This window comes from Zea mays, chromosome 7 (genome assembly GCF_902167145.1).
Source record: "Zea mays cultivar B73 chromosome 7, Zm-B73-REFERENCE-NAM-5.0, whole genome shotgun sequence".
Lineage (NCBI taxonomy): Eukaryota > Viridiplantae > Streptophyta > Magnoliopsida > Poales > Poaceae > Zea > Zea mays.
Window position 1 is genome coordinate 111,145,652 of NC_050102.1, and position 72,089 is coordinate 111,217,740.

The window sequence follows — 72,089 nt, forward strand, 5'->3', positions numbered from 1 at the left end:
AAAATATAAGTCTATATGAGAAGCTAAAAAATATGGTTTTATAGGCTTTCTATAGCTTCCTAAGTTTAGGAAGCTAATAAAATCATCAAAAAGCTATCATTGACTTCTCATGTTCAAAATCCCAACAACAACTTTTTAGAAAAACTCTAAAAACTGCAGCTCAAACAAATAGGTCCTTAGCTAACATGTAAGTTACAATCAATAGTGTTTTATTTATTTGGGTGTTTGAGCCCACCATAACATTTTTATATTACTATAAAGTTAGATCTAATATCAATATGGGATGTATATTTGAAAATTGGATAGATGGAAAAGAATCAAGTGCTAGCAACATACAAAATGGGTTTTGTGTTATATAGACACTCCATTTATATAAAAGGGAATAGGTATAACATACTAAGGCATTTCATCTAAGGTCCAAAACGAGCAACAAATAAATTATATTTAATCATTTTTCTTTGTTTAGCACTAAAGATTGCGTGTGTGATACATGTTATGTTTGCTAGAGGGCTAGTGTAGTAATCATCTAACTCTAAATACTACTCTATCTATTCCAAATTCTAAGTCATTCTAGCTTTTGTAGGTGTACAATTAAGTTTTTTTGTAAAACATGTTTGCTCACACATGTTTTATTAAGAGGGATTAATAGCCCAAAAGAACGATAAGGTTACAAGGTCTGCACTTGAGAGGAGATGGCCCGGAGCCACCTACTCAAGGGTGAGAGTTAAATTAGTTTACAAGTAAGTTATAATTAATCATATTTTATTTATTTGTATGGACCCACCATAACATCTTTTTATATCACTGTAAGGTTAGATCTAATATTAATATGAGATGTATATTTCATAGATGGGAAAAAGCAAGTGCTATGAACATAAAAATGATATACACGCCCTTTAGATAAAAGGGAGTAGATATAACTCACCAAGGCATTGCACCTAAGGTGTCGTTTGGTTCACGAAATGTAATGTAAATGGTAATGATAATGATTCACACTCGAATACCGACGGTAACAAATTTGAATAAGGCGGTATCCATTTGTAGTGTGGTATCGATTACGGTTGGACTTAAACAAACATGATTTAACGTTATCGGTTACCCATTACGTTACCAATATGTGAACCAAACAATACCTAAGGTTCAAAGGAAGCAACAAATACATTGTTTTCACCCATTGTGTTAATTTAGCACTAAAGATTGCATGGATGATGCATCTTATGTTTGATATAGAGCTATTGTAGTAGTAATCTAACTCTAGCTACTAGTTCATTTGATCCAAATTATAAGTCGTTTTTACTTCTATATGTACATAAATTTATCTATGCATCTAGATATATCTATAAAATACAACCATTTATACACTTCTCTGGTTTCCTAAAGAAAGTTGTTTTGGACATCGACACGGTCTCAAAAAAACAACTTTGGTCGATATTTTTATATAAAATATAGTCAAAATATACTTCTATGAAACTATGGTTCGTTACTTATATCACTTCCTTATTTTCAAACTTAACCCCAAAAATTATTTGCAATCAAAGTTTTAAAAAAATTGACTTGAGACAGCCTCAAAATGACTTAGTTTATTAAACCACAGGGAGCAATTTAGAATGGAGAAGGTACTATCAATTCAATATGGTTTTTCTTTTTTTCAAAAAGAAACTAAAATTTGTGTATTTTTGACAATGAATTAGTCTATATATTTAATGTACATAAATTGTCCAACTAACTTTATTTTCTCTTTAATTCGAGATACATGTAGGTTATGCATGTCTTGCTAAAGGATTTTCCATGGCATACAGTCATGCCACTTTAATAAAAAGTGGAAGTTATATGTCTTGTGAAAGCATTTGCCATGGCGAATCTAGTACTCCCTTTATTATTGTTCACTTTGATTTGGTACTATGTTAGCTAGACTCCTCTAATTTTAACAAAATTTATAGAATAATGCAACAAACATTCATAAAATCAAATTAGTTTCATTTAATTCTTCATGAAATATTTTTTTAAATAGTGCATTAATTTGACTTATATATGTTAATATATATTTTCCTAAAATAAATGGTCAAAGTTAGATATTTTGATTCAGTAAAAAGTAAAACTAAACTATAATTTGGAATGCAAGGACTAACATTTACGTGTGTTGGCAATCTATGCGAACTAGTTAGAAAAGTTTGATAGGCTAGAATCCTAAAACGGCCCATATATTTGAAATCAGAATCACTTGTGACCTCAATTGTAAACTTGTTGGTATATATATCTTTTGAGAGAACAATAGTCAAAGTCTAACTTTGAAGACCGGCACAATGAAAAATAAAATACACATTTTATTCTTGAATATAAATATTATTAGCTATTGTAATGGTATTTGCTAAATAATAAAGACAAGAACTTTGGCTACACCTGATCAACATGTTTGAATCTCTTTAAATATTACTATGTGAGAAGTATTTCTAGTGCAAGGTAATTGGGTATAAGCCCCTACTTTGATATCTAACCACATATTTGTTCTTCTTTTTAGATTTATGTCATTGTCCTTGATTTTTTTTGATAATAAAACTATCATTTTTCCCTATTCCGTTAGGGAACTTATCTGGTGCAAACCAACCCCTCCGTGCAACCATGTAAACTTTTAATCTGAACCACATGATGTTGATCCAAGGGGACGTGCGGAGGAGTGGGAGGGGGGATTTGAAAAAGTGTGATTAGCAGTGGGCGGTTAAGTGTAAAATTATCCACGATCTTGAGTCCCTTAGATCAACACCATATGGTTTAGATTAGAAGTTTGCACGATTGCACGGAAGGGTTGATTTGCACCTGATATGTTCCCATTCCGTTAACCATTCAATGGTGTTAGGTCGTAGTAAAAAGACAAATATATCTTTGTACCGTTGCCTCTACTTTTTCAATAGCAATTTCATATGTTTCTACTTTTAAAACTAAATATTGTTAGAACTACATATATTGTTCAAACATATTTTTAATAGAACATTGATTTTTTTATAAAAATTGGTTGTATTTTGAAATCAAATTTTGAATAACATGTGAGAGTATTTCCAAAAATTCTTTTATATGGTTTGCGATAATAATTTAACTATATTGACAATATTTTTAAAAACATCGACAACGGTTAGATATATTTTAACTATATATAAAAATCCATATTGTCACTCTAATGTTCTATACTTATAAATTTAATATACAATATTAGGGTGACAATGTAGAGTTATATATGCAGTTTAAATATAGTTAAATTGTTGTCTGTATTTATTTTTTTCTAAATTGTAGGCAAATTATTGTCAAAATTTTCAGAAAAACAATATTGTCAATATAGTTGGATTAATGTCATAAATAATTTAAAATAAATTTTTAAAAATACTCTAACAAGTTGTCCAAATTTTGATTTTTAAAATACAACCAAATTTTATAAAAAATGAAATTTTGTTAAAAATGTTTGAATTGTAATGTTGTTCTAACAATATTTAGTTTGAAAAGTAGGAACTTGTGCAATTGCTATTAAAAAAGTAGGGGCAATGGTGCAATGATATATTTGACTTTTTTACTAGAACTTAACGTCATTAAATAGTACTCCCTCCATCCCTAAATATTTATCGCTATAGTAGTCATGCCGATCAAACTTTCTTAAGTTTGACTAGATTTATAAAATATATTAGTAACATTGATATATTAGATTTATAAAATATATTAGTAACATTGATATCTTTAAATAATTTTACAACAAAAATAGATTCAAAGACCTGGTACTAATTGTATACTATAAATATTAATATTTTCTAATATAAACATAGTCAAACTTAAAAATTGTTTACTCCTCGAAAAGTGAGAACGACCAACATTTGTGAACCGAGGGAGTATCAACTATAAAAGACTGTCAAAAAAACTGCGCTGTAGTGCATTGGCGAATAAGAGATTTTTAGGCAAATTTCTTCTTGTTCGCATTACGATGCAGTTTCTACGGTATTCGGTAATAATAACGCCGAAAGCATATGTTACTCGTATAGACTGTAGACAGTTATAGATAACAGGGGCAAGGCCTTTTGGAAACGAAGCCACATTTTGTAGATTTACAGTATGACATCTATTTTTTTCAGCATGCCCAGCTCTTCAGTGATGCACACCATCAGCAAAATCTACCATTTTAGGCCTTTTTCGATTGTATAGGGATCTCATCAAATCTCTTTCTATTCAGTTAAAATAAAAAAAAAAAATTTAATCTCCTCCAATCCCTTCCTAACCGAGCCCTTATTAGTAATATTTCCAAGATTATTATTTGTGCCGACAAGCAAAGCAACTAGCGCTACCCCACGTCTACTGTCGCACAACATCGCATCATGTTCTCTAGTTTCCCTCGTTGACTAGCAGAAACCCAGATATGATGCCAGCTTGTTCAGGCGGACTCGCGGGGTGTGCAAGGCTCTTTCAGAATCGCCAAAGCATGCTCAACGGCATAGACGATCATCTTCTTCACCTGCAACCATAACGAGGGGGGGAAACAGTGTCAGTGGTAGCTCACGGTTCTTGATTCAATCATCTCTTGCCTCTTGGAGTACTTGTAATTTTGAAATAGACAACCACTTCTCACAGTTATTGGACTAAGACTCTTGCTTTGGTATCAAAAGTATAAGAGGGCATACATATCTATCACTATCAGGTAACAAGATGTTTAGTACATATCAATTGATGTAGAGTCTCTAGCTCAAGGAATATCAACCACATGAATATCATAAATGAATGACTGGTCAGATAGCCTAAACCCTAAACTCCATTATCACAATAACAATTGTCCCTATATCTGCATCATTTGAGTGAGTTTGGACACAATCATTAGGACAAGCAAGTCCTTCTGGGGGTTGGTAATATAACACCCGCAGTGAGCCCAATAAAACATGCAAGTTGTGCTGGCTTATTGAGCATGAAAGGGTCCACATGTAAGTGTGTTAAGAGAATACATAAAAGCCAATGCTCTGTCCTGAGCAGAAGGGAGCAGATATTCAGAAACAAGTAATTGAGTAAGGGCCCAGCACTCGTATAGAGATGCCTCTGTTTTTTCTCTGCTTAACTCACGTCCGCAATTTGATCTCGCTGCCAGCAACGGGTGGGACATAGCCATAGGACATCCGGTCGTGGTGCCTACTCACTGAGTAGACATCACATTCATAACCGCATGAGGGAAAATGAATCCATGGAAATTCGAAGGGTGTGGCATCATTGTGAAGCTCGGTAGCAACATACCTTGAACTAGTTTACATGGTGCCCTCAAAGAAATAATAAATTTGTCGGCAGAGGCAAAGATTTTTTGGGTGGCCGCAGGCCTGTGGTTACTGGACGAATAAACTGCTCTTTGGACTCAAACACTAAGCTTCTATGCCAACTGTATGTTGTTTTGCAATCCATAGAATGATAGAACTAAAGACCTTTTCCCAAGCAGCTTAGCCCATGAATGAACAATAACTTCTTAGTATACCTTCGGGATTTGTCGAGCTCGCCATTAGGGCCTGCTGTTCTTCACTGGCAACGGTGAGCTGAGAGCGAGTGGTTCATACACGGATGGTGAACCTGGCGGCAACCTTCCCTCCAATTCCCGTGCGCAAATCTAGATCGAATAGGTGTATATTGGCGTGGGGTATACCGGGAACGATGGTTCCCAAGCTGACACCCTCTGGCCTTTTAATATCGCGCGGGCGTGAAAGAGGGACGCGACCATTACGGTTATCGCCCCCTCCCGATCAAAGCGCTGCAGACTCGGATAGAAGCGTTAGGATAAGATCAGACCGAGTCTGAGATCAACCCAACATTCTCCCCCTTTAATCTCATACTTATTTGCTTATACTTAAAACTTTCTTTCTTATTTAACTTCTTAACTTATGACTCCCACTTTTCAATAGATCAGTGTGCCAAGACCAAGGCGTTGCAGCAAGTTGTTAGACACTGCTGAAACTATCTCAAAATGAAGAACTTAATACTTGAGAGACATGTTGCATTTTCATGACCCCTTAGTCTAGTATTATAGGTGCTCCATTAAACCCATGATTGTGTGTTTTCTAAACACATTGGGTGCAGTGGAAGCCCTTTTGAGCGGATCTACAAGCATTTGCTCTGTACATATATGCTTAAGGTCAATTGTTTGGTACTAGACTCTCCTTTACAACATAATACTAAAAGTCAATGCGCTTGGCACCAACACTTGACTTGTTATAGGAGTAACATATTGCTAGCTCATTATCACAATATAACTTCAGTAGTTTTGATATGTTGGCTACCACTTTTAAACCAAGTAAAAATTTCTTAAGCCACGTAGCCTGCCCCGTTACCTTATAACATGCAACAAACTCAGCCTACATTGTGGACGATATAGTGAGTATTTGTTTTAAGCTTTTCTACAATATAGCTCCTCCTGCGAGTGTGAATATACAACCTTTTTTTTTTCTCGAACACGTGGGAGAACCACGCATCAATATATATTAAGAAGATAAGAAAAAGGGTCTAGAAAAGACCCAGTACAAAGGTGCCCAGGAAGCACCAAAAAAAAAAACTATAACCAAACCTGCCTAAGAGCAGCAGCCCCTCCAAGACCCCATAATAAAGCCTCATCATGGATGGACAGCAAAATTGCGTGAATGTTTGGGGAAGCATTGTCAAACACACACGCATTTCTATGCTTCCAAATCTGCCAAGCTACTAAAATTACAATAGAGTTGAAACCTTTTTTCTTATGCTTAGACACTTGTCTTTCTGCCTCACTTCACCAATCTTGAAACCCTGTAGCATCAGACGTGGGAGCAAGATGTTGCAAACCTAGCCTGCTTAGTGTTGTAAACCAAACTTCCCTCGTAAAAACACAATCCACCAGCAAGTGATGCACTGACTCATCCTGCTGATCACACAAGGGACAACTATCTGGATGATCCATTCCATGACGTGCCAGTCGATCAGCCGTCCAACATCGGTTGAGAGATGCAAGCCAAATGAAATACTTGCAGCGCGGGGGGCCCAAGTCTTCCAGATTCTTGTAGCAGGCTCAAAGGTTGTTGCACCACCATGGAAGCGCAAATAAGCAGAGCTGGCGGAATACAGCCCCGAGGAGGATGGCAACCACCGATGTTGATCCTCCACATTAGGGTACAGTTGCACCTCTTGGAGTAAATCCCAAACCAATAAAAATTCAAACAGCACCTGCGCCGTAAGGCTTCCAGAGATATCATGCACCCAACCATTGGCTGTTAAGGCGGCTTGGACAGATCTGCGCCGTCTTATATTCGCGGGCACCCGATTTATTAGAGCGGGGGCAATCTGGAGCAAAGATTGGCCCTGAAGCCATTTATCTGTCCAGAAGAGAGTGTTTGCCCCATTACCAACCACCGAACACACAGAGGCTGCGAAGAGAGCTGAAGCAAATCTGTGCACCTTTATTTTAAAATCTGCCCAAGGCCTAGCTGGTTCAGTTTTCTGGAGCCAAAGCCATCTCAAATTTAAAGACCATCCCATAACTTGCAAATTGTGAATTCCCAACCCACCAAGAGAGAGGGGACGACAGACCTTGGACCACCCAACGACACAATGTCCTCCTCTAATGTCAGTTCTTCCTTTCCAAAGAAAACCCCTGCGAATCTTGTCTATTGCCTTGATTACCCACCTTGGACATTGCAAAGCAATTAGATGATAAATGGGAATAGCAGTGAGCACAGCTTTAACCAAAGTTGCCCTTCCGGCCAGGTTAAGATTAGCAGCTTTCCAGCCAGGAAGCTTTGCTGCCACCTTATCAATAAGCTCCAGAAAGGATCTTCTAGGGAGCTTTTTAACAGAGAGAGGAAGACCTAGATATTTACATGGAAAAGGAACAACATTGCAGAGTAACATCTGTCGAGCAGCAGCAATGATATGCTCGTTGCACTGAATAGGTGTCATACTGCACTTATTTATGTTTGTAATCAGCCCTGATGCCTTGCCAAACACCCTCAACAGCTCCTTGACCACACTCAGCTCATTTCTGTTAGGCTGAACAAATAATACAACATCATCGGCGTAAAGAGAGACCCGCTGGCCCCCTCCCCTTCTTAATAAAGGTCCCAAGAGCCCAACCTCATTTGCTTTCTGAAAAAGAGAGTTCAGCACATCCATTACTAATATAAAGAGCATTGGGGAGAGAGGATCTCCCTGCCGCAGGCCTTGCTGGTGACAAATGAGATCTCCTGGTTCCCCATTAACTAGCACTCGAGTAGAGGAGGAACACAATAGCTTAGCAATTAAATTACGCCAGAATAGACCAAATCCCACATGTTCCAGAACTTCAAGGAGGAAAGGCCACGAAACTGAGTCGAAGGCCTTGCCAATGTCTAACTTCAGCAAGATTCTAGGAATTTTCTGCCTGTGAATCGCTTTTGCAGTTTCTCTAACCATCATAAAATTGTCATGAATACTTCTTCCCTTGATGAATGCACTCTGATTGGGGGAGACCAAAGTAGGGAGGATTGCAGCAAGCCTATTGGCCAGAATCTTGGTGAGAATCTTGGCAAAACTGTGAATTAAACTAATCGGTCTGAAGTCTTTTACCTCCACAGCCTCAGCCTTTTTTGGTAAGAGAGTCACATACGCCGAGTTAAGGAGATAAAGCTTGGAAGAGTCCCCCTGGAGAATTACTGACAGGGCTGCCAAGAAATCCCCTTTGACAACCGTCCAGGCACACTTATAAAAACGCCCAGTAAAACCATCTGGGCCCGGGGCTTTGTCCGAAGGAATAGACTTGATAGTATTCCAGACCTCTTCTTCACTAAATCCATGATCCAGCACTTCAAGATTGTTGGCTGGTCGGTGGAAGACTCCCAAATTGAGGGTAAATTCCCTAGAAGCAGCAACCCCAAGGAGATTATTGTAAAAATTCCAAACAGCATGTTTCTTTTCTGCTTGATCAACCACGATCCGATCCTCTACTTTCAGTTTGCCAATAAAATTTTTTCTCTTTCTATACCTTGAATGGTGATGAAAATAAGCAGTGTTAGCATCGCCCTCCTTCAACCAGTTCAGACCACTCCTATGTCTGGCCATTGTTCTCTCTAATGATGCCAGCCCCAAAGAGTGGTGTTTTAGTTTACGACGCAGCCATTCTTCATGATAGGAGAGATCTCTTGAATCTCTAGCAACTTCCAGCCTATGCAGAATCTCATTAGTCATTACCAGCTGCCGTTTAACATGCCCAACCCTTTTGCTACTCCAAGATTGGAGGTGTTTAGATAGCCTTTTTAATTTATCTGCCATCCGCTGCAAAGGACAAACCGCTGCAATTGGTTGACACCAGGAATTTTCTACCTCTGTCATGAAACCTTCCAACTTAGTCCAAAAACTTTCAAAATGAAAACGACGTTTGCCTTGAGTGAACTCGTGCAAACCCACCACCAGGGGACAGTGATCAGAGATTGAGGAAGAGGAACTTTGCATCAAACAATCAGGAAATAGATCCTCCCAGTCCCTGGAATAGAAAAATCTGTCAAGACGCACAAGGGTGGGGGATGACCTTTCGTTGGACCACGTGAATTTCCTTCCCAAAAGCGGGAGCTCAACTAACTGCAGATCATTGATAATCCTCTGGAATCTCCCCATCATGGCCCTATCAAGGTTGTTGTTATTTTTGTCTTCAGCCCGATAGATTAGATTAAAATCCCCCCCAACTGCCCATGGCCCAACACAAACAGACCGGACCATGCGGAGCTCCTGCAGAAACTGCAACTTTTTTTCATCAGATTGTGGTCCATAAACTCCAGTAAACCACCAGGGAAGGTTACTATCATGATTGAACTGAACTGAAATTGAAAATTCATCCACCCTTGTCTGGAGAGCAGAGCACACCGACCCTTTCCACGCAAGCAGAATACCCCCCCGAGTGCCAATGGCTGGTAGAAAGGTGAACTGATCAAACACATTTCCAAGGAGGGAGAAGACCATAAATCTGGAAATAGATTCCTTCTTCGTTTCTTGCAAACACACTATGTCGGGGCGAGTAGACTCAACCATCATACGCACAGCATCCCTCCTAGCTTTCCTATTAAGACCTCTGACGTTCCAAATGAGGATTTTTGACAGATTCATTGATAACAGAAATACAACCAACATAATGTGAGGCTACAGCAGGCCATCAAGCACACGTTTCAATGCTTAACTCCCTAAGCAAAGGAACATCCAAGCATTCTTGCACATTATCTGGGACCGACCATCCAAACAAAGCTGCCAGGGCCTTGATGTGAGAGTTGGAAAGGGGTTTGTCAAACAGCTGTCCAAATTCCTCCAGCATTTCATCAGTCACAGCCACCTGTGAGTTTGTGACGTTCAACTTCAACATGAGCTCCGCCTGGACTTGTCTGACTGTTGAATTTAAGCCTTCCCTTTTCTTTGACAAGCGACTACTGCGACGTGGGACAAAATCTGGCGGAAGCTGTTTAGTTCTTTTTTGAATTGGAGGTTGCGGAAGCAAGCAGTCAATGTCTCTTGTGATATTAGCCACCAGTTTCATAATGGGGGTCGCCTCCTCCAACTGAGAAGAAACACCAGCAGGTGCCAGATCCAAAACTGGTGCCGACACCACCATCTGGGATGAAACCGGTGCAGGTATCTGAAGTCTGCCCTTTTTCAATCTTGAGTACACCTTCGGTCTGGGGCTCTCAAGGACCTGAGCATCAAGTGACATTCCAGCGGGAGAGTTCCTGTCCGCCTCCGACGTCCCAACCAAAGATTGAGTTGAGGTCAGCCGGGGGACCAACTCGATCCCGACATTGAAACTGTTGCGGGGCGAAACGGTCTTGGTCAGCCTCTGCAACCCGACAAACCTCTGTCGGGGAGAGCCCGACCCAAGCGATTTCAGCGACCCAGCCAACCTTGTCCACATGGGCCCCCCGTGCCCATCCATCTGCGGCTGTTGCACAACTGGAGCATCAACAGCACAGCCCACAGAGCCAACCTTTGCGCAGACTGTCCCGGGACCTGTGCCCATGTCTGCTGCCGTGAGTTCCATCTGGACAGCCAACACCTCCCTGGCAGGAACGGCTACCATGCTCCCAGTGTGTGCTTCGGCTCCTGAGCTGACCGCCATCATTCCCCCAGAGTGCGCCTCGGTTCCTATGTCGGCCGCCAGCATTCTCCCAATGTGCGCCTCGGTTCCTGTGCCTGCCGCCAACCATGAAGGAGAATGGACCGCACGTCCCATTGAAGAGGCCACCTCCTCGACTCCCGCCACAGAATTAACCGCCAGCCGCCGCACAGGGGGAGGCACCTCCTCGACCCCCGCAGCAACCAGCAATAAAGGGAGGGGGCAATGCAGCCGTCGCACCTCCTCGATCCCCGCAGCAAGGTCCTCCTCGGCTCCTGCGCCAATCGTCAGCGATAAAGGAGATCCGTCCAGCAGGCGCGTTGGGGAGGCCACCACCTCGATTCCTGCAGCCGGGCCCGCTGCCGAGAGGGCACAGCGCTGGACCGCAGCACCACGACCACCAGACGTTGACTGTCCCCTCGGGCCCAGACGCTGGAAAATTGGGCGCTGATGCCGCCCGCCGTCCGGACGTGGAGAATTGGAGTCGTCCGAATGCCTCCCGCCGCCATCCTCATGCCGATCCCGTCCATCAGCCGCAGGGGAATGAGCTGGAGGGGGGTCGAAATTCGTCGGAACCATCACAGCAGTAACAACCACCTCAATATCATAGGAAAGACATCTTTTCTCCTGCACATCCGTCCCCGGCTCAACAATGAGGAGCTTCATCGGCCGAGGGAACAAATCTGTGTTCAAACACCATGCACGAAGCCTGAAGGAAGACAGATCATTCTTCAATGACGTGCTCGGATGAATGTCTGTGATAATGCAAGAGTCACGGAGCAGATACTCCACCGTAGAACGATCCCATGCGTGGGCTGGGATGCCATGAACCTCGACTTCCACCAGTGCTGGCAACCTAGCCGCCTCAGCATGAGCCAACCGCGACCACCGTCTGAATTGAAGATTGAAAAGAGGGCCCCTAAACAATTTTCCTCCGCTGAAGACTCTATCAGCCGAACTTTCATCCGGTAACAACAATAGGAAATCTTCTGGCAAGGACTGATGAATCGATATTGAATTAACGTCAATTCCAAAAGCCCGAGCCACTTCATCCCGCACTTCAGCTCCACTGATCTCCGGTCTGCTGCCAACAATAGAGACGAACAAAGCCCGGCGAAGAGCCGCCTCCTCCCGAGCCATAGCAGTGGAGAACTCAAGCATGCAGGTCTTCACTCTCGACTGCGTCCCTACTCCTGGCGAGGGCTCCAAGGTCGAAGCGGCACCCACCGGCGCTGTGGACTGCCAAGAAACCTCCTTATGACGTTTAGCCCGCCTCCTCTTCTTCTTACCAGAATGACTCGAGATATTGCTCTCCACCAAGCTTGCCTCTGCTGCCGGAGAATGAGAAAACTTCGACGGCGGCAGCTGAGGGCCAATTCTTTGCCACACAGACATCCTGTGATTGAGCACAGAGGATGGAACCGGTGGACCTAGCCGCTGCCAAACCTGAACACGCCCGCCTTGCACCCTTGGTGGCTTTCCAGACGTCCCTTTCTCTACCGGGAGAAGAGAGGGACACCTCCTTGCTTGATGCCCAAGAAGACGACAGCGGAAACAGCGAGTAGGGCGTCTGCACACAGCAACGAAGTGGTTGCTGGACAGACAGTTGAAACACTTCCCACGGAGGTCCACCGGACGACGCGGAGCTTGCTCAAACCGCCGCCCACGCCGCCTTTCAACGGTTTGCCACCCGTCGACTTCCTGCCGCCGAGGAGACGGGGGCAAGGAATGACGCACCAGACCTACTTGACGTCGCCCAGAGACCGCCTGCCGGAGGTCCTCGACGTGACCCCGGACCACCACCTCCTTTGCAGACCTCAACTGTGATCCCCGAGAAGGAGAGGATGGCACTGCACTCAACTGGATGAGTGTAGCATCTTTATAGGAACAGGGCTCACCGGAAAAAGGACCACCACCTCCGTCGCTCCACCTCTGGAATTTGGACCGTCCTACCTGAGAAGATACACCACTGTGACTGGGTTCTGACGCCTGGCTAAAAGTGGGTGTGGACGCCGAGTTCGGGGAGAATGCCGGCGAGGGGCTGAGGTGGGAGGGGGCATCAGAACTGGGTGGGAAGGACTGGGTTAGAGGGTGAGAGGGAAGGGCTGGCTTAGAGGGTGGGAGGTCTGCCATTTCACTGTGCTATTTCCAATAACCTAACATGGACTTTCTACCTTCTTCACATCCCGTATAATCTGAATCTGAATATCCTATGGTTTCAAGGCTAGTTGATTTTTGTATGTAAATATGAGGCCTTTTGTTTTTTTGCAAATACCACAAGACTTTATTAACGAATTTCCAGTGTTCTATTCCTAGATTCTTTTGAAATTTGCCAAACATCCCAATTATGAATGTCAAGTAAGGGCCTTTGTTTACAAGTTGTCCGACTAATCGCGATTAGTCGGGCTGGTCGCCTGAAAGTGGTCGATTAGCCGAACGACTCGATCAGACTTTCTAGTTGTCCAGATCGTCCGATTAAGCGTCCAGATCATCGATTAGGCGCCCGATTAGAGGGTTTTTGGTCGTCCACTGGCGACTAGGGTTTAGTGGCGGCTAGGGTTTACTATTGGGCTTTATTGTTTTTACGGCCCATCTACAGTCACATAAACAGCTTGCCTCCCCTCACAAAACCCTGTCGGCGCCCCTTTCCAACCCGTTCTCTCCAACCCGTGGCGGCTAGGGTCCAGTGCAGTCACCGGCAGTTGTCCAGTGCACTAACCGACGTCTGCTGCAGTTCACCCGCACCGGCTCTGCACCCACTTCCAGCGTCTCTAGATCACCGGCATTGGCTCCAGATCAGCACCAGTGACAACTTACAACGGGCAAGATGAGCTCCCCTCCTCCCCCTTTTCTATCTTATTATTAGTATGTCCGCAGTCTAGTTCTTGCCTTCTTGGTTCTTACCATCACATTCACAACACCAGTGTTTTGTTCCATGACTTCTGTCTGCTCTACAGCTCTAGTCAATAGACAGAGTACCGATTAGGCGTCCTAATCGTCGCCCTAATCGCGATTAGGCGCCTGATCCGTCCTCTGAATCGACCAGCTGGTCGCCCGACTTGAAAACAATGGTAAGGGCGAATACATATTTGAGCATACATTATGCTTCCGACAACCGAAGCGTATGGAACCGATTTTATTCGAAGTGACCTCATATTGGTTCCTGGGGCATTGATCACTTCCCAACTTATCGTCCTTGACTACTGGAGCAGGTGTGTGGTTACACGCATGCATACTAAATTTCATAAGAACATTATGTATGAAGGCCTTTTGATAAACCTAATACATCTTTCTTTCTATCTCGGTGAATCTCAATTCCCGAGACATAAGATGCCTCTCTGAGATCTTTCATATCGAAGTGGGAGGATAGGAAACTCTTAGTTTCTAATAGCAGATTCTTTATCACTGCTCACGAAAAGGATATCATCCACGTATAGTATGAGAAAGATGAATTTTCCATTCTTAAACTTTGCATGAATGCAATTATCCTCTATGTTTTTCTTAAACCCAAAGTTACTAACTGTCTTGATGCTTGCTTTAATCCACAAATGGATTTGTTTAGACAATATCTCAAGTTTTCTTCGCCCTTCATGATAAAACCTTTGAGTTGTGCCATGTAGACATTCTCAACTAATTCACCATTAAGGAATGTTGTCTTTACATTCATATGATTTAATTCTAAATCATAGTGTGCGACAAGCACCATAATTGTTCTAAAATAATCTTTTGACAAGACAAGTAAGAAGATTTCATTATAATTGATTCCTTCTCTCTAAGTGGAGCCTTTAGCCACAAACCTTACTTTAAATCTTTCTATATTCCCTTCGGAGTCATGTTTCGTCTTGTAGACCTACTTACAACCTACTATCTTAGCCCTTCTAGGGATTTCTACTAAGTCACAAACTTGGTCGGTACTCATAGATCTCATTTCATCCTCCATGGCCTTAAGCCACTTGGACGAGTCAACACTACTAATGGCTTCCTCAAAAGAGGTAGAATCGCCCTCGTCGCCTATATCCTCACTCATAAATCTCATAATCATCGGGGATCGCTGACCTCCCATTCCTTTGAGATCTTCTAAGAAGAGGTTCATCACTTTGCACTTGAGGTTGTTCTGGCTCATCCATTTACAGGGACAGTGACGTGAGATACTATTACTAGGGACTAAGGGACACTAACGTTCATATCTGAAGTACCAACAACAGGTGTCGCAGCAACGGGTGCTATGACTACAACAGGTATCGAGAAGAATGGCTCAAAGATCATTGGAATTGAAGCACACACCCGCTTCTCATCAAGGCCAATCTCTCAGGGAAACTATGCTCCCCCTAATCATATCATCTTTGTCTCATTTCTACAAACTTAGTATGTCTGTCAGGATAGTGGAAATGATATCCCTTTGGTTTTTCTGAATAGCCAATGAAATGGCAGCTTATTGTCTTAGATTCCAGTTTTTTGATATTTGGGTTAAATATCTTTAGTTCTGTTGTGCAGTCCCACACATGCAAATAATTTAGTGAATCCTTCCTCTCAATCCATAACTCGTATGGTGTTTTAGATAACTTACTGGTAACTCTATTAAGGATGTGTGCAACGGTTTTCAATTCTTCTATCCATAAATTAATCGGCAAAGTGGAGTGGCTTATCATACTTCTTACCATATCGATTAAGGTATGATTGCGTCTTTCAGTCATTCCATTTTGCCGAGGGTTACCTGAAATTGAATACTGGTCAACTATACCACTTTTCTATAGTAACCTTGCAAATGTTCAGGAACTTGGCCATAAGGGTATGCTTTCCGTAGTATTCACCACCACGGTCTGATCTTACTATCTCGATCTTTAAATCATGTTGATTCTCTACTTCATATTTGAATATCTTAAACTTGTCTAATGCTTCTGATCGTTCCTTCATTGGATAAATATACCTATATCGTGAAAGATCATCAGTAAATGTAATGAGTGAATCAAAACCATCAATTGTTTTCATAGGTAGGGACCACAAATGTCCGTGTGAATTATCTTTGAAACTTTTGCACTTCTCTTTACGCCTTTCTTAATTTGTTTCATATATTTTCCCTTGATGCATTCTATGCATTGGTCGGGATTTGAAAAGTCTAATGGATAGAGGATTTCTTCTCTAATTAACTGTTCAATCCCCCTCTCAAAATATGGTCTAAACGACAATGCCACAATTTCGATGACGATTCATTCTCATTTAGTTCGCTTACTGCTCACATCACATATATTCACAGTAGAAAAGACCTTTAACTAATTCACACGATCACAATTGGGAAGTAAATATAATTTGTCTTGTCTAATGGCAAGACCAACATCATTATGATTGCATTAATAATGCACTTTCTGTTCCCAAAGTGACGGTGAATATTATTGTCATCTAAACATAAAATTGAAACTAAGTTCCTTCTCATGAAAGGTACAAATAATACATTATCTAAATAAAGAATGAAGCCACTTTCTAATTCTAATAAAACACTTCCAATGACTTCAGCTTTAGCTTTGAGTCGATTGGCGACTCTAATATTTCTTTCTCCTCTTAAAACGGCCCTCTTCGTATGGAATCTCCATAAAAAAAATTGGTGACATACACAGTCGTACCAGAATCAATCCACCAAGTATCAGTAGGTAAATCTAAATACATATATTCATCTACAAATGTAACTTTATCCTTAATATTTATGTTTAGTCATTTGAGAAACTATACAATACTTTATTTGATGCCCTTTCTAAGGGCAGCACATGTAGATGTCATTATCTACCTATCCAAGTTGAACTATAAGAATGGACTTATCTCCACTTGTACTAGCTTCCTTATTGCATGATTTTGGGAAGGATTTCTCTCCAGTTGAACTTGAGCCTCTCTGATGAGGCACAAACTTCTTTCCCTGAATCTTAAACTGAGGCTTAAAAGTCTTCTTATGTTTATTATGGTGTGACTGTTTATTTGATTTACACGCCCTTTCTAGCAGCAGCACATGTAGGTGTCATTATCCACCTCTCCAAGTTGAACTATAGAGAATGGGCTTATCTCCACTTGTACTAGCTTCCTTATTGCATGATTTTGGGAAGGATTTCTCTCCAGTTGAACTTGAGCCTCTCTGATGAGGCACAAACTTCTTGCCCTAATTCTTAAACTGAGGCAAGCCTTCTTCTGTTTCTTATGGTGTGATTGTTTATTTGATTTACATTGTCACTTTTCATGGCTTTAAGCATGTCCTCTTCCTGGACACACATGGCTATGAGCTTTTCTATAGTCCACTTTTTTGGACTCATATTATAGTTTACAACTGTTGAAGTGAACTCATTGTATTGCATAGAGGTGGACTACAATATATAGAGACACATGAAACCCTAACCCTAATGGGCCGGCAGCCCAACAGTGGTGCCGGCCCACACACACTCACACACACATAGTCTAACATCCCCCCGCAGTCGCAACGGGGGCACCACACACGATGAGACTGGAGTAGAGGCCGAAGGTAGGAGCCGACGGGTTGAAATCCCCCCGCAGTCGCAGCGTCGTGATGGTGCGAATCTTGCGGCTGGAGTAGAGAACGGTGTGTGCTCCAAGAAGACGATAGCCCCTAGATGTCGAGGTAGCCGAAGTCGAGGTGGTCGTGGTCGGAAGACGCGCAGCAAAAGCCTGATCTTCAGGAGGGGTCGACGTTCGAGCGTCAACGGCAGGCAGGGCGACACAGCAAAAAGGCACCAGCAGGCCGACCTTCCTGCTTCTTCGATCGTCCGGGCGTCAAGAAGTCCCGCCAGGGAGGCCGACGGCAGCGCACGCGTCTGTGCCAGTCATGGTGTCCGCGCCCGCGGCAGAATAGAAGGGGAAACGACAGATCCGGCCGGGAAGGCCACGGCAGCGACGGATCCAGTCGGGAAGACACGATCCAGCCAAAGGGACGGCGGATCGAGCAGGAAAGGTCGTAGCAACGTGGATCCGACCGGGAAGGTCGCGGCAGCGACGGATCCAGCGAAGGCGAAGAAAGGGGTGGGCGGCGTGGCGTGTCCAGCCGGGCAGGGGCCTGCGCCGGACCTGGCAGAGGGTGTTGACGGCACCGGCGACGGGAGAAGCTCGAAGTGGGAGGCGCTGCTGGGGCGTCAGCATGGACAGCACGTGTGAGGACACAACGAAGAGGAGGGTGCACGTGCGGGGGACTCAGCGAAGAGGAGGACGCCGACCAAGGGAGACCAAGGGAGGCCGAGCAGTCACGCCCGCGCCGAGCTACGAGGGGCCGCGCGGTCGGTGTTGGGCGGCTGCGGCTCGGCCTGGTCGGGGCACGCGCGTCCAGGCTGGTGCAGGGCGCCGGTCGATGCAGGGGCAGGGGCCGCGGGCGTGCGCGCTGCCATGGACGTCGGGCGCGCGGGGAGCTCGGTTGCGCGCGGGCGCTGGGCGCGGCTCCTGGGCGCGGCATCGCGCGGTATGCGCGCGGGGCGGCTCGACGGGCAGCGGCTCGGTCGCTTGCAGGGCGCGCGAACTGGGAGACGCAGGGGGTTCGGCCGCCTGGTGCGCGGTAGAGTGGCTCCGCCGTGGCCGGGTGTTGGTGGCTGCGTGGCCTGGGCGCGCTCCTGGCGAGGTTGCGCAGGATGGCCGGGTCGTGCCCTGGCGAGAGGAGAGGGAGGCGGCCGGCGGCTGCTGAGTGCTGAGCAGGGGAGAAGGGCCGCCCCGGGAGGGTTGGATGAGCCTCCCGGGGCGGCGGCGCGGAAGCCGGTGACGGCTCGGAGGAGGCGGCGGCTGTTGGGTAGAGCCGCCGGCGGCTGCGAGAGAAACCCTAACCTAACCTAGTCTGATACCATGTTGAAGTGAGCTCATTGTATTGCATAGAGGTGGACTACAATATATAGAGACACATGAAACCCTAACCCTAATGGGCCGGCAGCCCAACAGTGGTGCCGGCCCACACACACTCACACACACATAGTCTAACAACAACAGATGTCTCAAATTATTTGGACAAAGACACTGATATCAAGTGAACTACAAAGTCATTCTTTAGCTCTATGTTGAAACTCTTAAGCTTATTAGCAAAATTGGTCATTTTTTGTATGTGCTCTCTTGTTACAAAGTCTTCATACTTTTCAATAACAATCTTCTTGATAATGGTACCAGCATAAGCCTTTTAGAAATCAGTAAACTGTTGTTGAATCTTGTTAAGGTACTCTATGTCACTTTGACACTCTAGGATTGCTCCCCTAATTGAAACTATAATAGAAGTCTTGGTGACAATTAAGCATTTCTTATTTGATCTCTTCCACTTTATGTGTTCGAGATTATACGTCATCGTGAGAGCAACATTATTAGTTGTCTCTGACATTCCTTCTATTGCCAACATGAGGCTAAGACCGTGTCCAACAATTCACCCATATGGTCATCCAAAACACTATTTTGCACTGTAGATTCCACTGTTCGCTAGAGTGGAGTTTGAATATGGGGATGGGTAAGCTACTGGAGATAGCCTAACAGGCTTAGGAATCAATGTCATAAGGCTTATTTGGGTTCAACTTATTTATGAGGAGTTTTTTTGAGAATCTGGTTGTGGGAAGAATCTAGCTGTGGAGAGAATCTGAGTATCGTGGACATGGATTTCAGATCGCCTGATCGTTTAACCTAGGCGATCAGCCAATTAGTCGCGATTAGGGCGACAATCAGGGAGATTAGTCGCCCCTAGTCGTCCACCTGGTCGCCAGGAGCTCAAGACATATATATATATATATATATATATATATATATATATATATAAGTGTATAACACTATATATGATAGTATATACTTATATAGTATAGGTGTAGAATATACTTAGAAGTTAGAATTGTTACTAACCTTGGATTAGAGAAAGGGTGATTAGTCCTTAGGATTTGGTAGAATATATAGGCACATCTAATATGGGCCACAGGGCATTAACACCCCCCTTCAAACTCAAGGTGGAAGTGGAGGATCTGAAGCATTGAGTTTGATCAAGTTGAGTCGACGTTGTTTTCTTGTTTGTGCTTTTGTGAAGAAGTCTGCAACTTGCATTTCGAAGGGCACATATTGAAGAATAATAGTTTTCTATTGACAATGAGACCGAGTAAAGAAAACATCAACACTAATATGCTTTGTAAGCTCATGCTTCACAGTATCATTTGCAATCTGTATGGCGCTAGTGTTGTCGCACAGAAGAGGTGTAGGAGTATCACAAGGGACACCCAGATCAGCTAATAACCATCTTAGCCATATAATCTCTGCAATAGTAGTAGCAAGGCCTCAAAGTTCTGCTTCTGCACTAGATCGAGATACAGCAGCCTGCTTCTTAGATTTCCATGCAATGGGAGAGGAACCAAGGAAAATACAGTAACATGTAATAGAGTGACGATCAATGCGATCACTCGCCCAAGTAGCATCTGAGTAAGCGTGAGGCCGAAGAGGACTATCACAATCATAAAACTGTGACTAACCTGGATTAGGCGAGATAATGGCCCCCTCGGGTACTGTAGCATATATATAGGCAGACAATATATATAGGCAGACAATAATATATGGGCCTTATGGGCCTTAACACCCCCTGTCAAACTCAAGGCGGAAGTGGAGGATTTGAAGCATTGAGTTTGAGTAGATGAAACTGATGTTGTACCCTAGTTTGTGTTTTTGTGAAGAAATCCGCAAGCTGTAATTCTGAGGGCACATATTGAAGATCAATGGTCTTCTGATGACAATGAGATCTAGTGAATGAGACATCAACACCAATGTGTTTTGTGAGTTCACGCTTCACTGGATCATGACAGATTTGTATAGCTCCAGTGTTGTCACAGCGAAGAAGTGTAGGAGAGTCACAAGAAACACCTAGATCAGCCAAGAGCCAACGAATCCAGATAATCTCATCAGTAGTAGTAGCCAGGGCTCGAAGTTCTGCTTCAGTACTAGATCTAGATACAACAGCTTGCTTCTTGGATTTCCAAGCAACAGGTGATGATCCAAGAAGAATACAGTAACCAGTGATGGAGCGACGATCTGTAGGATCACTGGCCCATGTAGCATCAGAGTAAGCATGAAGCTGAAGTGGGGAATTTGAGTCATAAAATAAACATTGTGTTTTCGTCCCCCGTAAATATCTAAGCACACGAAGTAAGTGCCCATAATGAACTGATGTAAGAGCAGAGACAAACTGACTCAAGATCTGAACCGCATGAGCAATATCTGGCCTGGTGACAGTAAGGTAAACTAAGCTGCCAACAAGATGTCTATATCGAGATGGATCCTCCAAAGGTGTCCCATCAGTCGAACGAAGAGATAAGTGAAGATCCATAGGCGTGGCAACAGTGCGAGTATCACTAAGACCAGAACGATCAAGAAGGTCTTGTATGTACTTGGCCTGAGAAAGATAAATACCATTTTGAGTCTGCAAAACCTCAATGCCCAAAAAATAACTGAGTGCCCCCAAGTCAGACATTTGAAATTCCTTACTCAGGTACGCCTTCACATGAGCAATATGGTATGGATCATCGCCTGTAATCAACATGTCATCAACATATAGTAATAGCAACGTGCGTCCTCGTGAAGACACATGAATGAACAATGCAGGATCATGATCACTAGAATAGAAACCACAAGCCTTGATGACAGAAACAAATCTCTCAAACCAAGCACGAGGAGCTTGTTTGAGACCATACAAGGCTCGACGGAGACGACATACATGCCCTGAGGGAACCTCTATCCCAGGAGGTGGATGCATATAGACTTCCTCATGTAGATCACCGTGAAGAAAAGCATTTTTGACATCCATCTGAGAGATAGTCCAAGAAGATGAGGCTGCAACAGCAAGTAAGGCTCGGACAGTAGTCAGATGGGCCACAGGTGCAAAAGTCTCATCATAGTCAATACCCTGAGTCTGTTGAAAACCTCTGGCCACAAGACGAGCTTTATATCGCTCAATAGACCCATCAGATTTGGTTTTAACTTTGAAGACCCATTTGCACGTGATAGGTACAACACCAGCAGGTAACGGAACAACATCCCATGTACATGTGCGATGAAGGGCATTTAATTCATCAGTCATAGCAAGCTGCCACTCAGGTATACTAGAAGCCTCTTTATAAGATGATGGTTCAGCAATGACTGCACCGGCACGGGAAAACCCATAACGTTCTGGAGCTGCAATAGTGCCACGGTCACGAAGATGATACCCCTGATTAAAAACAACATGAGAGTCACCATTGTTAGTACAAGTATCAGCAACAGGATCATCATCAAGACTGGCCGTGGGATTAGATCGAGGACGACGAATGTAAGTCTGAGTAACAGGTGGTTTGGAATAGTAAGACTGAGATGGTGTGGAAGTGGAAGGTGGTGTGATGAGAATAAGAACATCCGGTGTAGAAACAGTAGGTGGCAATACTGATGAAGTATCAGAAATGGGAGGAAGGCTCATGAAGGAGGTAGACTTTGTGGAATTAAAAGAAGAATGAGTGGACGAGTTGTAAAAGAAGGGTCGGTTTTCATTAAAGCTCACATCTCGAGAAATACGCATGCGACGAGAAGATGAATCATAACACCAATAGCCTTTATGTTCAGGGTTGTATCCAAGAAAAACACACTCAACAGATTGAGCAGTCAATTTAGTACGTTCACGAGGTGATAATAGTACATAACACGTACATCCAAAAACTCGAAGGTGGTCATATCGTGGAGTTCCTAAAAGGACTTCACCAGGTGTTTTGCTAGAGAGTTTGGATGACGGTTGTCTATTGATGAGGTAAACCGCAGTAGAAACTGCTTCACCCCAAAAATGTGAAGGAACAAAAGAAGATATCAACAAAGTGCGAGCAGTTTCTATAATGTGACAGTGTTTGCGTTCAGCCACACCGTTCTGTGCATGAGCACCAGGGCAAGAAAGTTGAGCAAGAGTGCCCTCTGAAGTCAAAAACTGGCGAAAATTATCAGATAAATATTCACCACCAGAATCAGAACTAAAGGTTTTAATATGAGTGGAAAATTGAGTGTGAATCATGCGAGCAAAGGTTTTATAAATAGAAATCAGCTCAGAGCGGCGTTTCATGAAATAAATCCAAGTGTAGCGAGAATGATCATCAATAAAAATGACATAGTATTTATATCCACCTTTTGACACAAAAGGTGCAGGACCCCAAATATCAGAGTGAACCAAATCAAAGGGTTCAACAGAATGAGAATCACTAGTAAAATATGGAAGTTGTATTTGTTTTCCAAGATGACAACCCTTACAATGAAAATTAGACTCAACCGAAGTATGACCTAAGCAACCTGACTTTATTAAAGTAGACAATCTAGAGCCACACAAATGACCTAGACGATGATGCCACTGGGCAAAAGACGCAACAGAAGAAAGGGTAGCTGAAAGCACATGCGCTGGAGATGTAGCCAAGGAAGGAAGCCGCAAAGAGTCCAAGATGTAGAGGCGAGGAGCGGCTCTACGGCGACGGCCAGTCCCAATCACTTCCCCTATGCGAAGGTCCTGTACAAAACAAGATAAGTCATCAAATCCGACAAAGCAATTATGATCCGTAATTTGACCTACTGAAAGAAGATCCATAGATAGCTCAGGGACAAAGAAAATATTAGGTACTGTAAAGTGAGGATCAGAAAGAGAACCCTTATGAGTAATGTGGCATACAGTACCATCAGCTGTCTGCACTGAAGCATCATCTATGACAGGTGTAGTAGAAGCCAACTTTGACTGATCAGACGTGACATGAAAGGAGGCTCCTGATTCAAGTACCCAGGCCGACTCTGAAGTAGAAGCGAACGAAGTGGCAGCAACAACAACTGAGCCTCTAGTAGATGGTCCTAGACCACGACCACGAGCAGCACGTCGTGCACGGAAATCAGTCAACTTCTCAGGAAACTTGACAAAGCAAAGCTCAGATCGATGATTGGTCTTGCCACAATGATCACAAGGCTTAAAAATATTCTTAGGTTTCTGGGCAGCAGCCAACACACTGTGAGGATTACCACCAGTAGAGGAAAGAGAGTTAAGACGAGTCTCTTCAGCAAGTAAATCAGACAACACCTTAGCCATTGTGAGAGTGTCAGAACCCTGAAGTAAACGAGCACGAAGAGAATCAAACTCGGCCCGAACACCCATAACAAATCTGTAAGTGAAGAACTTCTCAATAAACTTATGAGCCGGACATGGATCAGCAGTACAAGCAGGCACCATTGATGTCAAAGCACTCATCAGGCGATCAAAGGCTGAGTAGTACTCATCAATACTCATACCATTTTGCTCAATAACATGTGTCTGCTGCATGAGGGTGTGTAATAGAGCACCACTATCCTGAACAAAACGCTCCTTCAAATGAGACCAGATGGCTTTAGCAGTTTTGAATTTAGACAAACTCATAATCATAGACGGTTTGACGTTGTTCACCATAGCAGCCATCACTTTACCATCATTAAGCTGCCATATTTTGATATCAGCAGCATTGCGACGATCATCAGCAAGAACAGGTGCCGCATCAGTCAAATGGAAGAGTAATCCATGTCCCCGGAGTGCAGTCTCAACACAGAAAGCCCACTCCGGATAATTTTGACCATCGAGAGTGATATTGACCACAATAACATTGTCGCCATATTGAATTCAATGGAAATCAGTGAAACCAAACAAACCAGAGGAGCTGCAGCTGACAGCAGCCCGACTTGGACGAGTTGGCGAAGATCCTGGGCAGCGGAAGTCGAGATGGACAACGGTTGTCACCCTGCTGCAGATAATCAAGGCCACCTCGACTCTGCCCGCAATGGCAGCCACCTGCGCAGAAGCAGCGACGGCGTAGATCTGCAGCCCTGCCCGCAAGGCGAGGTGACTACGTTGGTGCAGGTGCAGAGAATAGCAGACCGACTGTAGACGAGGGACAGCAGGACGGCAGACACAGCAGGCCGACGGCGGACAAATCTGACAGCAGGCGGATCTGCGCGCTCCCTGGACGTTAGATCTGCGTAGAGCAGGCCGTGCGCAGGGACGGCAGCTGCGACGGCGGGCGGATCTGCGCGAATCCGCGATTTGCGCAGGGACGGCAGGTCGACGGGCGACGGACAGCGGATCCGGCGAACGGCGGATGCGCAGGGACGGTAGGTCGACGGCGCGGCGGACGGCGGATGGGGATCTGCGAATCCGCGACAAAGCGGCGGCCTGCTGCGGCGGCCAGCAGGCCGCCGACGGCGGCCGAGAAAAGGGCCTGCGGCCGCGACGGTAGGCGAGAGTGGTGGGCCGCGACAGCAGCCGGAGAAGGGGAAGGGGGTGACCGCGACGGCAGGCCGGAGATCTGGCCGCGAGGGCAGCACAGCGACGGCGCGATGGCGCCGAAAAATTGGATCAGGGTGGTTTAGACGTAAACCCTAACCCTAACCTGCTCTGTTACCATGTAACTAACCTGGATTAGGCGAGATAATGGCCCCATCAGGTACTGTAGCATATATATAGGCAGACAATAATATATGGGCCTTAACAAAAACAAGCCTCGAGATATTGTGCCCCTTAAGTATCTCAGTACGCGAAGCAAGTGACCATAATTAACTGAAGTAGGCACAGAGACAAACTGACTCAGAATATGAACAACATGTGCAATATCTAGTCGAGTGATAGTGAGATAGACTAGACTGTCGACTATATGACGATATCTGGATGGATCCTTCAATGGTGAACCATCATTCGGATAAAGTTGTAAGTGAATATCCATGGGTGTTGCAGTTGTGCGATTATCACTCAGACCAGAGCGAGCAATAAGATCTTGGGTGTATTTGGACTGTGAGAGATAGTATCCCTTTGTAGATTGTAATACCTCAATACCAATGAAATATCCAAGAGGGCCCAAATCAGACATCTTAAAATGCTCACTAAAATGTTTTACTTGAGAAATATGGTCTGGATCATCACCAGTAATCAGCATGTCATCAGCATATAAAAGGAGCAAAGTGCGCCTCGTGAAGAGGAATGGAGAAATAAAGAAGGGTCATGATCGCTAGGTGAAAAACCAGCATCCCTTATTATAGTGACAAACCTTTGAAACCAAGCACGAGGGGCTTGTTTAAATCCATATAAAGCTTTTCTTAGAGGACAAACATGTCCAGAAGGAATATCAACACCTGAAGGTGGGTGCATATAAACTTCTTCATGTAAATCACCATGAAGAAAAGCATTTTTGACATCTAGCTGAGAGATAGTCCATGAAGAAAATGCCGCGACAACAATCAAAGTACGAACAGTTGTCATATGTGCAACCGGTGCAAAGGTTTCATCATAATCTAGTCCCTAAGTCTACTGAAAATCTCTTGCCACAAGACGAGCTTTATATCGCTCAACTGAACCATCAGATTTGGTCTTAATCTTAAAGACCCATTTACATGTTATAGGGATTGCATGTGATGGTAAAGGAACAAGATCCCAAGTACCCGTACGATCAAGAGCATCCAACTCTTCTTTCATAGCAAGCCACCTTTCATGAATACCAGAAGCTTCATGATAATTAGATGCTTCACTAATTACAGCAGCAGCACTAGGAAATCCATAGCGATCTGGAGGTTCAATTGTACTACGATCACGAAGATGATATCCCTGGTGATTTGGTAATGCATCAGCAAACTGTGACCCATCATTAATCTGTAGACCATCAGAAACAGCTGGAGAGTCATCATTGTTAGTACAAACATCAACAACAGGTTCATCATCAGGACAGGCCGTGGAACTAGTGCGAGGACGACAAATGTAGGTTCTGGTAACTGGTGGTTTAGATGCAAAGTTTGAAGTGGGTGCTGAAGTAGAAGGATTTGTAATGGGAATGAGAACATCAGGTGTGGATGTTGGATTTGATGGTGTAGTGGAAGATGAAGACCCAGATGAAGACCCAGGTATGAAAATAGCTAGTAGTTGCTAGTAGCTAGAAAATAGGAGATTTGTTTAGAAGATAAGCTCACGTGCAGCAACAGATCAGAGCTGGCCGCTGCTAGCAAATAGGGATAAGTTGTTAGGAAGTTGTTTAGATAAGTATAGAGAATAAATAGGGGTTGGTTACGCCGGCCTGGCTAAATATAAAGCAGGTGGCTGTTTCAATAGGGCAAGCAAGAATTTCCTATCTCCTTTCTCCTATTGTTCCTCTCCAATCTCACCTCCTTCACAATTGGGTTACCGGGCAAAATCCCCGTCGCCTTTGCTGACCGCGATTACAAGCTCTGTAGTCGGGGCCTGCTGTCTTGGGCATTGGAGCCCTTGACATACGGAAAGCAAACACACAGTTAAATCACCAACTTATTAACCATAAATATTGTGATATTGTCTTTAACTCTTGATGCTTGTTGTATTGTGTAATATAAATTGTATATACTATATCCTATTACTAAATACTATATATGTCCAGAAACAGATGAATGCCTAGCTCGACTAGGCTCGGTTAGTCGATCTGGTCGACGACTAATCGCGACTAGTCAGTAGCTATACGACTAGGTTCGACTAGACAACTTAAAAACATTGCTTGCTAGAACTAAAGACCTTTTCCCATGAACCCTAGCAACTAGATGAATGAACAATAGTGTAGTATACCTTCGGGATTTGTCGAGCTCGCCATTAGGGTCGGTTGTTCTTCACCGCAACGGCGAGATGAGAGTGACGGGTTCACATACAGATGGTAAACCTCGCACGACCTTCCCTTCACTTCCCATGCGCAAATCTAGATCGGATAAGTGTATATTGGCGTGGGGTATACCGGGGAACGATGGTTCCCGAGCCGGCACCCCCTAGCCTTTTAATGTCGCACGGGCGTGAAAGAGGGCCGCAACCATTGTGGTTGTTGCACCGCCGATCAAGGCACTGGAGACTCGGATAGAAGCAGTTAGGATAAGTCCAAACCGAGTCTGAGATCAACCTAACACAGAAATGATGCATTTGTGTTATTAATTAAATATTTAAATGCATGGCATGCATGCTATGTTGTGATTGTATTTAGGACTTTAGGTCCTTATGTTTTTGTATACATTGCACTTTTTGAAATGCTGAAGCAACGGTGACCAACCATGTGAGCTTATCCCTGTGTAGATGGTCTGTCGCTGATACCAACGAGCTGATAAGAGGACAAGTTCAAGATGGATGTGCATTAAAGGTCTGTACCTCTAGTTTATCTTCTTTTGCCCTGTGGCCCACTGGAAGTCTCCGGAAATCCTCGGTTAAGCTGAGACATTGCTGAATGTTCTCTGGTGATACAAAATCCAGAGCTATCTTGGTGCAAGACTGCAGTCATTACACATTCAACCAGAACATATCAAAATTGAGTAGAACTTCTCCTAATCATAATCTATCTGCTGCATTTAACTTGGGATATGTAAGAGTGCATTGGCAAGCTTACCTTTAGATTCCGTACTTGATGAGGACACCCAGCAGGTATGAAAACCGCATCTCCAAGTCTTTGCACAAAGGTCCATGGCTCGATTCCTACAACAGCACATCAAAATTTCAAGTACTGAGCGCTCAACCACTCAGACAAAAGAATTTATAAATACAAATAGATGGGCCGACCCACCATACTCCTCCTTGAGCTTTCTCTTGTGTTTGTTGGTCAGATAAAATGTTTCATCATGTACAGGGTTAAATATCTGCAATAAAAATAAGTGTCATAAAGAGAAAAACGTCTATGGTTTTTACCAAGCTCATTCACAGAAAAAATTAACATTAACCTTTTCAACTGGACAACAGTACATATGGCGAAATTCTTTGGAATGTTTTGTGAGGTACTCTTTCAGCTTTCCAACATCCTCCCTCCTAAAAATATCCCATAGTGCACCTCCACCATCCTCGCAGGAAACTGATGATATATGAGCATGCTCCATGCTTGTTTTATTTCCATCTATTGATGAATTCCCCAAGCATTCCTTTTTATCTTGTTCTGCATGCCTTATTTTCAAATCTCTTATCCCCTCTTTTTGTTCTTCAGAAGGCACAACTTTGGCAGTATGCATTAAAACATTAACCTAACAATGGTCAAAATTATATTAGAGTTAAAGAAAAGAAGAGCACAACAAGATGCCATGCATTCTCTATGGATAGCATAAGAGTGTGCTGAAGTTCTCTTGTATAATCAACCAATGGTAACAGGTGAGATAGTCTCTATTTGGGTTACTATTGGGTCTATAGAATTTCCTGATTTAAGTCACCAGGGAAAAAGGTACAATTGGAAAAAAAAAATCTGAACAAATAAAAAAATCAAGTACTTCATGGACACAATTGAGTATAATATAATTATGTCCACTAGATGCTGAAGTTGTTCTCAGTTATTTACTTACTGCATCAGACAAATCACAATGAAGCTTTGTAACAGAATCTCCTCTAATGAGTTCCTCTGCATAGCCATAAGCTATATATGATTTTGGGCCCATGTCAAGCTTTAAGACGTCACCAGGAAGCAATGCAGAGACATTTAGTAAACCAGATTTCAAATTTGTGTATGGTTGAAAAGGCAAAGAATTGATGTACGTCTTTCCATGGGAAGGCAAAATATTCTCAAAATGGTCTGAAGTAGGCCAATCCTTCAATTTAAGCATTTCAGGCCAAAGATTATGATACATCCGACCATGATAATACCCATTGAAAAAGTCCTTGGCACTTATCTCAACCTGCATATATAAACAGATAATATAAGATTTCCAACTTCATTTTACACTGAAAATAAAAAGGATACACTGGTCAGAGTCTATCAGTCCACTATTTCAGCCTTGACATAAACAATCAAACTGCAAACAAGTATAGCATAGTTTTGTAGTCATAGGCATGTATTGTACTAACCTCACAACAAGACATACAATCAGTGGTTTTCACACTTTTCATCTCAGAACTAGTATTGGCGTCATGTACTTCAGCCCACATTTTTTCAGGCTCCCATCTCAAATCAGACATTTCACTGAGCACCCCTTGCACTATTACAGGCTCTCCTTTCACCCAGTGCTTTTGGAAGTGCTTGAGATCATCTGGCCCACCATTATCTGATATTGGACAGTATATGTTGTTATCTGTGGAGTTCTCTCTGGTGGCAGCTTTCCTTGAACTTACATTATTAGCTGAACATGAGCATTCACATATATCTATACTGGAAATATCAGAAGGTTCTATCTGGTTGCTCAGCCGCAATGCTTCCATTTCAAGCTTAATTAACCTATCTGTTTCAAAAATTTGTTTCAACTCAAGAACATGGTTACCACACCCATCTAGTTCAGATGGAGGGCAATAAATGGTCCCACCAGGATCAGCTTCCCACTTGATAGACTTAGATTGGTAACTAGACAAACCTGTTTCTCTGTCATTTTCTAGATTAGGTGGCTTACAATCACCACCATGCATATAGTCAATTCCTCTACTCTTATGCTCAGGTACCAGTCCCTTTTGACAATTGATCTTAAGAAAATTTCCACGGAGCTCCTTACAACAACTGATGCACAACTCGTACGAGCAGTTTGAGCAGCTTCTATGCAGATCAAATATTGACGTTTTGCAATTGTTACTGGTGCACATGCAAAGGAGATGATAGTTTAAAGACTTACAATACCAAAAACTATAAGCAAGAAACATATAACATTATTCATAATAACTGAAAGCGTCTAGTACCAGAACACCCTCTCATCATTCCAGGAGACAGCTTTCTCAACAATCAATTCCGACAATTGCAATCCTGTTTGGTGAAAAGAAGGGGATAATATTTAAAATCATTTCAAAACCACAAATAACTGGTAAGTCATTTAATAAGAATATGTTTAACCTCGAATTTTGGCTTCTGCTTCTCTTTCTTCCATCTGGTCCTTGTTGAGTTGTGTCAAACAAGGCAACAGGTAGTGCAATAGGTAGCTTGCGTATTTGCGTTTTGTTTCAGGGTCAACCTCCTCAGCCCTCACATCTGATGTATCCACTTTGGCCCACATGGCAGACACATTATTCATCCTATTTGTAGTCACAAAGGAGAGTCCAATTTCTTTAGTACATGGTGCTGCACTATGAGCCTGGGGTGATATCACACCTGCAGAAGTGGGCCTCTTTTCCCTTTTAGATGATTCATTGCTATTGCATTTCCTCAAAACCAAGTTCTACAGGGCAGAAAATAAACATTTTCAGAACTCAGACAACTATGATATATTTTCAGCTTATATTATAGTCTGGTAAAAAAAATCCTCAACCTGTGACAGAGTTCACTGTGGCAATCTAACAGAATGGAACACAAAAAGGAAGAACAATGCTACCTAAACACGAAACCACAGGAAATTCAGAAACACAAATGCCTCAAATCATGCTGAGCTGCAGTCTGCAGATGTATTTATGTACTAGAGTGGTGAACTCAGAAAGCGGTCACCTCGGGTCCAAGCTGCTTATCCCTATCCTTGTTAAGGCATCGCGTACAATTGCAGAGTCCACGGCAGAAGGGGCACTGCTCTCTAACAGCATCCGGTGACATCATCGCGTACCTGCAGAAGCACAAAGTCTCTTGACGATTCCTAGAAAGAACAGAACAGTGCGCGATTGTGGCATAGAAGGAATCCGCATTACCTGTTCCTGATGCAGAGGTCGCAGTAGATCCTCTCGTCACAGCACTGGCACCTGACCATCTCCTTCAGACGCTTGACCCTCTTGCACTGGTGGCACGACCTCCTAGCCCCCGGCTTCCTCCCGCCGCCTCCTCCTCTGCCACTGGTGCTCGGAGCCACGTTCTCCCCTTCCTCCTTCCTCACCCCGTTTTCCTCCTTAACTCCCGCCGCCGCAGCAGCAGCATTGAAGCCATGTTCTGGCGAAGGCTCGGCTGTCCCCGGGCACGGCTCTGACTGTGATCGCGCGGGCGCGGGCGCCATCGCCGCAGCGGCGCGGCGCCGCTTGGGTCCCGAGCGTCTCCGAGGAGCGGACCTCTTCCGCTTTCCCCTTCCCTTCCTCTCCATATCGAGAGCCCAGTCCTCGTCCTTGCCATCCTCGTCGCCCACACCTGGGCTCTCGTCATCCATCGCCCACTCTAGCGGCCCGATCCTGAGCTCCACCGCCGTCATGGCCAGGACACGGCGGCAGGAACACGGCGCGGCAGATCGGCCGACGACGCGAGGTCTGAGAATCTATCAAATCAGGAGCAAAGCCTACGCGGATCGACGGGATGTATTGGGTTGGGTGCGATTGAGCTCAGGCCTCAGGCGGTGAGGCGGATGGATTTGGATGGAATTTTGAGTCCTTATTATTTTTAGGTGCGTCGTCGTTGGCGTTGGGCTGCGCGCCGCGCTAGGAGCGGTCGCGACCGTGGGAGCACGTGGAGCGCGCGGGGGGCAAGCGAGACCGTGAATGAAACCCACGGGCCCAAAACGGGTCGTCGTTTCTGCGGGGGAACATGTTTGGTTCACATGGCATTCCTACTATTGCAACAACTCAATCGATTATATGTTTATATTGATTTTGAATAGTTTTTACCTAAACGAATTTTATAGAAGCTGGCTGAAAAGCTGACGCGTTTGGCAGTCCGTAGCAGCTTTTGGTGGCCAGAAGCTGTAAAAAGCTGAAACAAATAGGGGCATGACCTGATCTCGAGTCTCGACACTACTCTTTCTCTCTGCTGGAACTGGAAGGTGCAAGCTGAGCTGGGATCTGCGGCAACCGGCAGGGGAAACTATGATCTGTTTTGCCTGCCTTACTTTTTTTCTTGTTTCAATTCCGGAAAAAACGAGGAAGCAGGACAGGGCCAAGCCGGCCAGGGCCTGCGCCAGCGCCAGCGCCACTCGCCCCTACGCTCCAACGGGTGCCATCAAGCCATTTCTAAGGTTGTGTTTAGATCTCAATTTTTAAAAAAACTGAAACTCGCTTTTTTAAAAAAAAGAAGGTGTTTGGATCTATTTAGTTTCTTAAAAGCTTATTTTAGCAGGGAGATTAATTTCTTGGTTTTTAATAAAATGATAAATTAGTTTTTAGAAACTAAATAAAAAATTGATTTGTTTGGAGGCCTTTCAACTTCTAAAAACCAGTTTTTAAGAAACTAGGTGATCTATACAGGGCCTAAGACGGTCTCGAACTGACAGTGTAAAATATGGAATGTGAGACTATAGATGACAGTGTGTAGTTTTAAATAGGGGGTAGAATAAGAGATCTACTAGAGATAGCCTAACAAACTAGTAAAATGCATGTGCATTGTGATAGCACATAAGAATAAATATTACACTTTGTCTTAGTTAAAAGTTTGAGAAATGTATGAGTTGAAAAGAAGTTTAACCCTCTTTTTTATAACTCATTGGATCGCTCGTCCTTCTTTACCTAGCGGAATGGTACTAAGTGGGAGCGCTCTGTTGTGTGCGGTTTCCTGTCATGTTGGGCTTGGATAGTTTCTTGGCCAATCTTGTGGGAGTAACCCCACTAATAGAGGCTTAGGTGGTTTTCATGGTCTATCTATGGGTAACAGTCCACGCTGGACTACCGTCGAAATTGGTGCTTCATAGTAATAATACTAGTCATATGTCTGTGCATTGCTACAATTTTTATATATGACATAGGATACATTTTGTTTTCATAAAGCACAAAATATATGTTTTCTATTGATTGGGTGGGTGTGAATGTGGAGCCAACAACCAAGATTCAAACACCCACTTATACATGATTTTACCTTATTTTTACATAAAGCAGAAATATAAGGCTTCCCAAAAGGAGATCTTGCACCCTTATATCATTTGCCCTTTCAGCAAGAGATAATAAACATTAGATGGTTTCAATGATATTTTTGTTGTCTCTCTGAAGGATATTATGAAGAATCACTTCAAATAATTGCTGGGGCTTTGGTGGTTGCAATATATTTCTGTCAAATAAAATAAATCTTTCCAAACTGATCCGACCGTGCTAAGGCAAATGAAGCAGCACTACAGGCCTCATGCACCCTTGAAATGGAGCACCAAGTTCATTGAATGTTTTTAGCGTGGTAATCGTGTGGTGCTGTGACATCTCAGAACCATTGCCTAGAAGCACAAGAAGTTTCTTATCAATTCTTGATTCAATCATAGTCTTAACAGCCTTTAGCTTTTCAACCTTTGTCAAATATGCAAGTCTTGCAAACACATTTTCATACATTGCTCATTTTCTGCAAACAAGAGATCTGCAATTTGATCCATGGGAATTCTTGCCAAATTTCATCAGCAATTGCGCCATCAACATGCTCAAATATCTTGGCCAGAATAGAAGATGGCTAGAGTTGAAGTATCTTAATAGGCACCAAGAAGATCAATTAATCTAACTATGGAACCTACTATTTCAAGAGAGCAAGTAAGATTTATGTAGTCTGCTGGAACAAATATAACTGCAATTGCAGTAGTGACTGTAAAAATAAGATCTGGTGATCCTATGGAAATTATCTCTGCTATTCGAGGGACAAGTATTTTACTGAACCCAATTCTACTTGCCTCAAATTCATAAGGGGATATGCATGACATCAAAGCTTGAGTTGTATTTGCCAATTAAATATCAATGTCCATGAATTCTAGCAGAGAAAAGAATGATCCCATCTTTCGTTCAGCTGGCCTTTTCATACACTCTTTGACAAAAAACAAAAGGCCAAGGAGCTACAAATGATGCATACTATGAAACCGAATTAGATAAAAGAGCACGAGTAACATCATTTGTTTTTTGTTCTCATGGTACATCTACATATTTTTTATTGACGTATGGAACTGGACCAGGTGCACAAGTTGCATATTGGGAGGTTGGATATGGTTTTCTCCCATTTTTTCACTCTGGTTTCCTACGTCAGAGCTTGCCCATGACAACAACTGTAAGAGGATGGAGACCACACTGATCCAACAATACTTCTGCGACAGGCTGTGAAGTATAGAGAAGGTAAACGCCCAAAAGCCATGGTGTTTGGAATTTTTAGTTATTCTATTTTTCATGATGTATCTTCCTCTAACATGTCTTAATTTGCAAATTTGGCATAACTACTGATTGAAAAATATATGTATGTGAAAAAATACTAAGCATATTTGTGAAGTTAAACATGATGTTACTTAAGAAAATATGTTGTTAACAGAATAAGATTAATATTGAAATGGAAACATATGTAAATTAGAATCATCCGACAAAGCTAAGAGATGTCCATGCTTTGAGAACCTTTTTCAGATCATGACCTCAGAAGTAGCTCTCCAAGACTCATCGAAGGCTGCCGCAATTCCACAAATACATGGCATGCATCCTCATGACCGTCGTCGCCGCCATAAACATGGACAACTCAATTCCCTTCTCCATCAATTTAGAAACGAGCAAACAAGCAGTCGATCACTCACCCCCATACGCACCAATCTGACTCTCAAGCTTCGTTCGCATACCGCTAGCACTCCACCTATAGCTACCAATCGAGACCTCCCCGGTCTAAGCAGATCGATTGATCATCAGAGTTAGAGAGTTAGTGGTACGAGTACCTTAACTACCATGGAACGATGGGGCATGATGTAGAGCGGATAGCGCCTCCAAACGCGGAATGACACCCCCACCACGCCGCTCTGTAAGGAAAATGGACCCGAGCCATTTGGCTAAAGGAATTTTGGTGTATGATGATCAACATAGCCTGTGCACTAATGTGTTTGCTAGTGTTTATGATTGTAGTTCACAGGATGCTAAAGTGACTTGGACTAAGGCATTGAGGAAAGCAACACCTTAAAAGAAGACATTAAGAAGACCATAAGTGAAGATCAACAAGTATCAAGCAAAGTCCAAGAAATGAAGAAAAGTGTTTCCACTGGCGGACCGTCCGGCTGAGAGCATAGGATTGTCCGGTGCACCAGGGAACAGTAGCCCAACGGCTAGTTTGTCACACCCAGATTTAAGGGGCAAACCCGGGCGCATCTCAAATGTGTGCTAGGATCAAGTCTCAAACATATGATGACTCATCATACAGAAACGAATGTCACATCTTTAATATATAATAGAGTTAAGTACAAAATAGTTAAATAATTACATCATACGAAGACAACGATCCAGCAACCATAGTTGACTGGGAGACGATGACCTAGACCTCTCACGAATCTCTAGGGGTGGATATCGAGCCAGCTCCTCATCTTGTGGTACCTGTCCTTGACCTAGTGGATGTGAGTACAGCAAGGGTGAGCTCACATATGTTCATCGCTCAACAAGTTATGAGGAATAATGTGCATGAGCTCACTTACGGTGGGGCTCATGTGAAGTGTAAGGCTTACCAAAAGAGATGGTTAAAGCTGCGCATTGCTTTTAAAGTTGGTCAAAGTTTTATTAGCAGTTACTAAGTATAAGTAGGTACCAACCCAAATAAATAAGAGATCATAATTAATAATAACACCCACAATGCAATGCGAATGACAAATTAAGTTTAGTTCCATAAATTACTCATGTGAGGGTTTGAGCCGCTCAAGACCGTGAGCACGACTGATATACCAGCTTTACACTCTGCAGAGGTTGTGCATCTTTACCCACAAGTCGTGTTACCCATCTGCCACGGGGTCATGAATTCCATACATCTCTACCGAGGAGACGAGGCAGGGTAGCACTACGAGGCCTTTACAAAGTTCCACTAGCTTCAGAAAACCCCCTATGGTTCTGAGAAGGGCAATATAGGAATCCCTCATCCGAAAAGCCATCGCAACATGATCGACCCGAGAACCTCCCTATATCACAGCTCCTCTACCGCCCTTGCCCCTTTCGAGTAAGGTAGTCCTCCACTAGCTTTTCTAATTAGTCGGTCAAGGGCGTCCCATACCACCCTTGTGGTAGCATTGTTTTCCCGGGTGGTCGCTCCATGTTCCAATTAACATAATGATCTTATCATGAACAATAATTAAAACAACAACAAAATTGGAACATAATCATAATATAACATTAATTTCCCAAAACCAGGTAGAGCAATAGCAAATCTACCCAATAGTTCTTTTGTTTGCAAGGTGTGGGATAAACAATGCTAGAGAAACCTATTGGTTCCCATCAAATTAACCTGAGCATGTCACAGTGATTAACAGGAACATTATTAGGTAGAGAAAAGTGATCAAGGGCACAACTTGCCTTAGACTTGAGATTCCAGATACCAAGTTGGTCTTCGGGTGACTCGTAACCTCGTTGCTACTTGTAGCAATACATACAAATAGACAAGAAGTACAAAAAAAATAACAGTACACCAAATATGAGAGCAAACATCATAAGAATATTCTATGCGCTGGTACGAGATCGTAGGTTCGAGAACTACTAAATTCGGAGTTTCGGTGAAAAAGCTATGGTTTTCGGAAGACCTATGTGATTAAATATGAGACTAGGTCATAAGTTGATTATTATAATTCATGTGAGAAACATAAATAAATAATTAACTTTAACTTTTAATATTTGATTAGAAAACCTATTTACTCGGATTATGATTATAGACAAATAAACTTTGATTTAGAAGATTAATCTACTAAACATAGATAAAACGAATAGCTAATTACAAAAGTAAGTGATATGATACATATTAGGGTTATACTGTGTAGGCAATATTATTATGAATCTAACGCAATTCGAATGGGTCAAATTGGAGTAAAAATGGATGAGATATGGGTTAGACAAGTTTCCAGGTATTTTAATATTAATTTATACTTAAAATAGCTTCCGGGGGTCTATTTGAAAAGTCCAGGGGTTGAACTATAATTTAAAAAGTTAATTCTGAGGCTTCCTATATAAAATAGGACGGCGAGTTATTTTTACGCTTCTCTGGGGTTTCTTTCGCAAAATGAACTGGTGAAGGGGGGCGGCAATCCCCCACCGTTGGATCTCAATCTAATGGCTGCCATCAGATCGGTCTATCTAATGAACCGGTATGTGATATGTACCGCATGATCTAAAACACGCGGCCACGATTTAATTAGCCATGATCAGATCTAGATCGCCAGCCACAATCCGGCGACACACATCCACTTAAGGGCTTGTTCGGTTATTTTCAATTCATATGGATTAGAGGGGATTGATACGGATTGGAGGGGATTTTGACTTACTAGGAATTAAAACCCCCTCAATCCCCCTCAATCCATATGGATTGGGGTAGAACCGAACAAGCCCTAAGTTGAAGTGTTACGCTTCATCTAATCCGATCCGCCCATGGCTGGATCAACGTCATGTGTTCATCACTCACGCCCACGGTCACTAGGACGGCGGAGCACGCGACACCCCGGTGGACCATCGCCAGCGATGAGCCATCTAGCCAACCCGAGGTCTAATCCTGATAAAAACAGTACTATACATAGAGGGGAACAAGGCGGATTTGGAGGAAGCTCACTTATCGAGAATTGCTCAGTATATAATCCCGATGACTACACAAAGTGGCATTGCGGTAGTGTTGGTGCGACGACGAAGAAGTCCGGCCATCCCGATGTCTCATGCACACCAATTATCCTCCCCGCCTGATCCATTCGCACGGTCGGACGTCCTCGACTGCACCGCATCCTCTGAACGGCGGTGGAGGCAAGGGATGGCGGCGGTGGCACGAGTTCTCCCACATGCGTTCACAGTGGCCCTCTGCTTTGGTGCGGTTCCTTATCGACCCCCATGCGATGGACTAGAGGGGTCCCAGCATGGGTATTTATGCTCGAGGGGGAGGAGGATCCGGTTGGAAGAGTCCGTGCGGAGGGGGTGCGAATCACAGCTCCCAGCTTCGGTTAGCGCAAGATGCGGAGAAGGTTTGGGAGGGAAGGGGATAGAGCTAGCCAACAGCCCCCACATGGCGTGACACGGTCAGCGTGGGGCGCACCAACGCGTCAGGCTGAGGCGTGGGCCCTGCCCAACAACGACAGCGGCGAGAGGGCGCGGGCTGTTGGGCTGGCATGGGCGCAAAAGACCGGGTCGTCTGAGTGATTTTGGCCCAAGAGCACATATTTTTCTTTTTGTTTCTGTTTTTCTTTAATTTATCAAATTTCATTCAAATCTACAAATCCAAATCTATATTGAATTCCCAAACTTACTTTTTAATGCAGAAAAACAAATCCAACATGATGCAAAGCTTTTAAGGTTACTTTATTTATTTGTTGTTTATTTATTAGTTTGCTTATTCATTTAGGCTAAATGCTTCAAACATATAATAAGGAATAAATCACATGTTATTTATTTTAGGAGATTTTCATTAAATGTGTGCTGAATTAAGAATTAGTTCAAAAATGAATATTTGTTTCTTACTTATTTTGAGGGAAAGACATATATATATATATTATGTTCATGAAAGATATTCCTCTTTAACAAATAGATTATGCTTTCTTTTCTGAATTAAATTCCAAATTTAAAAGTTTTAGGATGTATATCTCTAACTTGTTTTAGTATTTCCATCTACTTATTTTAGGAGGAGATAACTCCAAATTATAGAAAGAAAAATATTCTAGTTTGAAATCTTTGGAAAATTATATTATATCCCCAAAATGAGATTTTGAGGTTTTATAAAATCTACCCCATAAAATAATCTCGTCCTCGAGATTAGTAGGAAAGGGATGTAGATGGTTTTGCTATAATTTAAATTCTAGTTTTCCAAATAGCTCAAAGATCAAAAGTTTTTTTAATACCAATTAGTAGGTGATTATGAGAAAATAGGGATATCTTCTATGTTTGGCTATTATGTAGAAGTAGATAAGGTTGTGGTAAGAAAGATTATGGTAAGGAAAAGATTCCAACACAGATGGGGATGTTGAATTATCACGCAATCTGGTTTGACTCTTATCCTTCCTTGATGAGGTTGAGCTCTTCTTGAGTCTTGGTGTCTCCATCGAGTTAGGGACCTTCGGTCATAGTGCCTTCATCTGGGTTAAAAAGGTTTATATACGTAGAGGGCTGGGCAACATGATATAGGTTGAACAAGGCTTACTTTGCCTTTAGGTTATGATAGATGGATTAGGTAATCTATCAGGTAGGTCAGGTAGTTGTGCATGATTGAGTTGGTCTAAGGCACTAATTTAGGTTAAAACATGTATATAGGAGTAGGGTCTAATTTATTTCACCACTATTAAGTGACTAACATAATATTAGGTTGTATTTAGATTAGATGGTCTCTAGATTAGTTTGGTATGCCTAGATAGGATCTGATTAGATCATGGTAGTTACACTTGGGATATAAGTATGCTTACTAGGACAAGAAGAATCCACTAGGATGAGATAGAATCTTCTAAGATAAGATGGATCTATTACGGTGGATATATTTTAATGGGGAATAATGTAAGTTGTCTTATAGACATTTTTATGCCTATCTATATATGCAGATGCAATTGTGGAGATTACCCCACAAATCATCACACTCAATCAAAGAACCAAATCAGAAAGATATCATAAGGACAAGCATTCAAGCGTATAAATACCTACAAAAATAGTTTTGTTTTTATTTCTAAGATTAGGTCTCCTATTCCTAAGGGTTACTTTAGGTACAGGATTTCAAAGTGTGAAATCCACTTTTGTGTTTTAGAAGAGAAAAGGTAAGAGTAATCAGAGTAAAACAACAATAGATGAGGAAAGATTAAGGTAAGTTTAGAAAGAATCAGAGTAGCAAAGGTAAGTAGGTAAGGGTTTTATTCAGTTTTATCTAGGTTACGTCCTACAGTCAACATTTCTCTGATACCACTTCCGTCACACCCGGATTTAAGGGGCAAACCCGGGCGCATCTCCAATGTGTGCTAGGATCAAGTCTCACACATATGATGACTCATGGTACAGAAACAAATATCACATCTTTAATATATAATGGAGTTCTGTACAAAATAGTTAAATAATTACATCATACGAAGACAACGATCCAGCAACCATAGTTGACTGGGAGACGAAGACCTAAACCTCTCACGAATGTCATCGCGACATTCTTCATGCTCCTCATCTTGTGGTACCTGTCCTTGACCTGGGGAGATGTGAGTACAACAAGGGTGAGCTCACATACGTTCATTGCTCAACATGTTGTGGGGAATAATATGCATGAGCTCATTTACGGTGGGGCTCATGTGAAGTGTAAGGCTTACCAAAGGAGATGGTTAAAGCTGAGCATTGCTTTTAAAGTTGGTCAAAGTTTTATTAGCAGTTACTAAGTATAAGTAGATACTAACCCAAATAAATAAGAGATCATAATTAATAATAACACCCACAATGCAATGCAAATGACAAATTAAGTTTAGTTCCATAAATTACTCATGTGAAGGTCCGAGCCGCTCATGACCGTGAGCTTGGCTGATATACCAGTTTTACACTCTGCAGAGGTTGCACATCTTTACCCACAAGTCGTGTTACCCATCTGCCATGGGGTCATGAATCCCATACATCTCTACTGAGGAGACGAGGCAGGGTAGCACTACGAGGCCTTTACAAAGTTCCACTAGCTTCAGAAAGCCCGCTACGGTTTCTGAGAAGGGAAATATAGGAATCCCTCGTCCGAAAAGCCATCGGAACATGATCGACCCGAGAACCTCCTGTAAGGAAAATGGACCCTGGGACGTTTGACTCAAAAGGTTTTGGTGGTTGATGATCAACATAACCTGTGGACTAATGTGTTTGCTAGTGTTTGTATTTATAGTTCACAGGATGCGAAGAGGATTGGACTAAGGCGCTGATGATGCAACACCTCAAAAGAAGACAGAAAAAGAGCTTAGAAGTCCAAGACTCAAGAACAAAAGAAGCACAAGGAAACAAAACAACGAAGAAATCCATGAAGTGGGCAGTCAGCCGGTGCACTGGTGGTGCACCGGACAGTGAATAGTGCTTGTCCGGTGTGCACCAGACTGTCTGGTGGGACACCCGGACAGTCTGCGCAGAGAGGCCCACAACGGGCGCTCTCGGGTTGTAGCACCGGACTGTCCGGTGTGCACCGGACAGAATAACAGTGGTCGGATCCAATGGTCGACTGCTACAGACCTCAACGGTCGACTGACGTGGCAGGGTACCCCACAACGTTGTCTAGTGTGCACCAGAAAGTCATGTGCGCCCGTCGACAAAAAGTTGTTGCTTCTGTCCAACGGCTATAATTGGGGGAGAATGCTATAAATACCTCCCAATCGGCTATTTCAAGGTGTGGGAGCCCAAGCAACATACCAAGGCATATTGTAGACATTTCCAAGTGCTCATACACCCAAGTGCTTAATAGAATCACTCAGTGATTAGCGTAAGTGCTTTGCGAAGTGCTTAGGTTAGTTAGACCGCTTTTGCGCTTGCTCTTGGTGAACCCTAGTTAGTTGAGTGAGTTTAGAAAAACCACACAACCCCTCGGCTCTTGTGTGAGCTGTTGTAATTGTGGCATGTGGGGCGAGAGTCTTGCGAGACGGTGACAACCGAGTTTGTGTCATGGTCGCCACCGTGTAATGAAGGGAACGAGGCCCACGATTTTCGGACGGAAGCTCGATAGTGGAGACGGCGGGGAGCATCCAAGAGGAGCCGGAAGCGAAGCACCACTTGCGCGTGGAGAAGGCCTGCGGCTCTCTACGGATGTAGCACCTCAAAATATCATTTGTTTGTGAATATAATATAATTTTTCCAAAGATTTTGAACTACAATATTTTTTTTGAATTCCTATAATTGGAGTAATCTCCTCCTAAAACTGGTAGATGGTAATACTAAAACATGTTAGAGATATACATCCTAAAACGTTTAAATCTGGAATTCGATTCAGAAAAGAAAGCATAACCTATTTGTTAAAGAGAAATATCTCTCCTAAACTATACAATTGAAAACACTTTTCAAATTAAAGTATTCAAGTAACTCTTAATATATATATATATACATATATATATATATATATATATATATATATATATATGTGTGTGTGTGTGTGTCTTTCCCTCAACGTAAGTAAGAGACAAATATTCATTTTTGAACCAAATTTTAATTGAGCACACACTTAATGAAAAGATGATATCCTCCTAAAATAAATAACATGTGAATTATTCCTTATTATACGTTTTGAAGCATCTACTTAAAGGAATGTAATAGAAAGTAAATAAATAATCAAGAATATACTTACATTCATGTTGGCCTTTGCATTGAGAATTTAGTTTAGATTTGAATTCAAAACTGGAGTTGAATTTGGGAATTTGAAATTGGAAGAGAAATTAAAAAAGGACTTACCCATCGCTGGGCCAACATTTCCACTCAGTCGGCCCACAAACCGCGCCCACCACCGCGACTGGCGAGTTGGGCCTGCGGTCCAGCCACACTCCGCGCGCGCTTAGGAAACGAATGATCACTGACTGGTGGGGCCCGCACCATCAGCTTCAACCTCCCGTCGAAGTCGCGCGCTCGCAACAGAACTAGTTGCGCTATAGTCAAGCCCCGTCGTAATCCAGCTGGCAACCGAACCACATGATCCGTGCGACATAGGATTCGGGGCCACACCCTGTTCCACATCAAAACCAAGCGCCCCACTCTCCATGCGAAGCCAAACGAAGAACCTGCCATTGTCATCGTGTGGTAAGTGAGAGACCGCCACCTCGACGCCCCCGTGTGTCTGCTGCTGGCTGAGATCCGTTGTTGGCGCCGAGCTTCCTTGGGGATCTTATACAAAGCGACATCTGGCGTGGTGGTGATCCAGAACCTCGGGGATTCTTCATCGGTGGAAGACCGACGCCGCGACATCGCTGCTCGCGGTGGCCGGGGATGTAACACCCCTGGTGTTTAGCATATTCATTCATGGCATGTGCATCATGAAAGTATTTATTGGGGGCCTTCCTCTTCTGAAGGTCCTCAAAAACATAATTAACCATTTGTTTTCAACATAAGCTATTACAGGAAGCTTCGTCTTCAGGATGCAAGCCTATTCCTCATGATGAAGGCATACGAAATAAAGGCAGATCTAAAGATGATAAGAGTAAACGCCGAAGCTATTGCCAAATGGACAGCTTCGGCTCATAACGGAGATGAAGTATGATGATGATGCTGACCGAAGGGGAAAAGACTGCTTAGCCTTAATGATTTGTATTACGATTATGAGTGGATATTTGGGGACATAAATGTACTTTTACCCGCGATGCATCCCGTGCCTATAAATAGATGAACAGTAGCACCGTACTGTTCACGCTGAATTGTAATCACCCTCTCGCGTCTTCACCTTCGAGGAAGCCGAAGGTATCAATGCAATGTGAATTCTGTTAATATTCATACATGTTTTATAGAATACAAATATGAGTGAATTAACGAGATATAATTACTATCTTTGTCTCTCTGTATTCTTGTTTACATATTGAATGATGAAGGCATGTCCTTCATGACCTTCGCCTGATGATCATTATATCCATGGGGAGATAATGTTTCGGAAGACAAAGGTCCCTAATAATTAACAATTGTGTTGTCTTGTTCTTGATTCACAACATTTGAGAACAAGTGACCAACAATGGTGCCCACCTCCGGTGAACTCACTTCCACAACCTTCGGCAAACGTTAGCCTTCGTCATGCCGCCGAAGAAGACAACAGCACCAGGGGCTGCTCTGGAGCCACTGGACACCAATCAGGAGACGCTCTCACTAAGAGAGGCTAGGAGCTAGAAGAGAAAGGCTACCAGCCCAACACCTCAGGAGGAAGAGTTGGACCAGGAGATTAGGGATCTAGAAGCTATAAATCACTAGGTGCAGAGGAAAATAGAAAAGATGCTTCGGTTAGCCGAACTTCAAAGGAAGATCAACGAAGCAGCTGAAGAAATGCGTCACCTCGCGCAGGACGATCAAGGATGAGGGCCTCAACATAGAGAGCTTCGTCAAGAAACTCCAGTTAACGATGATGGATGGTATGATGATCTATACCATGGTAATTTTGCTTTTGATGATGCTTCTCCCCCGGCAGCAGAGTTGTAGGCTACCCCATGGCCACCTTCATACAAGCCGCCACAGCTCCCCATGTATGATGGGCACTCTGACCCAAAGCAATTCCTCATGAGTTATGAAGCAACCATATCATCATATGGTGGCAACACTGCTGTCATGGCTAAGTCCTTCGTCATGGCAGTCAGGAGCGTGGCTCAAACTTGGTATTCTTCTCTTCGACCAGGAACAATTACATCATGGCAGAAGTTAAAAGATATTCTAGTCACAAGCTTCCAGGCTTCCAAACAAAGCTAGTGACTGCTCAAGCTTTGTTCCAGTGCACGCAAGACCATGAGGATTACTTACAGGCATACGTCCGAAGGTTCTTACGGCTAAGAGCCCAGACGCCAACGGTGTCTAATGAAATCATCATCAAGGCCATGATCATGGGGCTCCGACCAGGACCTACATCACAATATTTTGCGAGGAAGCCACCACAGACCTTGGAGAAGCTTCTCCAGAAGATGGATGAATACATCCGAGCTGACAACGATTTTCGACAAAGAAGGGAAGAGGCCTACAAATACTTTGAGATGACTAGGGGCTTCGGAGGAAGGCTCCACCTAGGCATGTCAGAACAATCCACAATCCTAGCTCAAGCGACTATAGGGGAAACCACACTCAAGGCCATCAGCAAAGGTCCCAATCTTCAGGAACGCAACAAAGTTCTTATAGGCCACCAGCTCCAAGAGGCAGAGGAGGAAGAAGCTTCGGGGGAAGGTTCAGTTCCCAGCCCAGAAGGTTGTTCTGTCTATTCTGTAGGGAAGATAAGGGACATACAACAACAACGTGCCAAGTCACGATCCAAAAGGAAAAAGAAATAGTTGAAGCCGAAGCACGACAGAAACAGCCGAAACAGGTCCTGCACACTGCTTCGTGCTATTCTCTGTAATTCCCGAGTATGTGGGTAACCAGCAACCCACAGCATCAGTTGCTTTAGCAAGTCACTAGCAAGCTGCATGGGTGAAAGTTGCCTAGAGGGGGGGGGGGTGGATAGGCGAAACCTAAAAATTATAATTCTAAATACAAACTAGATCCCTTGATTAGTGGTTAGAACAAGATTCACAATTATCGGAGTATAAAACTAAGAGCCTTTGCTTGCAATGAGTATTGTTTTCAAAGAGTGCGGAATTTAATCAATAGCAATACTCATAGAAATATTAGTGGAGAATAATGCAAGAGAGCTCAGATGGGAAGAGAATAAACACAAGTTCTTTCTTGCAAGGAGTTGCTTCTCTAAATGAGAATTTAACTTGAAGCAACACAAAATAATATTAGCAAAGAGTAGCGCAAGAGAACTTAGAAAGAGAGAGAGCGAACAAATCACAAGCAATAAACACACGAGACACAGGTGATTTGTTTTACCGAGGTTCGGCCCTCGAAGGCCTAGTCCCCGTTGAGGAGTCCACTAAGGACGGGTCTCTTTCAACCCTTTCCATCTCTCAACCGATCCCCAAGATCGGCGAGCTCTTCTTCTTCTCAAGGGTCACTTAAGACTCCGCAAGGATCATAAACTTAGGTGTCTCTTGCTAGCTTTACAAGCCTCCAAAACTTTGGAGGAAGTTCAATGGGAGTCAAAACTCCACGCACAAATGAACGCAAGATGTAGCACACACTTTCTATCAATGAATCTCACAAGGCACTAGAGCTAAACTCATACGAGAGGCTTTCTTTTGCTTGCTCTCTCTTTTGTGGCACTTGTGTGGGTTGTAGTGGTTTAAATCTTGTGTATAGGATAGATCAATGAATAGAGGTGGTTGGGAGGGCTTGAGTATGTCAACTAGATAACTTGGAATGTTGCTTGGGCTCCCACACTTTGAAGTGGCCGGTTGGGGTGGTATTTATAGCCACCAACCAAATTGTAGCCGTTGGAGAAGGCTGCTTGGCGATGGGCGCACCGGACAGTCCGGTGCGCCACCGGACAGTGTTCGGTGCGCCGCCATGTCATCCTGTTCGTCAGGGTTGGAGCTGGTCGACCGTTGGAGGCTTTGTCCTCATGCGGCACCGGACAGTCCGGTGCCACACCGGACAGTCCAGTGCCACTCTGACCATCTGCTCTGACTTCTGCCACGTGTACTGTGCTGCACTGTTCACTGTCAGAGTCGATCGTTGCGCGCAGATAGCCGTTGCTCCACTGGCTCACCGGACAGTCCGGTGGCACACCAGACAGTCCGGTGAATTATAGCGGAGGTGCGCCTGGAAACCCGAAGGTGAAGAGTTTGAAGTCGTTCCTCCCTGGTGCACCGGACACTGTCCAGTGGTGCACCGGACATTGTCCGGTGCGCCAGACCAGGGAGCACTTCGGTTTCCTTTGCTCCTTTCTTCTTGAACCCTTTTTAATCTTTGTATTGGTTTTGAGTTGAACCTTTGGCACCTGTAGAACATATACTCTAGAGCAAACTAGTTAGTCCAACAATTTGTGTTGGGCAATTCAACCACCAAAATCATTTAGGAAAAGGTTTGACCCTATTTCCCTTTCAGTCTCCCCCTTTTTGGTGATTGATGCCAACACAAACCAAAGCAAATATAAAAGTGCAGTATTGAACTAGTTTGCATAAGGTAAGTGCAAAGGTTGCTTGGAATGAAACCAATAAATATTTTTATTTGATACGTATGGATGCTTTCTTCATATTTAATATTTTGGACCACGTTTTGCACCACTTGTTTTGTTTTTACAAATTATTTTGGAAATTATTTTCAAAGTCTCTTTGCAAATAGTAAAAGGTAAATGAATAAGATTTTGAGAAGCATTTTCAAGATTTGGAATTTTCTCCCCCTATTTCAAATGCTTTTCCTTTGACTAAACAAAACTCCCCCTCAATCAAATTCTCCTCTTAGTGTTCAAGAGGGTTTTAGATATTAATTTTGAAAGGGGTTATACCAATTTGAAAATTGTATCAAAATAAGATACCAATTTGAAACACTTCTTTAAATACAAATTGAAAGACTAATTTTTGAAGTTGGTGGTGGTGTGGTCCTTTTGCTTTGGGCTAATACTTTCTCCCCCTTTGGCATGAATCGCCAAAAAACGGATACTTGTGAGTGAAATATAAGCCCTTTTTACTTTCTCTCCCCCTTTGGCAAACAATATATGAGTGAAGATTATATCAAATTGGAGAGCTATGCGGAATACCGACAAAGAGTGGATAATACCGATGGAGTTGAGTGGAAGCGTCGTCTTTGCCGAATACTCCATTTCCCTTTCAATTCTATGACTAAGCATGAGAATATACTTGAAAACACATTAGTCATAGACATAAAAGAGATATGATCAAAGGATATATCAAATTAAGCATAATCATAGTTCTATATAATATAGATTGCTCCCCCTAAATACATGCCTTGAGAGAATACAAATTTTGGCCTTAAATGCTAAGTGCACATAGTTAGGTTAATGAGATCATGTCTATATCATAGAGAATGTGAAGTGCATTGTGTCATAGTATAAGTGTGATGCTCATGACAGTTTATGCACTTATGAAAGCATGTTAGAAACATCTTAAGCATTTACCCTTAAGGATTTAAAAGAGGCTTAAGGACCATCCACCTTTGGAACAAAGGCAGCTTATCCTCGTTACAAGGTTAAGCTTTAAGCTCTTTGACAAAAAAATTACTTCACCCAGTTTTAACAAAGGCGCAAGAATGAATGTTTGAGAAGTTAAACTAGGTATGAAGCAAGGCTAATGCATGAACATGCTTTCTCTTCCTTTTATACAAGATATGCAACAAAAGTATGAAAAAAAGATTTAGGTACAAGTTAAAATGAAAGGAAGTTGTTTTACCCTTTTGTACCTTCTCATATAAATGCTCTCTTCATTGTGCTTTGTCCTTAGTCTTAGTCGCTTAAGACCTATACTCAAGACAATATATGGAAATATTTTGCACAAGAGAGAGTTCTACAACTAGTGATCCTTCTCCAAGTCATTGTTAGCATATATCAAATAGATCACAAATTGCATAAATATATCGTGAATTCTCCCTTTAACTTAGTGCATATCAAGAGAGATATATTGATTGATAGTATATGAGGCACTAAGAAACATAAGTGATAATTGGAGTTATTCAATGATCAACCAAGTAACAGATGCGATCAAAAGAACAACATATGCATTAGATTATCAAATAAGCTTAAAATAGGAGAATCCAGTAAATATGCTACTTTAACAATGAAAGCTACAATCCTTGATAAAGGTGACATTACTTTACCAAGATGGATTAATATGTAGTAGCATACTTCATGAGAAAATTGTTCTCATACATGAGACTATATGAGATTATTAAGATAATGTGTCAGTCTCAATATGATCAAGATATATAAATAGTCTCCCCCTAAAGACATGCATCAAGTTTTTTTTTAAAAAAAATGGACTTACTTTTAAAAACAAATAGGGAGAAGCATTATTCATATTGATCAAGGCTTATAAGATTTGCAATGAATAACTTATGCCTAGTAATTCTCACAATGAAAAAGATTTAGAATGCTTACAACCACACCACGATTGTTTTGAAAATCTTATTATCCAATTGGGTGTTGTTGCTCTTGATGTCTTCCTTTTTCATTTGAGTGTCCTCCCTTTGTAGTTGACTCTTTTTCCTTCCAAACTTATTGAAGATACTCAAGAGAGATGTTAATAGCAAAAGGGAGTATATGATGAAGAATGCTTTCTTTTAGATAAGGAATATAAGTAATTCATCATTCACAAGTCACACAGACATGAAGTAAAATCCTTAACATTAGTGCACATTATGAGAAAAAGGAATAAGCACCTTAAATATATTGATTAATCATAGGAATTTTACTTCTTCATATTGAATATATTATCATGATTTAAAAGCATATCAATATGAGAACAGATATAGCAAAGGCATGAATTAGATTCTAATGGACAAGTGCATCTATGGGAACGAGATTTGAATGCACATCTAGCTGTTTTAAGTCCAACAAAGAATCTATTCTTTACATGGGTATGATAAATTTGAATAAATAACCATTGATGGGAACTATATTTGTTTAAGAGGATGAGTTCACATACCTTTGCTTTTACCTTTCTTCCTTTGGGTGAAGAGAAACCCTTGAGGCTTTGTGGCTTGCTCTTATTCTCTTGTGGATTTTCATAAGTAAGCTCAAGAGATATGTCATTAGTAATACAAGCACTAGTTTCCCTTTGTGTAATCATTTTGATAAGGAATGGAAAATAGATTACTAAAGCATGGAAACTTTATAATTTGAACTAGGTTATTCCATGATATATGCTTAGTTTTAACTTATGAAACAAGCATAGTTAATTCTTTAAGATAATGGGAACAAATCTAATTCAATCATGGAGAGCGATGAATGTAGAAGAATCATATCCAATATAAGCAAGAAGCACAACATCATAAGACATTGGATTGATTTTTCTTTATATGTTAGATTGCGCACTTCCAAAGAGAAACATATTCTCTACATGTGAGACTACTTAGGTTATTAAGACAAAAACGTTAGTCTCACGATTTCTAGATATAAAGAGAGATTCCCTTTATAAGTGTCCTAAGGAATTGAATTCCTTATGTGGCACCTTATTCTTTTAAGAACATGGAATATCTCTATATCTAGAACATGGCAATAATAGGATGATTAGTGTAAAGCATGCCATGAGATACTTACAACAATTTAAAGCATGTAGATTGCCATGGTATAGAAATGATGAATACACAATCTACCATATGAGATGAATTTCTTCAAAGAATGGTGACATAATTTTGAAAACATTTGAAGTGCTTTCTTTTTCTATGTGACTACACAAGACACATAAGAAATGATAATTTAAGATACTTGCACTTAAAAGCATAATTGTTACCATCCTTTGGCTTTCCTCCATGTTGTAGGCCTCGACTTTTCGGCATAGAATTAATTGTTTAATCCCTACAACATCAATATCTTCCCTGAGATGATACGAGTTTTAGATATAACAATTCAAAATAACTTTGGGTCAATCTTGGGTCAATCTTGGATACAGTTCGGTGCCACTCTGACCATCTGCTCTGACTTCTGCCGCGTGTACTGTGCTGCACTGTTCACTGTCAGAATCGACCGTTGCGCACAGATAGTCGTTGCTCCGCTGGCTCACCGGATAGTCCGGTGGCACACCAGACAGTCTGGTGAATTATAGCGGAGGTGCGCCTGGAAACCCGAAGGTGAAGAGTTTGAAGTTGTTCCTCCCTGGTGCACCGGACACTGTCCGGTGGTGCACCAGACATTGTCTGGTGGCACAACGGACAGTCCGTTGCGCCAGACCAGGGAGCACTTCGGTTTCCTTTGCTCCTTTCTTCTTGAACCCTTTTAATCTTTGTATTAGTTTTGAGTTGAACCTTTGGCACCTGTAGAACATATACTCTAGAGCAAACTAGTTAGTCCAATAATTTGTGTTGGGCAATTCAACCACCAAAATCATTTAGGAAAAGGTTTGACCCTATTTCCCTTTCAATGGGCTCAGTTGCCACCACTGGCGCCTAACTTGATCCATAACCAACAGCCAGAAGGGCATCGCCAGGGTCAGCAACAGCGCGACACTCGAGAGGAGTCCGAAGCAAGCACAGTCAACAGTACTGTGCCCGAGTCAAGGCATATCTACTGAAAGTAGCATAGCGCTTCGACCAGAGAGTGTCTTAATACAACATATCTTTACCTTTTTGTCTTTATATTTTTTCTTCGCAAAAGACAATACAACGAGGTTTAACCTTCAGCTTGATGTAATAAGCTTGTGGTTACACCATCGAGTGTAACAAAAAAGGATCACGAAGCTCCAAAGTTGTTCCTAAGGGGATGCAGAGCTTAAATGCCACCTAAGTCAAAGGTGAAGAAGCTCCAAAGTCATTCCTAAGGGGATGCAGAGCTTAGCTCCAAAGTTGTTCCTAAGGGAATGCAGAGCTGAAATACCACCTAAGAAAAAGGCGAAGAGACTCCAAAGTTGTTCCTAAGGGGATGTAGAGTCTTATCTTTTATGTTTCACGCGCCAACCTCATTTGCATCATACCATCACATCATATTGCATCATGACATCGCATCATACATCATTTTGCATCAACAAAAGCAGTGAAAAAATGGGGATTTCCCCTTCAGCTTCGGCAAAGATTTATGAAAGAGTATTAAAGATGCACGGTTCATGCTTGAAACTACTGCCATGTGAAGTTTATGCTTCCGACAATACCATTCCTACGCAATGTCTACACCAAGAATCCAACATCATACAGTAGCTTCGGCAAAGAAGGGGGATTTCTTTCTGAAGCGTGAAAAGAAGGGAAGGTGTTTTTTTGCCGCCGGCTCAAAAATGGTATGTACGAAGGTTCCACCCTTCATAAATAAATATATTACATCAATATACATACAAATTGTTTACAAGTGTTTCTTACAAAACTAGGAATCATCTTCCAGGATATTAGGCTAGCAAAGATACAAATTTTTTAGTCTTCCCTAAGGACTTTATCGACAGCTTCGTTCAGAAGCCTGTCGACAGCTTCGTCAATGGTGTTGTTGAGGACTTGTTCTCAAGTGCTATGAGTTAAGAACAAGGCAACACAGAAAATGTTAAACGATAAAGTCCTTCGTCCTTTGAGGCATTATTTCCCTTAGGATATAACGATCTCCGGACGAAGGTCATGAAAGACGAACCTTCATGATCACAGTATACACTAATGAAAGACGAAGCATATGAAACATAAAAGATAGCACGAATAATCATATAACATCATTCATTTAACTTTATTATATCATCATAGAGAAATAGAGACAATATCGAATTATAAATGTACCTTCGGCTTGGAAGGAGATGAAAATACAAGCGTGATGCAAAAGCGGATGCCAAGTTAACGTGAACAGTACGGGGGTACTGTTCACCTATTTATAGGCACGGGGTACAACTCATACAAAATTACATACATGCCCTTTACATTTGGTGATAATTCTATAGCACTCTATCGAGGTCTAAATGGCCTTTTCATCTTTAAGTCGGTTCCCTTTTCTGCGAACATGCCGAAGCTTTCCTGCTTAACAGCTTCGGCGCTGTGTCAACCTTTGTAGCTTTTCCCTTTCTGATACGAGTCCGAAGATACCTGCTCACACATTTTAAGCCGCTTCTCCCTTGAAGACCTTCGGCGACGAAGCATAGACCCAACAGTAGCCCCTTTCGCGGTGCTAGATCGTTTTTCGTAACGAGCTTGATCCGTGAAAAAAGTCTCTTAAGCTTCGGGGAGCCGAAGGTCCAAAAAACACCTTCCCTGAGCTCGTTGCCGAGAAACGATTTAATTTCCCAGCACGCAGCGGTCCCACCTTGCAGAGTTTACTGTTTGTCCCTGCGGTCCACCGCGCAGCGAGCGCAAGCGGGTGTGCGCCTGGTGTAAAAACTCTGGCGCTTCGCCTTCTTACCTGCAGCACTATATAAACAGACGAGTAGGTGTGAAGTTACCACAGCATTCATTGCTATTTGCACTGTTTTCCTGCCAAAATTTTTAACCATCGCCGAAGCTTGTCTGTTAGAAACGAACGAAGCTCCAGTTTGAAACCTGCTTCGGAGGAAGGAAATTTTAAAGTTTCACAAGTTCATAATTGAATGGCCAGAGTCCGCTCTACCGCCAGGGTTGAGCGCGAGGGGGAAGAAACTGAAGCTTCGGAGACTCTTCCCATCTCCGAAGCCATGCAACGATCGGGTCTAGTGACTTCAGAAAAGATCCCTCATGATGATGCAAAACAAGCAGAACAAGCAATCGCTGAAGCAGAGGAAGAAGATATTGAGGAAACTGATTCCGAAGATGATTACCGCATCGCTATGCCAAGCAAGCCGAGCCACTTGGACTTCGGGAAATCTACTGTTTCGAAGGCTGATTTGTCCAAGATGGTAAAAGCGGGCTTTTTTACTGAAAATCAGAAGAAGTTGTTGCGCTTCGGTGGAGAAGAGACTATCCCGAAGCCAGAGAAGGATGAGATTGTTATTTTTAAAAGTTTTCTAAAGGCTGGATTAAGGTTCCCCCTACATGGGATTATTGGAGAGGTACTGAAGAGGTTCGGTATCTATTTTCATCAGCTGACCCCTAACGCTATCGTTAGGCTTATTGTTTATATCTGGGCACTCCGAAGCCAAGCAGTGGAACCATTTGCAGACAGCTTCTGCCGGGTTCACGAGCTACATTATCAAACAAAGGCTAGAAAAGATGGATTACACGATAATTTTGGTTGCTATAACTTTGCCTATCGGAAAACTACAAAGTTCCCTGTAATTAGCTACCGAAGCAAGTGGGCAGCAGGCTGGAAATCAGAGTGGTTCTATGTCAAGGTTGATGACGACAAGGAAAAGCTTGTACAAAGCCCGCTGGAATTAATCTTCGGAGAAACCCGACCTCGCTGCAATATGACACCCGAAGGTCCAACACAACAAGCAATGAGTGAATTCAGAATTATTGCAGAGCATATCAGCACAAGGGACCTGGTTCAAGAGTTTTTAGCATTCAAAGTTTTTCCCAGTTTGAGAGAATGGGAAATGCCGAAGCTACAAGGGGAAAAGAAAGAAGGTGAACTCGTACGTTTACCTTACTATTTCAAGTTTAAAAAGTACTTTAAAGCACCTTGCCAAGAGTGGCTAGATACGATTGAAGCAATGTGTAATGAAATACTTGGCAATTATTCCAAAAAAGAAGATCAATTGATGACCGCAGCCTTCGGCACTCGTCCGAAACGAAGGCTAAATCGAGTGTTGGACGCCTTGGGTTTCGAATACCCAGACTACGAAAATCTGAACAAAGGTGCCGGAGGCCAAAAAAGGAAAAGGGTAACTGAAGCCTTAGATGAAGGTGAAAAAGAGCCAGTAACGAAGAAAATTCCGAAGAAAAGGAAAGCTTCTTCTCCGAAGCAACAAATATCCGAAGCAGAAGAAACTCCCGCATCACCTTCTGCTGCTGTTGTTGAGGAAATTCTGAAGGTAATGACTGAATCCTTACCTGCGAAGCTAAGTCCACTGGGTCCTCAACTGACAAAGTTTTTTCAGAAGGACAAGGAGCCCGAGAAATCGAAGAAAACAATCAAGGCAAGGAAACAAAGAATCATTACCGTGACAGAGGTAATTGACAAAACGCCGCCAAGAGCTTCGGCCCAAAAAACACGAGCAGCTTTAGAGGGGGCAGATATTGAAATTGCACCTTCGGAGGCCGCAGCCGCCGAAGTTACCTCAGCTGAAGATTTGAATTTAGAGAGCACAATTGAACATATTGACCAAATGCTGCTAGACATGGCTGCAGAAGAAGCTGCCACTGCTGCCGAAGAGACTGTAACCGCAGCGTCAAAGAAAGGAAAAGAAATTGCTGATGAAGCTTCAGAAAACGAAGCCTTCGCGTTCCAAAACTTAGTTGGAGAACATCTAACAAAAGCTGAAATAGAAGAGCTTAAAGAGTACGCCCAATCCTGTGGATACAAACCTGGGGCACTCCTCTTCGGAGGCGTTGATGACGAGAAATTAGAGTGTATTCGGGACCAAACAGGGGCCAGAGTTATCAGTACTCTGTCCAAGAGTATTGGATTCCCGAAGCTAGAAACAGACATCAGCCGCTACCGACGACAACATGTCGTTGGTAGTTTATTTTACTCCAACTTCAAGGTGAATGACTTGTCCCTTAACCTTTATTGCTTCTAATAAAAACATGTCTGACGAAGGTTGTGTTTGTGTAGAGTATGTTATTGAGCAAAGCCTTGCAAATGCAGCAAGATCTTGAAGATAAAAAGCATGAAATTATAATCGGAAATTTGGAAAACAAAATAAAGGAGCAATCAGATGCTTTTGAGAAAAAGAACTTTGAGCTCCAGGCAGCCGAAGGCTTACTGGCGGAAGCTGAAGCAAAAATATCAGAACTGAACTCGAAGCTTCTCCGCCAGTCTGAGCAGTTCGAACGAGAAAAACAAGATCTCAATGCAAAACTTGAAGCCGAAGCTCAGCAAAATTCAGATTTGAGAAAACTACTGACAAATCTTCAAGAAAAATGCCTGGAATTTAGCAACAAGTGCATTCAACGACTAAGAAAGATTTTTTACTCGGTTGGAGCTAGCAGCGAAAAATTTACCCCCTCAGCTGAAGATCTACCAAAAACCTTCGAACACATTGAGGGGGAGATTGACGAGCTCGACGAAGTCATAGCTGGGCATGGTGACTTCTGTGCCTGGGTGGCTTCTCGAGGGACTGCTGCAGCCTTCATGAAGGCTGGCTGTGATCATGGGAAAATTGTCAATAGGCCAAATTTTACTTTGTCACCATCAATCCTGGATGACATCCCTGATCTCGCCCGAAGCATCTCGAATCGATTTGTAAAAATGATATGGACAAAAGGCGGTCGAGAGAAAGCTGGAGACGAAGCTCGTAGCCACCTTGATCCAGTAAGAAATCATACCTTGTGCTTACCTTTTCCTGTAAACTTGATTCTGACTTCCAACGACCTTATTCATGTAGGATGACGAAGCCGAAGCTGATGATCAAAAATAACGCCGAAGCCGAAGCTCCTTGGAGATTTAGATAGTGGACTGCAGACAGTACTTGAAAAACTTTTGAGATAACTTTTGTAGATGTAAACAAAAACTTGTTTTTAATGTATGCTGTTCATACCTTGTAATATATCCTTAACCTTTCACTGATGTATGAGAAATGCTTTGATGTGGACGAAATTTCCTTTTTTGAGCCGAAGGCGAAAAAAACACCTTCCCTTCTTTTCGTACGCAACGAAGCATAGAAAACAACATTTTCCTTTTTTCCGAAGCTCTCCTTCATAGAAAACAACATTTTCCTTTTCTCCGAAGCTCTCCTTCATAGAAAACAACATTTTCCTTTTCTCCGAAGCTCTCCTTCATAGAAAACAACATTTTCCTTTTCTCCGAAGCTCTCCTTCATAGAAATTTTTCCCTTTCTTTTTTCTCTTCTTGCCGAAGCAACCATTTTATGCGATGAAGATGATTATCCTACATATGCCTAGATGAATGTTTATGAATGCAAATGCTATGATGTAATGTGATGTGCAAATGAATGGCCAAACACGTATCCGAAACCATATTCATAGCCATTATTTTCTTAAAAACAATCACACCTCAGCTCTGCATTCCCTTAGGAACGACTTTGGAGCTTCTTCGCCTTTACTTTTGGCGGAATCAGCGTTGACTTTTCGCTGTAAGCTCTGCATTCCCTTAGGAACGTCTTTGGAGCTTCTTCGCCTTTACTTTTGGCGGAATCAGCGTTGACTTTTCGCTGTAAGCTCTGCATTCCCTTAGGAACGTCTTTGGAGCTTCTTCGCCTTTACTTTTGGCGGAATCAGCGTTGACTTTTCGCTGTAAGCTCTGCATTCCCTTAGGAACGTCTTTGGAGCTTCTTTTTTTTCTTTTTGGCACTCGATGGTGCATTCTCAGCTTTTACATTTACATTCTTTGGGGGATTTTGCTCTTATAGAACTAAAAAAGAAAATTACACGTGATGGCCCCATTAAAAACCTTTCTCCCCCTTCGGAAAGGAAAAGGGTGCCATGAAAGAAGAACTAAAAAATAAAAAATATGAAAAATTACATCGAATTATACATAATATCGCCAAAGCTCATCCGCATTCCAAGATCTAGGAATGTCATTGCCGTCCATATCTTTCAATCTGTATGAACCGGGTCTTGACGAAGATGCTACTAAGAAAGGCCCGTCCCATTTCAACTGCAATTTGCCCACTATTTCCGAGTTGGCCACCCTTCGAAGCACCAAGTGCCCTGGCCCAATATTTTTTAGCCGAACCTTTCTATCCCGCCATTTAACTGTTTCAGCTTGATATTTATTGATATTCTCCACGGCTTGCAGTCTGATCCCTTCTAAAGCATCTTTTTCTATAGAATAAGCAGCTTCGGAATCTGATTCTGCCGAAGCTACTATCCTTATCGATCCGGTTTTAGCTTCTTCTGGAGTTATTGCTTCGTCACCAAATAACAACTTGAATGGAGTGAAGCCTGTAGACCTTGATGTTGTCGTGTTGTGGCTCCACACCACTTTGATTAACTGATCTGGCCATTTTCCTCTGGGTTGATTGAAGATTAACTTCATTATTCCTGTCATTATAATGCCGTTGGCTCTTTCAACGAGTCCATTTGACTCCGGGTGCCTAACTGATGCAAAATGGATCTTCGTACCAATTTGGTCACAGAAATCCCTGAAAGCTTCGGAGTCAAACTGTGTTCCATTGTCCACAGTGATAGCCTTTGGCACCCCGAAACGACAAACAATATTTTGCCAGAAAAACTTTTGGACGGTAGCCGAAGTTATTGTGGCTAAAGGCTTCGCCTCAATCCATTTAGAAAAATATTCCACAGCTACTACAACATACCTCAGGTTCCCTTGGGCCGGTGGTAACAGACCTAACAAGTCAAGGCCCCACCTTTGCAATGGCCAAGTGGGTTGTATGAGCTGTGTTAAGGACGAAGGTTGTTTTTGATCTCTTGCACATTTCTGACAACCTTCGCACTTTTGAACCAATTCTGCTGCATCCGAAGCTGCCTTCGGCCAGTAAAACCCTTGACGGAAAACTTTTCCAAGTAACGGCCTAGATCCGATGTGAGATCCACACAGGTCTGCATGTATTTCTTTCATTAACTCTATACCTTCGGTTCTGGATAAACATTTGAGCAGCGGAGCACAAACTCCATGTTTGTACAACTCCCCTTCTATCATGACATATGGACGAGCTCTTGCCTCTATCCTCTTGTTATAAGCTTCGTCATCTGAAAGAAATTTACCCTGAAGGTAAGAGATAATCTCGGTTCTCCAATCTTCGCTAAAAACAGGAGATATATTAAGAACTGCTCTTTCAAGAAGTTCCACCGAAGGTGCTTTTATTGTTTCGAAGAACACATCCGAAGGTAAAGGCAGCCCCTGTGCTGCTGACTTAGCTAGCAGATCAGCATGCTCATTTTGTCCTCGAGGGATATTCTTGACAGAAAACCCTTCGAAGGAAGCTTCGACTCTTCGAACCATATCCAGATATTTTTCAAGCTTCGGATCCTTAGCCTTACAACTTTTGTCAATATGACCCGAAACAACCTAGGAATCAGTTTTAAGTATGGCCCTTCTGATTCCCATTGCTTTTAACTTCCGAAGACCTAGAACCAATGCTTCGTACTCAGCAATGTTATTTGTGCAATTAAAATCAAGCTTTGCCGCATAACAAATTTTGACTTTGGAAGGTGAAACCAACACAGCAGCCGCTCCTGCTCCGAAGGTTCCCCAAGATCCATCACAAAACACTGTCCAGGCTTCGTTGTCTTTATTCGTTTCCTCCTCCTGAGTCCCTGGCGTCCAATCAGCAATAAAGTCTGCCAGCGCCTGTGACTGAATCGAAGATCTATGAACATATTCAATACAAAATTCATTGAGCTCTGCAGCCCATTTTCCAATCCTTCCAGTAGCTTCTCGATTCCTCATAATATCCTTCAGAGGTTGTGATGAAGGAACAATTATGTTGTAAGCTTGGAAATAGTGCCGAAGCTTCCTCGAGGCCATCAAGACAGCATACAATACCTTCTCTAGCTCTGTATAATTTTTCTTTGACAAACTAAGAACCTCGGATACAAAATATATTGGGGCCTGCCTCTTGACCTGACCATCAAGCTTCTCCTGGACAAGCGCTGCACTTACCGCTGAGTGCGAAGCTGCCACATATAATAACAAAGGAGCCCCTGGCATTGGTGGAGTCAATGTTGTTAGATCTATTAGATACTGTTTTAGCTCTTCAAAGGCCTTCTGTTGGATTGGTCCCCATTGAAAGACTTCGGCTGACTTCAGTACTTCGAAGAATGGTAAGTTTCTCTCTGCTGATCTGGATATGAATCTATTGAGAGATGCCAATCTTCCTGTCAATCTTTGAGCCCCCTTCTTTGTAGTTGGTGGCTCCATCCGAAGTATAGCTTCAATTTTACTTGGATTAGCTTCAATCCCCTTTGTTGAAACCAAGCATCCAAGAAATTTCCCCTTCTTCACTCCGAAGACGCATTTTTCTGGATTTAACTTTAAGCCAGCTTGCCTGAAACTGGCGAAGGTCTCCTGCAGATCAGCAATATGATTCTCCTGCTTCGTGCTTTTGACAATGATGTCATCAACATAAGTTAGCACGTTTCTGCCTATTTGAGATTGGAGAACCTTCGCAGTCATTCGGCTGAAACTTCCTCCAGCGTTTTTGAGCCCCTCAGGCATCCGAAGATAGCAATATGTGCCACTTGGAGTTATGAAGCTAGTCTTCGGCTCATCTTCCTGCTTCATCCAAATTTGGTGATAGCCTGAATAACAGTCTAACAGACTCATGAGCTCTGAAGAAGCTGCTGCATCAACTAAAGAATCTATCCTTGGTAGTGGGAATTCATCCTTCGGGCAAGCTTTGTTAAGATCTGTAAAATCGATGCACATTCGCCACTTGCCATTGGCCTTTTTTACCATAACAGTGTTAGCCAGCCATTCTGGGTACTTCACTTCTCTGATAACTCCTGCACTGAGGAGTCTTTTGACTTCGTTGCGAGCACCTTCGGCCTTATCATCTGACATTTTCCGAAGCCTTTGCTTTCTGGGTCTGAAGGATGGATCGACATTGAGTGAGTGCTCGATAACATCTCTATTAACTCCGCAGAGATCATTGGCTGACCATGCAAAAACATCCTTGTTATTGAACAAAAACCTTATCAAGGTTTTCTCCTGCTCTTCGGATAACTGAGAGCCTAACAGCACCTTCTGCTCTGCTATGTCCTCACATAAGAGCATAGGCTTCGGCTGGTCTGCTGAAGCTGCTTTCTCCCTTCTGAATTTGTACTGTTCACAAGCTTCAGCTCCATCGATGTTATGGATTGCTTTTGAGTCAGTCCAATTACCTTCGGCCCTTCTTGCAGCTTCCTGACTTCTATGGATAGCGATGGGTCCCTGATCCGAAGGTATCTTCATGCAAAGATAGGCAGGATGAAGGATTGCTTCGAAGGCATTGAGAGTACCACGACCAATAATTGCATTGTAAGGGTATTCCATGTCGACAATGTCAAACACAACTTGCTCAGTTCTAGTGTTGTTGATGAACCCGAAGGTCACTGACATGGTGATCTTGCCCAATGCTACAATCTGTCTTCCTCCGAAGCCACAGAGAGGATGTGTAGCATCATGAATCTTATCTTCTGGCTCTTGCATTTGTCTGAAGGCCTTAGCAAATATGATGTCAGCTGCACTGCCTGTGTCAACCAAGACATTGTGGACCAGAAATCCTTTGATAACACAAGAGATAACCATGGCATCGTTGTGTGGGTAATCTTTGAGGTGAAGGTCCTCTTGGGAGAAGGTAATAGGAATGTGAGACCATCTTGACTTGATGAAGGGTCCTTGCACCCCAACATGCTGTACCCTTCTCTGTGCTTCCTTCTTCTGTTTCTTGTTAGCTGGCTCTGAGGACGAGCCACCTGTGATCGGGAGCACCAGCTTCGGGTCCGAAGCAGCTCCAGCTTGGTCGTTGAACGAAGCCATCAGCTCAAAAAGTGGAAGTGAGTTCACCGGAGGTGGGCGCCAATGTTGAGGACTTGTTCTCAAGTGCTATGAGTTAAGAACAAGGCAACACAGAAAATGTTAAACGATAAAGTCCTTCGTCCTTTGAGGCATTATTTTCCTTAGGATATAACGATCTCCGGACGAAGGTCATGAAAGACGAACCTTCATGATCACAGTATACACTAATGAAAGACGAAGCATATGAAACATAAAAGATAGCACGAATAATCATATAACATCATTCATTTAACTTTATTATATCATCATAGAGAAATAGAGACAATATCGAATTATAAATGTACCTTCGGCTTGGAAGGAGATGAAAATACAAGCGTGATGCAAAAGCGGATGCCAAGTTAACGTGAACAGTACGGGGGTACTGTTCACCTATTTATAGGCACGGGGTACAACTCATACAAAATTACATACATGCCCTTTACATTTGGTGATAATTCTATAGCACTCTATCGAGGTCTAAATGGCCTTTTCATCTTTAAGTCGGTTCCCTTTTCTGCGAACATGCCGAAGCTTTCCTGCTTAACAGCTTCGGCGCTGTGTCAACCTTTGTAGCTTTTCCCTTTCTGATACGAGTCCGAAGATACCTGCTCACACATTTTAAGCCGCTTCTCCCTTGAAGACCTTCGGCGACGAAGCATAGACCCAACAGGTGTCATTAGCAATTTTAATAATGTCCAGCCCCTCTTTGACGGACGACTCAGCTCTAGGATTGTATGGTTCGGGAGGTGGAGAAAGCTCAACTGCATTGAGACACAAATATCTGTTAGTATCGAAGCTGAAAAACTTACGAAAATGAGTTAAAAAGTGCATACCTATAAGTCTAGCCCACTCGGTGGCTTCTTCAGCTCTCTTTGCTTCTTTTGAAGCGTCATGAGATTCCTTCTCATTCCTTTTGATGGCTTCATCGGTGATTTCTCGTACACCCTTCAGCCATACTTTGGAATAAAATTTCCCACCTAGGGGTAGTAGCTTCGGTTGAAGGGTTTCTAATATCATCAGCTGAGAAGGCAAAGTCTGGCTGATCTATAGCCTTAGCATGATCGCAACCGGCCTTCTCCAAGATGGACGTAGCCCCACGAGCACCAGCAAAGGCACAAAAGTCTCCTCGATCACTAAGAACTTCTTCAAAAGCTTCAACTTTGCCATTTATCCATTGAATCACTTCATCAGGATTTCCATGAATAAATTTCTGCTCGGAGGAATAGGCTCCAACCTTAGAAAAGTTGTTCTTTAAATTTTTAGCGCATTCCATGGATATTTCATAACATTTTTCCTTGGCGGCACGAAGCTCATCGACATTCTTTTGTGCTCTTGATCTTTCAGTTTCACATATTTCGCGCTTCACCACTTCAACTTCAAAGTTCTCAGTTGCTTCGGCAACTCTCCTCTTTAGTTCTTGAACCTCGGCTTCATGAGCTTCGGCTTGAGCGGAAAACCTGGCTTCGCTAGATTTCAATCTTTCTACTAAAGAGAGTAATATTTTATCCTTCTCAAGAGCTTCATTTCTTAGTGTAATAACCTCTGAACGAAGGTTTCCAAGCGCTATTCAGCAGCTTTTATCCTCTGCATCTTTCTGGGCTTTCAGAGCCTTGCTTAGGATCAAACCCTGGAAAACGAAGAGTGAACATGTAACAACGATAAGAAATACTACAAAAATAGTTTATTGTAATGCAAATTGAAAAATGCCAAATCAAAGTATACACACCTTCAGGCTATTGTAAGCAAGGTTGTCTGCAAGTTGATCTTTCGACATTGTAGATAGGCCAAGCTCAAGCTTCGGATATCCAATGTTGTCCATTATTTCCTGACATTCATTTATCTCTTTATTGTCTGGTAGACAGTAAAGGAAGTCATCTTTGTCATTTCCTCCGTATACCAAGGACCCTCGGGGGTAATTCAGATCCTTGGCATAATGTTGCACTTCGACAATCTGCTCTTCTAATAGTCGCTTTCCCGAAGCATGTCGAACAATATATTCCAAATCACCCTGGGAAGGTGCTTCGGGAGCAGGCGCCGAGGGATTCTCTAGAAGGCTCTCTTCCGCAAGATTTTCGGGTATAGCTTCCGAAGGTCCCGCCTTGACATGAGTAGAGGTGCTGGCAGTAATCATCTTTAAGACATCTCCAGTTTTGCTGCCAGAAGCTTCGATAGAAAAAGGTGGTGGCGTTTTCATAAATTCTAGAACAGCTTCCAAGACACTAGCCATCCTTCTCTCCCTTGGAGTTCCTGTGGTAGCTGGCAGCTTCGGTAGTGCCGTCACCATCATCTTCAACTGTCTGGTACTTTTTCTGCTACCTTTTCTAGCTTTGGCTAGGTCTGCAACAGCTTCAATAGGCACAACAGGAACAATCTCTATGGCTAGGGGAGGTTGTTTCCACCCTTTCACTTAACTTCGGCACATCGGTCGTCTCGATGCGCCTGGGTCTACGTGTCAAAATCTTGATTTTCTTTGACTTCGACACACCGGTAGATGTCGAGGCAACGACTTTCCTTTTCGTCCCTTGCTTCTAGGCGGGATAGCAATAGTCTGGGTAAACAAACCTAATAACATCAAATACTCTGTTCAACCTCTTCTTGCCATGAGCGCCGAAGACAATCGTCATAGCTTCATCTTCTGCCTTCGAGTACGCTCCAAGTATCTCATCACTTGTTGCCTCTATAGCATCCAACCAATCATCATTTGGCTCATAAAACTGGTTTCTGAACCGAAAGGTATACTTCAGATAAACCAGACCGCCCTGGCTAGAACCAGCGGTGGCTTCCTTCGGCATTTCCCATTCGCTTGTAATAGGCCATATTTTGTAAGAAATATGCTCTTGAACTAAGTCTCTTGTGCCAATATAGGTGCACATTGTGTTGAAAGCAGCTTAGCACGCTTGCACATCATTCCCAAGTGCAGTGGATGGCCTTCTAATGCTGAAGCGAGGCCATACATGATGTTGGATAATTTCTTTTATATCTTCCCTTTGACTCAGGTCATTCTTCATGTAAAACCATTCTTTCATCCAAGAAACCAGCCACTTCTTCCGAAATATGGGCACAGGGTAATTCGCCTCAGATCGAGGCACGAAGCTATAACAGCCAAAATTGTTATGATATTGCTCCTTCCCGGTTGCCCTCATATGTTAGGATAGCTCATGAAGCAGAAGCATCTTGAATCTGGCTCCAGTACTTGGCTCCTCAAGGCGGCCCAGATAAAAACTCCCACTCTAATAAGAGCTTCGGGGGTAATCTGATGAAGGTATATCTCAAACGTCTTCAAAACCTCGACCAACATCTTGTGGAGCGAAAAGCGAAGCCTAGCTTTTATGAAGCTCCTGAAATTTACCACTTCATCACCTTCTGGAAGGGGAACAATGTCTTTTCCTCCAGCCCTCACTATAGATACATCATGGAAGTATTTGCCTTTCATCGCTTCAATTTGACCTTGTTTGATTGTGGATTTCCCAAAAACAACATGGCTGGGTCTCCATGGCCGATCTTCGGCACTTTCTCAGTCTCAATATCGAAGCTTTCACTATCGCTTGAATCGCCAGATAGCCCAGCTAATATCTCGTTGGTAATCTTCTCTACGTTGGTCCTTTACATGGCTTCGTAAAAGCTAGTGAGTGTGGGGTCAACACTCTTCTTGTCTTCAGCCATTTCGGTGATGGTCACGTCAGAAAGCCGAAGCTCGAAAACAATTAAACTCAGAGATCAGGAAAACTAAACAACAACTGTAGCACGAAAGCTAGATGGCACGAAAAATATTTGCGACACAGCCTTCTATATATTTACTCAGAGCCCCACAGCTCGGTGGGCCCCATGGGTCAGAATGATTCGCTATTCTAGCGAAGGGAAGGTGTTTTTTCGGACCTTCGGGTAAATGCCTTCGTTCACATCGTAGTATGAATTTGTTACAATAAAACAAATTAATACTGTGAGGGGCTATTGTTGGGGGCCTTCCTTTTCTGAAGGTCCTCAAAAACATAATTAACCATTTGTTTTAAGCATAAGCTATTACAGGAAGCTTCGTCTTCAGGATGCAAGCCTCTTCCTCATGATGAAGGCATACGAAATGAAGGCAGATCTCAAGATGATAAGAGTAAACGTCGAAGCTATCGCTAGATGGACAACTTCGGCTCATAACGGAGATAAGGTATGATGATGATGCTAACCGAAAGGGGAAAAGGACTCTTAGCCCTTAATGACTTGTATTACGATTATGAGTGGATATTGGGGACATAAATATACTTTTACCCAAGCTGCATCCCGTGCCTATAAATAGATGAATAGTAACACCGTACTGTTCACGCTAAATTGTAATCGCCCTCTCGTGTCTTCACCTCCGAACAAGCCGAAGGTATCAATGTAATGTGAATTCTGTTGATATTCATACATGTTTTATAGAATGCAAATATGAATGAATTAATGAGATATAGTTACTATCTTTGTCTCTCTGTATTCTTGTTTACTTATTGAATGATGAAGGCATGTCCTTCATGATCTTCGTCTGATGATCATTATATCCATGGGGAGATAATGCTTCGGAAGACGAAGGTCCCTAATAATTAACTATTGTGTTGCCTTGTTCTTGATTCACAACATTTGAGAACAAGTGACCAACAATATTATCATGAGCATCATCAATCATACTATCACTTATATCAAAATCTTAAATTGCCACTAGTGGTTGTGAAGTGAACCCTTGCTTGCACCAGTAGAAAACCTAGTTCATTTAGACATAGATTATCATAGAGTGCTAGAGTGTGGGTAATCTTCACTTAATTAGTTTAGATTGATACTGGTTAATCTTCCAACTCTTGAATTCTGAATATGGTAGTTTCTAAACTATATGTGATGATGTGGTTTAGTGACCGTGTGCTTGATGAATGAAGTTTCTTCATAAACCAAAAAGGGGGACAACCCTGATTTTACTATGTTTGATCTTGTACCTTTTCTCAAACTTCAGTGTGTTCAAATATAAATAATCATTAAATCGCATTACCCCAATTACAAAAGTTGTAGATAATTACTTAGGGCACGCCCTATAAAAAGTTGGTAAACTTTTGAATCCGTTTGGCATGTTTTGACATGGTTAGACGGCCGGTTTCCACTGTTTTGTGCAGTGCTGACAAACCAAAGTTTGGAGGCATATATTTCAAAATCTAGCCATTGAATGACCCTAATCCCTATAGCAAAGTTGTAGCCGGTAGAGAGGGGAACAAATCGGTTGAAGCTGGGCGACGCTGTGTTCTCCCCCTTTGTCGCTTCTGCACCTGCAAACCGGACAAGATGCAGCCGCCATGTGTCGCACTCGAGGACGTGTGTGCACTGAGCCTTGTCCGCGCGCGTGGACAAGCCAGCAGCCGCGCCTGGCTCTTTTGGTCGAGCACTCCACCACACCTCACTCGCTCCCTTCCTCTGCTCTCGTCTCGCCCTCACTTGCCCTCGCTCTCGGTTCGTCTTCCACCCAACGCCGACCGCCATGGCCGTCGCTTGCTAGCTCACACCCGAATTCCCATTGTCCACCATTACCCAAACCAAGCTGCGCGACCGCTTCACCGACTCGTGCGCCGTCTCGGCACCTCTTTCCCGAGCCGAAGGACGACCGGAGCACCACTGTCGACGCCGTCGTTCCTCTGTTTCTGCCGGCGTGCGTGGACCGAGCGCCGTCGTCCACCATTCACAAAGCTGAGGGCACCATCAAGTTCGTTGTCAATCGTCGCTACTCGGTGACCCCTGCCTTGACTCATCTTGCCACCGGTAAGCCGGCAGCCGAGCCGCGCTCGTGTCTCTCCCTCTCTCTGTTCCGAGGTAGAAGATGGATCTCGCGCGCGATAATGCCAAAGCCGAGGTGTTTTCCTGTAAAATGCCATAGACTCAGTGAATAGTGACCGAGGACCTTGTCGTGACCATTTGCAGTTAGCTAAAACCCAAGGGGCTAGCATGCAAAGTGGTTTTCTGTTTTCTTTTTCTTTTTCAATTTAAAACGCAGAGAACCCTGGAAAAATCGTAACTATTTGAATTTGTAGGACTCCTCTGAGTCAGATCTACGGTTTGAAAATGTTGCATGTCAAGATTTGAATGATTTTGTTCATTGTTTGAATTTAAATATGAAAAAGAGTTTCCTTATAAGTAATAAAATAAATAAATCCGAGGCTAAAAATATGATTCAAATTTTTGTCAGGTTCGTATAGGTATTGCTTAACTGTGATAATTATTTTAGGGTTATGTTCTGTGGATTAATTTGTGGTTATGAAATAAAAGATTAAATGACTGATTCCTTAGGAAACTAAAAATAAATAGTAAAACTGCAAATTTGGGTGTGAAACGTTTTGTGAACAAATCATATGTCATTAACCACCTCTGGAATTAATTTGAATTAGCAGTCATGCAGAGAAATTTTGGAAAATAAACTAAAAACCGAAAAAGGATGATTTCTTTAGAAAACTATAGGAAAAGATTTATAAAGGAATTGTCTGTGTAAATTTTTATGACATGTTGTTAGGCCAAGTAGGGTATAGGAAAAATATGGTATTTATTATTTGATTGGTTTAGTATTTAAAAGTGGATTGATTTGATTTCTACACCAATTCTTGTTATTTTTATGTAGTAAAACATGGGTCCAAAACCTTTGAAATTTCTGTGGTAAAGAATGATAGTGAATTGTTATCTGATAGAATTTTTGTAGTAAATTTTGAAGTAATCAAATGGTAGTCTCAATATAAGTCCAACTAAGTGGTATACCAAGAGTCTATGTAATTAGAAGAGATTCCAGTTCAATAATAAATTACTTCAAAATAATTTAAGGGGTTACTTCTGTGGAGATGATTAGAGTTGAACAAATCCCCTTTTTTAGGAATTAACTAATCTCTAAAAGAAAAGGGAGACTTAACGAGGAATATAGCTTAGTGTGTCTAAACCTATAGGTGTAAGGTAATTCGAGATGCCTTATAACGTGACTGACGTGAAGTTGTGTAGAATCCTTGAACAATAGTCAGGACCGACCAAGAAAAGACAGACTACATGTTCTTGGACGATGTAGACTATCTTGTAGAAGCTCGTGTGTAATAACCCGATTTTGACATAAGTACATATCACATGCATCCATACACATCATACATCTCTCGCACGAAGCATCATGTGTCCTCATACTGCATCCATACATCATACATGATCGCAATAGGAAGTACCAGTGGAGATTGTCGAGGAGCTGCCAGGAATTCTCGTGGAAGAGGGTGAACCCGAAGTTGAAGCTCAGGAGTGTCCTGACCACCGCCCTAGTTCCTTCGAGAAAGGCGAGCCCCGACATCTAACTTCCTATATTTGCAATACTTTAATTTATTCACTGCCTACCTATATTGTTGCATTAGGTATAGGAGTTGATTGAAACCAATTGCTGCATACACCCATGATCTACTGTTTACCTTATCCTTGCCACCTATTTAAAGTAAGCACGCTTAAATGCTTAGGCCTGCTTAAACGGTAGAAGTCGGGTGATTTCCCGTCACCTGCGAGATTTAGGTGATTTCTTATGCTTGATTGGAAGAAGTTTATGGGTAATATCCATGCAGAAAATAAAGGTTTAAGATGAGACCGGCCGGACTCTTATGGGTGCCATGTAGGCCATAGTGATCTCGCCTGTGTCGATGAAGGACCGTACCATTGTGGTCCCTCGAGTCATGTTGAATTTATGCCTATTCACTTAGCTGGTCGGATAACTCATTCCGGCCGTGAAGCCTGAACACTATTCCAACCGGATTCGACATTGCGGTGCACCTACTAGTGTGGTTGAGGAGTGACGGGGACACGGCGAGATGACCCATGGTGGATGGTACGCCCTAACCCTCCGGTAGTCGGGCAATCCATAGGTATGGTGGCCCCTGTGGAATCCGAGATGTGTAGCAAGGCTGCTACTAGAATGTGTGCAGTGGTGATTGTATATCACGAAGTACTATGGGTACGATTTGTGATAGGAGTACCCACCAGCTGGTTTGGAATTGATTCGAATCGCCATCGCTTCTGGATAGTGAGCACTTGACTTGAGCTATCTCATCGTAGTAAGAACTACATTATATAATATTTGTTGAATGGATAAGAGATGATGTTAATTCAAATTATGCTTGAGAGACATGATAGCTTGATGTGATAACTTTGACTCAACACTCTCAACTTGATCATTCACTAAAGTGGTAATTAGATATACTTCAAATGGGATATGGAATACCTAGAGAATCAGGTGCAAAACCTAGTTCGCAACAAAGTAGGTATTAATCCTGACCTGCTAAAATGGAGTAATTAAATTGATAATTTCCCCTTAAATTGTTAATAACTTCTGTAACTCCTGTTACTCTTGAAAAGCAAAGAGCCAACTCCAGATATAGCTTGCATACTCCTTGAAGTCTTTTACTTTGTTATTTTCTAGTTTTGGACGGGTTAGTCTAGCTGAGTACATTTCAGTACTCAGGGTGCTATTCCCAATGATTTGTTGTAGATGGTCAGATGTGCTACGGGCACTGCGAGAACTGCTTATACCCAGCTACGGGAGATGACTAAGCCCAGGGCAGGCTTTTCCTGATTCTCGTCTCATGCTTTTGGTGGGTTGACATCCCTAGTGTTGGCACAGTATCTTCAAACCCCGCAGGTGTTGTGGGTACTAGTTAAATAAATGCTTCCGCAAAAACTTGTCACTTCGGTGAATGCTACTTGGAGTTATTTGGGGCATGTGTGCCACCTTTATTGTAATAACTCTATATACTTTGATCTATGTTAAAAACTCTGTGGAATGTTGTAAGACTTGATTCAGTGATTGTCAGTTCATTACAATCTTGGTTGCGAAGGAAAAGTTTTGAAATCCTTCGCGATTCTACTAGACCCTGGGTTTATATGGGCTCAAGTGTGAGGTAATCACTGCAGGGCAAGTGGTTTGCATACTTGATCTCTTATAAATCTGGTCGAGTCGCCGCAAGGGACCTCCACGCTACAAACCCCGGTAAGATCACCCTCCCGAGATTTGCTTTACCCTTCTCTTCGTGTAGAGCCTCCCGTAGTAGAGAACCATGCACTATGGCGTCAAGTCGGTGAGCATCGGTGGGATCACCGCCGTAGTGGAGAAAGCTCCGCCGCGCAGACTGCTCGTGGGGTGGAAGATGGTCTGAGACCGTAGGATCATGATCTGACAGGTGTGGGTGTGTATCGCTTCGTGTGATGCGTGTGTCGTTGATCCTCGCGCCAACGTCGTGATTCGTGACGGGTCGGCATTTTGTCAAGGACCGGTGGCATTCGTTCGATCTGGATCGGACGAATTCTGGAGCAAATCGAATATCCACCACAGATCATGGGAACGATGGTTCTGTTAGCTGCTCGGTTTAGATCTAATCAGAACTATTGAATAGAGATCCAACGGTGCAAATCAGCTGATACCGCTTCGGTGTGCTCTTTTTCTAAAAGAGCCCCTAATATTTCTCGTTATAAACCCACAGTCCACTTCAGTTCAACAGAAAATACAATCGGGCCCTGAAATTTATGAGTTGGACCCTGTGCTCTCGGGTAATTATGTCCGTAGTCCAGATCTATTAGGAATATTTAGAATTAAATCAGAAAATGATTATTAGTATAAAAATAATTCTAGAAATTGTTTAATTCATAAGTAATTCATTTTAACTCCTTTTTGATCCATTCCAGTTGCATTAATCTCACATTAATATTGTTTATCATCTAGTAACCTTGTATTACCATGAAACCTATGATTAAAATCTTGTATCTCATTTGTTTTATAGTAGACACTTAAACCTTCGGAAAATCATAACTTTATAACTGTAACTCCGATTTTAGTGGTTCTCGAACCTAGGATCTAGTTATGACACGTAGAACATTATTATGCAATTTATGCTTATGTTTAGTGTGATGTTAATTTTGCCTATACCATGTTTGTTTGTATTGCTCTGATTAGCGGCGAGGTTACAAGCCACTTGAAGACCAACTTGGTACTTAGGAATCTCGAGTCTAAGGCAAGTTGTGCCCTTGATCACTTTTCTTTACCTAATAATGTTCCTGTTAATCACTGTGACATGCTCAGGTTAATTTGATGGGACCTAATAGGTTTTCGTAGTCTTGTTTATCTCACACCTTGCAGACAAAAGAACTATTGGGTAGTTTTGCTATTGCTCTACCTGGTTTGGGAAATTAATGTTTCATTATGATCAAGTTCCAGTTATGGTGTTGTTTAATTATTGTTCATGACAAGATTATTATGTTAATTGGAACATGGAGCGACCACCCGGGAAAACAATGCTACCACAAGGGTGGTATGGGACGCTGTTGGCTGACTAATTAGGAAAGCTAGTGGAGTACTACCTTACCCGAAATAGGCAATGGTGGTAGGAGCTGCATATAGGGAGGTTCTCGGGTCGATCATGCTGTGATGGCTTTTCGGAAGAGGGATTTCTATATTGCCCTTCTCAGAAACCGTAGCGAGTTTTCTGAAGCTAGTGGAACTTTGTAAAGGCCTTGTAGTGGTACCCTGCCTCGTCTCCTCGACAGAGATGAATGGGAAGTCGCGATCCCTTGGAAAATTTGTAACACGACTTGTGGGTAAAGATGCACAACCTCTGCAGAGTGTAAAACTGGTATATCAGTCGTGCTCACGATCACGAGCAGCT

General features: G+C 42.7%; 1 protein-coding gene and 2 pseudogenes across 9 annotated transcripts; all 3 read right to left on the minus strand.

The window, feature by feature from the left end:
* Nucleotides 1-3,934: 3,934 nt before the first annotated feature.
* LOC115072891 (zinc-finger domain transcription factor) lies at nt 3,935-32,449 on the minus strand. 8 transcript variants are annotated; one of them, XR_004851298.1, is made up of 12 exons: nt 31,638-32,449; nt 31,444-31,555; nt 30,859-31,180; nt 30,708-30,771; nt 29,892-30,603; nt 29,393-29,722; nt 28,787-29,080; nt 28,633-28,705; nt 28,459-28,544; nt 28,224-28,343; nt 27,660-27,981; nt 4,036-4,486 (listed from the first exon to the last, which is right to left on the minus strand). XR_004851298.1 is itself a non-coding variant. In NM_001371038.1 (11 exons), the coding sequence occupies exons 1-11, from the start codon at nt 32,123-32,125 to the stop codon at nt 4,406-4,408; spliced, it is 2,682 nt and encodes an 893-aa protein (NP_001357967.1). In that variant the 5' UTR covers nt 32,126-32,277; the 3' UTR covers nt 3,935-4,405. The 8 variants fall into 8 exon arrangements, 1 of the variants encoding a protein (NP_001357967.1); XR_004851295.1 differs by having other exon boundaries at nt 27,660-27,970; nt 31,638-32,425; XR_004851293.1 differs by lacking the exon at nt 27,660-27,981 and adding an exon at nt 19,937-22,277 and having other exon boundaries at nt 4,122-4,486; nt 31,638-32,427.
* A 1,261-nt stretch (nt 32,450-33,710) lies between these two features.
* LOC103634089 (uncharacterized) lies at nt 33,711-35,417 on the minus strand (annotated as a pseudogene).
* A 2,491-nt stretch (nt 35,418-37,908) lies between these two features.
* Nucleotides 37,909-38,836, minus strand: LOC100278130 (protein phosphatase - histone acetyltransferase pseudogene; annotated as a pseudogene). Its single transcript, NR_157129.1, has one exon. The product of NR_157129.1 is annotated as a protein phosphatase - histone acetyltransferase pseudogene (transcript).
* Nucleotides 38,837-72,089: the final 33,253 nt, after the last annotated feature.

Bases quoted from the DNA above. Each gene is read 5' to 3' on its own strand.
- LOC115072891 (NM_001371038.1), bottom strand. From the start codon at position 32,125: ATGACGGCGGTGGAGCTCAGGATCGGGCCGCTAGAGTGGGCGATGGAT. The intron at 30,772-30,858 runs GTTAAACATATT...TTCACCAAACAG, and splicing joins AGCAGAAGCCAAAATTCGAG to GATTGCAATTGTCGGAATTG. The intron at 28,545-28,632 runs GTGGGTCGGCCC...GTGCTGTTGTAG, and splicing joins AAAGCTCAAGGAGGAGTATG to GAATCGAGCCATGGACCTTT.